The sequence below is a fragment of the Nymphalis io genome, chromosome 29 (assembly GCF_905147045.1).
Source record: "Nymphalis io chromosome 29, ilAglIoxx1.1, whole genome shotgun sequence".
NCBI classification, from domain to species: domain Eukaryota; kingdom Metazoa; phylum Arthropoda; class Insecta; order Lepidoptera; family Nymphalidae; genus Nymphalis; species Nymphalis io.
This window is the reverse complement of record NC_065916.1, coordinates 169,427-241,515: the sequence shown is the minus strand read 5'-3', so window position 1 is coordinate 241,515 and position 72,089 is coordinate 169,427. Positions and strand designations below refer to the sequence as shown.

At 36.7% G+C, this 72,089-nt stretch overlaps 2 protein-coding genes across 9 annotated transcripts; both read left to right on the top strand.

The window, feature by feature from the left end:
* The first annotated feature begins 13,537 nt into the window (after positions 1-13,537).
* Positions 13,538-19,757, top strand: LOC126779442 (uncharacterized). Of its 8 annotated transcripts, none has more exons than XM_050503389.1 (4): positions 13,538-14,643; positions 15,655-15,798; positions 15,961-17,628; positions 19,316-19,757. In XM_050503389.1, the coding sequence occupies exons 1-4, from the start codon at positions 14,301-14,303 to the stop codon at positions 19,330-19,332; spliced, it is 2,172 nt and encodes a 723-aa protein (XP_050359346.1). In that variant the 5' UTR covers positions 13,538-14,300; the 3' UTR covers positions 19,333-19,757. The 8 variants fall into 8 exon arrangements, with proteins under 8 accessions (XP_050359346.1, XP_050359345.1, XP_050359351.1 ...); XM_050503388.1 differs by having other exon boundaries at positions 19,296-19,757; XM_050503394.1 differs by lacking the exon at positions 15,961-17,628 and having other exon boundaries at positions 15,655-15,762.
* Positions 19,758-38,610: 18,853 nt separating this feature from the next.
* Positions 38,611-52,203, top strand: LOC126779597 (phosphate carrier protein, mitochondrial-like). Its single transcript, XM_050503734.1, has 9 exons — positions 38,611-38,726; positions 40,133-40,235; positions 41,608-41,704; positions 47,546-47,715; positions 48,419-48,580; positions 49,318-49,497; positions 49,822-49,959; positions 51,257-51,388; positions 51,663-52,203. The coding sequence occupies exons 2-9, from the start codon at positions 40,137-40,139 to the stop codon at positions 51,750-51,752; spliced, it is 1,068 nt and encodes a 355-aa protein (XP_050359691.1). The 5' UTR covers positions 38,611-38,726; positions 40,133-40,136; the 3' UTR covers positions 51,753-52,203.
* The last annotated feature ends 19,886 nt before the right edge of the window (positions 52,204-72,089 follow it).

Below are 72,089 nucleotides of genomic sequence, written 5' to 3'. Positions count from 1 at the left end.
CAGAGAAGTACCAGGAACGGCCCGTGGCATTACCGTCGCGTCAGTCTTAGCCGCGCCCGACAGGCACTCCGAGAAAACATCAGATTACTTGTCGACCCCGTTGCCCAGGGTGCACCACGTGGAGGTGACTGACATGCACCCCACGCATACCATGTCCTAGCCGAAATGTAGCTGTGTTTTGCCGAACCTAGCACATCACGTACCACTGCAAATAAACAATCGGTGCTAAATGATGATTCAGATATTGAAATCCCTGTGCGAAGAAATTGGTGGAGTTATCGGGGTGAGAATTCCATAGATGTAACGGATGTTTTAGAAAATAGAGGCATTCCTGAGGCATATAATGTAGCAGATGAATTTGATGTTGAAATTTTTTTAGGTCAGAATCGATTATTTACTCTGTAGATTCACTAGAGAGTAGTGATGGGGAATCTATAAATAGTATAGTTAATCCACAGACAAAACCTTTTACACAAAAAGAAAATCAAGATCAAAAGAAATTAGGACACATAATTGGTAACAGAGGAGCATTAGCAAAGCCCAAAAAAAACCACATTGATGAAGGCAAAGAAATTAAAATTGCCCCAAAGAATCAGGCGTCTAGCCCGCGAACGAAGCCTGCCTTTCCTGCTGCCTTACTAAACATATCATCAAAAACAGATAATAAAACTAAAGAAATGCCAACAGCAAATGAAAACAGGAATTTTGGTCATCGAACTGGTATTAAACGGAAAAATATGTTTGCTGACTATATTGTATCCGAAAGTGAAGATGAAATTCCAGACATACAACCAAAAGTGTTTGGATTTCAAAAGAACATGGGACAAAAACGCCGTAAAAGGTCTGCCTCACTAGAGGAAGTTTATTCTTCAACATCGAATATCAATCTTCAAATGGATGACTGCAAACAGCTTCCATTTTCGTCAATGGTCGAAAAACAGCTTGATGAAACTGGTACAACACCAGTAAAGCGAGTAAAATTAAACTATTTGTCAGAAAATACTTCAAAATCTAAATTTAACCAAGATGAACAAAATGAAAAAACTATAAATGTCGTAAAAGAGGTAGAGACTATTATAACTGTTTGCGGTGAGGAAAGTGATAGTGATCAATCTGAACTTGAAGAATCCAGAGAGGCCGAGGAAGAGATAGGGACTAATCAATTTTTTTAACGATGAGCCAAATGTAGGAAAGAGTACTGTTCATGAAGAGTCCGTAGTCGCCGAATAAGAGAAACGGATTGATCAAAGTCTTAATGATAAGCAAAATGAAAGCGATGAATCTGATGATGTGGAATGCATAGAAACGAAAGAAGAGGTAGAGATTAATCAAAGTACTAACAATGAGCAAAATAAAAGCTATGAAGCCGAAGATGAAGTTAGCGAAAGTGATCATAGTAATTCTGATGACCAAGAGAATAGTGATAGTGAAGTTAATCAAAATTTTTACTGGTGGTAGGGCTTTGTGCAAGCTCGTCTGGGTAGGTACCACCCACTCATCAGATATTCTACCGCAAAACAGCAATACTTGATATTGTTGTGTTCCGGTTTGAAGGGTGAGTGAGCCAGTGTAATTACAGGCACAAGGGACATAAAATCTTAGTTCCCAAGGTTGGTGGCGCATTGGATATGTAAGCGATGGTTGACATTTCTTACAATGCCAATGTCTAAGAGCGTTGGTGACCACTTACCATCAGGTGGCCCATATGCTCGTCCGCCTTCCTATTCTATAAAAAAAAAAAAAAAAAATGAAACTGAAGATCAAAATATTGTTGAAATTGATGAAGAAGAAAGTAAAAGCGAAACAAGTGCAAAAAAATGAAACTGAAAACCAAGAAGTAAGTGACAATGCAGAATCAGATGATAATCAACAAAATGAAAGTAATTTATCTCAGAGTAGATGGACCGCCTTACAATTATATTTACAAAATATAAAGGAAGAAAATATTGGGACTTGGGACCCTCTTTGCAATTACGCCCGCATGTATTTCGAATACCGTTGACTTTAAAACTTATCATAAATGTTAACCCAGCTCGACTTATCAAGTATAACTATGGGCACATGGGTACGCTACCCATGGCACAGGCGACCGCTGGAATGTCCAGCGATCGCAGGTGGTAAAGGTAGGGTAGGAACTTCCTGCCTGGAGGGCGCAGGGGTATAGAGCAAGGCAGGATCAACCCGAATAGCAGGTCTTTTAGCATAAGGTTGGTCCTCATGGTCTTTCGACTTACGCTTAGTGGATTTAGGCGTAACATCTCCGAGCTGCTCCATTGTGATTTATCTGAATAAGGTATAACTGGTTCTTCTATAAATATGCGTGTATTTAAAGAGCCGGTTAGTAAATAGTTAACACTCACAATAACACTAATTGTAATAATTATACGAACGAACAAATAAATAAATAAATAATCTCGTAAATACAGTATTTAATTTTATTTAACACCAACGAAACGAACGAATTTAAACAACCGTAAAACGTCCGTAATGAACGAAGGTCGGAATAAGACTAAGTAATATGTGACGTGAGTCGCGACTTTTTAAAGGGCCAGCTGCTAGCGCAACTCTGTACAGGTAGAAACGAGTGGTTAATTCTTTCGATCAGTGAATGACGGTTAACAACCCTTGTGTTGTGCCTTTGTTCTCTTTCTATCTGCTTATCTTTTTAAGGTCTTAGCAATATCCCTATTAATATTAAATAAAAAAATGTGTTATTCTTATTCTATTTGTCCTTGTGTTTGTGATAAGTTGAAAAACTTAAAATCAATGTTTAAGAAAATATGCAAGACCTTTTAAACAATTACAGAACTTGAAATGTAAAAGAGAGTTTAAAAAATCGCTAATTAACCATAGGCTAACTTAATAATAATACACGATTTTATTTTTCGACGGATTTTTTTTTCTTTAGATGACATTAATTTTTAATCAGCCCTCGGATGTATGGATATTAATAAAAACTGATATATTAAAATAAAAATTAATTACAACTCGAATTGAACTTAATAAAAAAAAACACCAAATCAAACAAACTGAAATAAAATTATTCACTCAATTAATCTTAAATGCTACAATTTAAATCATACAATTGAATACAACAAATTGAAAGTTGTGCCATTAATAAATTAATGACCTTACAATTCCGGCCACAAACAAAATGGCGGTTTGAGCGCACGTTTTTTTACAACGCTGTTTATTAATCTATTCCTAGTATATATATATATACTAGATGCCAACCGTACCTTTTTACCTTTAGGTATTATTTTATTCTATTCAAAGGCGTTAAATTATAGACATAAATTATAATTATAAATTATTTTGGTTTGAAAGGTAAGTGAGCCACCAGTGTAACAACAGGCACAAGGAACATAACATCGTAGTACCTGAGGTTGGTGATGCAATTTGTCGGTCTGCCTACCTATTTAAAATAAAAAAAAATAAACTTTACTGTTTCACGTACAGACTACAGTGTGAGTCAATGTAACACCCACATCACACATCGTGGACACAGTGTCTACTTCTTATGATTCACTTTATGTTATTTGAACGAATTGTGTAATTTTTTTATTACGAGTAATAAAAGACATAATATAATGATTGCAAGCAGTTGGATTACCAAATAAATTAAATAACAAATCAATTCTACGAGAAAAGAAGAAAAACTCGCGAATAACATTCCACACTCCAATAAAAGATAAATTAAATTCAAAACAGAAACTCTAAAACTTCGTTCAAATATAAAAAAATATATTTCATTTTATTTAAAGAAAGCTTTTCCTTTTAATTATATCTTAATGTATTATTAGGTAAGTCGCTATTCATAACGTAAGTAACGTTAGACATCGTCTCAAAACTTTGTATATAATTGCCAATAGCTTGTTTTTAATTTATTTTTGGTTCTAGTTTTTACAAAAACAATTGCCAATGATATTTCCTGCGCAGTTGAGATGTTTGTACGAAGGCGGGTAGCGACAGGAACATCCTGAATTTTGATTCATAGCATCACAAGACGTTGAAGAGCAAGTTGACGAACCAACTGTAATAGTGCAGGATTTCTTTTTAAGTATATCCTTTTCATAAATCTACCAACATTTCCATATTGTTTGGAATTCCTTTTTCTTTATTTTTTGATTACCACGATTTTCATGACAACAACTAGATGCTTGTTTTGAAAGACCAGAATTAGATTTGTGGAAATCGATGTTGTTATTAGAATTCGGATATGGAATGTTACGATTTCTTAATAATTTAGTTCGATTTTGACAAAGACCTTGATAACAATTCCTAAATGCATCTTGAGAACAAGTATATGGATAACCTATTGCCTATCAAGGCAAAGATCAGCTTAGCTAATACGTTCCTCTTACCAATACTGGACTATGCTGATGTCTGCTACATGGATTTAACTAAAGACCTCCTAAATAAATTAGAACGGCTGCAAAATATAGCCATAAGATATATTTTTGGTCTGCGAAAGTTTGATCATGTCTCTGAGTATCGGTCTCAGTTAAAGTGGCTGCCAATCAGACTACGAAGAAATTTACACGCCTTATCTCTTCTCTACTCTATTCTTTATATCGATCACACACCATCTTACCTTAAAGAACGCTTTAAATTTCTTGGTTGTGATAGCGCACACAACCTGCGTTCTTCGGATGATAATAAACTAGTTACCCCCTGCAGCCGGATACAAACCTACAGTAACTCTTTTACTGCAAAAACCATCAAACTTTGGAATGCACTACCTACAGATATTCGGCAGTCGAATTCATTGAGTATTTTTAAATACCGCTTGAAAAGCTATTATTTTTCTGTTAGAGATCGCTATAAGCGATAAGACCGCCTTTGCGCACCATTTTTTATTTTCTTTTTCTTTGATTGTTTCCTACTTCTCTCATTTTATGTATATGTTGTGCAAAAAGCGTTAAATAAATAAATGGATTATCTATAGTATAAATACGTGAAGCACCCCACTTTGTACCCTTTTTGCCGCCAATTGCGTGGAGGAAGAAGAATGAAATTTTGCACAGTTAAAGTTTAGATAGAGGATAAGTGCAGACAGACTTAAATTTTTGCATAATATGCATTAGAAATACCTTAAATTAATAAAATAAAACATTACATACATTACAACATACACAGACACAGACACATACGCAATTACGCATTGGACGCGTATTCTTGGAATGTTCATAGTCTTTGGTCAAACTGAAGTGAGATTAATATTTGACCATGTAATATATCTCTTTTGCTTATGATTTATCCTATAATTTGTCTAATAGATATTTATGCGTTATAATATATTTTAATTTGCCATTTCTTTAATTATTTATCAAAAGTTTTGCTTCACAGCTAAAAATCAATAAATTATTATCTGTAGGAACAGGATCACGCGCACTGTCAAAATCAAAAAGTTGTCATGTCAAGCAGTTGTCACAATCAAAAAGTTTTGTAAACAATTTCGAGTTTTCAGTGTTTTTTTTGTGCAGTTTTTATATAAAACTAATATTGCATACGTATTGTGTGTATCTTTACCTCTACCAGCTTTCTTTACTTACCAGTCTCGAGGCTGCTCATGAGCAAGGCCCTTAATTCAGTGACAATTAATACGTGAATATTATAAAGGTGTAAACAAACCCTAAAAGATGAATTATAATAATAATATACAGTTTTAGAAGTGCGTTATGTGAATATTAACTTGATATTTAACATAATAATATTTTAAATTTGGAAGAAGTGGCTACTACATTTCGAACTATGTTTATTAGCCACCGGCTTAGATAAGAAGTGTGAAAAGAGAAAAATCGCAATTTTATTACACTCGATTGGTGGAAAAGGTGTCGAAATATTCAATTAATTCAACATTGAAAAAAAGGAATCACCTTAGAAGACCTTATTAATAAATTTAACTACCATGGACAGACAGACATGCATTTTCCATAAGAAAACAACGCGACCACAAAGATATAAACAACTATTACGAATCTATAAAATCACATTGTCAGCTTAAAATGTGATTTCGTTGAATTAAAAGTCATTGATCCGTGATATATTTATGAAAACGTCGCAAAAGCCTTATACGAACAATGGATCGCACGTTTCGGTTGCCCGCTGCGTATATCAACGGATCAAGGACGTCAGTTCGAATCCGAGCTATTCAATTCTCTCATGAAAAGATTCGGAATTACAAGAATTCGAACTACTGCATACCACACGCAATCGAATGGCCAAATTGAGCGATGGCACCGAACCCTGAAAGCTGCACTGATAGCGCGCGAAGCTACAATTCAATGGACGGACGAGTTACCCACCGTGCTACTCGGTTTACGCACGGCGTTACGCAGCGATAACAACTTTAGTCCGGCAATTATGACCTACGGTACTACTCTGCGCATACCTGCGGATTTCTTCGTACCTACACAGTCGAAGATTGACGACGCCGTGTATGTACGCCGCCTCACCGAGACCATGGCAACGCTACAACCAACGCCGCGCTCGCACACGCCGCAAAACAAACCATTTGTTTATAAAGACCTAGCGACGTGTACGCATGTATTCGTGCGCAACGATACAGTTCGAGCTCCACTAACTCCGCCGTACGATGGGCCTTACGAAGTTTTGAAACGCTACGACAAGTACTTCCAGATACAACTGCCAACACGCACGACAGTTGTCACATTGGACCGACTCAAGCCAGCATATACATACAACGAGTCGCCATCGTCTGAGGACCCACCGGTCAGCAGCAGATGCCAGGACAACTCTCCGACCTACACGACGAGATCTGGAAGAAAAGTCAAGCCATCCGTACGATTTTCTTGAGGGGGAGTGATGTGGGACCTACATTACCTACCACACGCAGCGTCCATACAAAACATCAAGCATATGACCGTCGCGAGCCGAAGGCGCGCGGTTACTAAAACGTAGGATTTTTTTTTTTTCGAATTGAGTAATACTGTTGGCCTTATTGGCCTCTACAGCGTCACCGGGCGGGATGGGCGAGATTAACTCAGCCGGATGTTGGGAGCCACACAGGGCTCAAGAGAGAAGGGTGCCTCCTGTGAGGCCGGACCTCGGCTTAGGACTCCGTTGAAATCGGGAGGGGAGGACTCCTGCGTTAAAATGCCGTCATACGCCTAAGCGTCGACGGGACGTAATGAAAGAGAGTCGTCGACCCCGCCGGCGGGGTCGGTGTGTGTTCATTGTGTTCCCTAACAAGTTAGCGTTGGCCGATGATATTTTATCATCGGGGGCGACTAGGACGTCTTTAGGACGCCTATGAATCGATTTAGAATGCCACCGAGGGCTATACTTGCTAGTAATCTGTATGAGAGGGTTCGAGTGCCTGTCGGCTTTCTCGAAATATTTTATTGAGAGATCCTTGATTACCTTAGAAATGGAATCAAGTTTGAAATCTCTGTGTAAATCTATATTACGCATGTACCAAGGGCAGCCCGTGGCTATGCGTAAGAATCTATTTTGTATAGCCTGTAGGCGGGCTATATTGTGTTCGCTCGTGTGTGCGAATGCGACACTCGCGTATGTAAGTATGGGACGGATGCATGCTTTGTATAATGTCACCTTATTTCTAAGGGACATTTTACTGCGCCTACATAGCATCGGATATAGTCTACTTAGAACAAAGAAAGCTTTGTTCCTTATATTAGTTATATGAGATTTAAAATTCAGTGCATGATCTAATATGACACCTAAGTATTTGACTTTATCAAGCCAAGGGACGGGCCTATCGTATAGGGTTATTGACCCTGGACGGGTTTCAGGGGAGTTACATTTACTGCCACCCCGTCGAAAGTATACTGCAGTGCTTTTGTCTGGATTAATTTCTATCCTCCAGGTTCGAAACCAAGCGCTTAGAGCGTTGGCCGCGGCCTGAAGGCGGAGAGTAATGAGTCTAGCTGATCTAGACGAAGTATATATAGCGGTATCGTCCGCGAATAGGGCTAGCTCTGTACTTTTACACTTCGGGATGTCCGATGTGTATAAGGAGTAGAGTGTGGGTGATAGCACGGATCCTTGAGGGACTCCGGCTCGTAAGGGGCGAGCAGAGGACAGAGTGCCTTATACGTTATACCGGAATGTACGGTTCGACAGATAGTCGTGTACGATACGTACAAGACTAACGGGAATGCCTAGCATATGTAACTTATATATAAGTCCATTATGCCAGACTTTATCGAAGGCTTTCGCTACATCGAAGAAAAGGGCTCCTGTGTATCGCGGCCTCTTAGGTCGAGCGAGGCCTGCTAAGATGTGCTCCGTGACGCGGTGCACTGCATGTGTGGCCGAGTGTCCGGCTCTAAAGCCGAATTGCTCGTTAACGAGAAGGTTATTAGCTTCTATAATAGTTTTTAGTCGGGCTAATATTAATCGTTCGTAAATCTTACCCAATGAGTTAATGAGACTAATAGGACGGTAACTAGTGGATAGATTTCTAGGCTTACCGGGCTTATATATACCGATAACGGTAGCCTCTTTCCACTGATCTGGGAAGGAGCAGCCTGCCATAAGGGCGTTGAAAATTGCTACTAATAAGCAAAGAATCTGAGCGGGTAAGTATTTTATAACTTTGTTCGTAATACGATCGGGGCCGGGCGACTTTTTAGCATGTAGATCATGCACTATCTTTTTGACCTCATCTAACGTGGTCGGGGTGAGTGGTTCGCTATCGGGGGGATGAGAAATTAATTGTGTGACCGTCGAGTCAACTTTCGCAAGGTGCTCGGGGTCACACGGGTGTAGACTGGGGGAGCACTGGCTCTCAATATTGTCCGCTAAGCACTCGGCCTTTTCGTTATCGTCAAATGCAACTGATCGGTCGGAACGAATCAACGGTGGTAGAGTAGAAATCGTGTCATTTTTTAATATTCTAGCTAGGGGCCAGTAAGCTAGGTGAGACGGTGACAGCTCGCTTAGCTTTTTCCCCCAGCGCTCGTCACTGTGATCTGCAATTCGGGCTCTAACCTTTCTTTGCAGATCCCAGAGTCGTTTTTTATTTACATTCGAAGGACACGAATCGTGAGCTCTATTGGCTGAGTTCCTACGATTAATAAGGTCCCTTATATCACTAGGGAGTTCCCAGCGGCCGTCTGGTTGCACTGGAATCTCCCTAGAGCTATTATGTATCGCGTCGCGAATAAAGTTAGTGACCTGTGAAGTGGCCGCTTTCGCTGCATCGACTGTGTCTATGACGTCGGGTATTGCTTCTAAAGCAGGTGAATCGATTGATTGGAGTTGCTCTTCGAGCTTTTTCCAATCAATGATTGTTTTAGTTTGCTGGGTTAGCGTAGGCTCGGGTCCTAGCCGTATGACTACCGGTCTGTGGTCCGAGTCTAACTCGGCTATGGCTTCTATTGAACGTAACTGTAGTGTTACGTCGTTTAAAATGGCAATATCTAATATATCGGCCCTATCGCGATCATGGCTATTATAAAAGGGAAAGCGGGTCGGTGTTGTGGGAGCAATTATTTCAAAGTTAAAGCTCGATAGAGCTGTTAAACTATCAAGGATGGTACCGTTGCGGTTTGTCCGAATGGAGTTCTAGTGTGTTTACTGTTAAGGTCGCCGGCCAGAATGACCGAGTTACCCATCGAAAGTAACGATCTAATATCGCTTTCGAGTAATGTTTTCGTCGGGGATAAATAAACCGAAGCGAGTATGATCGGTTGATGACCGGTCATACTCACCCGACATACAGACGCCTCGATGTTTCTAAGCGGCGGTGGCTCCATAGGAGTGCAATGAAGCGATCTCCTATAGTATATTAATGTGCCCCCGAGGGCACTGACTCTATCGTTGCGTACGATGTTGTAATTAGCGATTTTCGGATCGCGTAAACTCGGTTTTAAGAAGGTTTCCTGAACAAGCAGGAAGTCAGTTTGATGCGCGGTGACAAAGTCGCGAACAAGTTGCATTTGCTTCTTAAGGCCGTTTGCATTAAACGAAGCAATAGTTAACGATCGGGGTTTGTACCTACCTACTGGGACTGACATTTAATATATTAAATGAGAGGGAGCTGTGTAACGCCATATGGCGTCAATGAGACCGGCATGCTCGACGGTTGCTTGCAGTCGAGCCTGCGGGCTGTTGTTAGCAGCCCTTAGCTTACCTGCAAGCACACGTAGTTCGTTCGGGTTGAATGCCCCGACGAAGTCACAAACGAGTTTAAGGTCGTCCGCAATGCTGTCCTTACGTACAGCGGAAGCGGAGGAAGGGACCCTAGGGGGCTGCGACGGCTTAGGAGCCGGCGCAGTTGGGGGTGCAGGCTTCTGCACCATTGAGAGAGGCTTGTCCCAGGCATTACCCTTAGGGGGCTGTGCCGCAATAGGGACTGTCGAAGGAGCGATTGGTGTTTTTACTGATGGCGTAAGAGCCCCTTTAGCTTGGGGCTTGCCTCGGCTTATTTGACGTCGTGGTGCTTTCGAGCATCCACGGTAGTTAGCCGGGTGGCCCTGAGTTTGGCAGAGTACGCACGCAGGCGGTACCTCTGCGACCCTCTCTTTGCGAGGGCAATCGCTCGTGCCGTGGTCCCCGAGGCACTTAACGCACCTGGGGCGGGCGTGACAGTTACGAGCAGAGTGCCCGTACAACTGACAGCGGTGACACTGTCCCGGTGCGCCTCGGTTTCGAGGGACCTCCACGGACACTCCTGATAAGCGTCCAATGGATCGGAGGTTAAATACTTTTTTACCCTCTGGAGAGAGGTCAAGTATTACTAATGCGAGGTCGTAGGCCTTCTTGGACTGCGCGTTGTACATACGATGTACTTCGCGCACAGGTAGGCCCTGCGATTTCAGGTCCTCATAAATGAACTCATTACTGAGTTCTTTAGGAAGACCTCGTACGACAACTCGGAGTTGTCTTTCCTCCTCAAGTGCGTATGTATGATAGCCAATATTCTTGGCCCTCAACATTGTCGTCAGACGCCTATGGTCGTTCGATGTAGTTAACTGCACTTTAATACCTTGAGCAGTATTTCTTGCGTTTGTGTAGTGAATCCTCATCTCGGTAATGATCCGAGAGAGGTTCTCCCAGGATTTTTTATCCTGAATGAAAATTGGAGGGGGTCGCTTTGAGAGACTAGTTTGTCCGTCGCTAACAGTTGAGTTGGCTGCTGGCTGCCTAGCCGGACCCTGGGTCGGCTGGCTCAGAGCTACGCCCGTTGCGGGTGTCAGCTTAGTTGACGTAGAAGGCCGCAGAGGGGAGCGAGATTTGCTTCTCGCTTTCTGCGCCCTCTTAGGAGGAGGGGATGCCTTGCGCAGGGCTGCCTTACGCTTGGCAGATCTCTTAGTTTTTTTGACGGTTTCGAAACCGTCATCCTCTGAGTTAGATACCTCCATCTCTGAGGAGGTAGATGGAGTGGGAGATGTAGGTCGTGGGCAATCTGGAGAGGCGGGTTGGTCCAAATGGACCACTGGGATGCTTGCCTTGACGTATCCGGCAAGAATGTCTGGAAAATTTGCTTCCAGATATTTGAATAGACCCTCTAGTGGGTGAGGGGTAGTACTGGAGGCCATGGTGGCCATTGAAAAAGAAATTCCTCCCTGCCATAAAGGCAGGGAGGAAAGGTGTGTGCCTACGGTGTGATCCCTAGTGGAATCTGCCCGTGGGTGGCAGAAATGAGTGCCTACTCCCAAAGGAGTGTGTACTTAATCTACGGGTGTACTCACTAATGTTGATTGGCAGGACTTTCGCGGAATTCGCGGAGTGCACTACACTACACTTTCCCACTTAGCACTGCACTGCACTGCACAATTAGTTTATCAGTCTGTAGATATAGTGTTTATTGTTCACGGCTGGCGAGGCGATCCTTCGAACAAAGGGTCGGCGATCGCAAACAGTCGGCGCACACAAGGGCGCTCAGGAATTCGCACCTATTGTGCGAGTTGTCTTTGTTGAGAATTCTTTGTTGAGAAATCCTTTGTTCAATTTCTAAAACAGACGGCGGCGAGGCGACCCTTCGAACAAAGGGTCGAATATCATGAAGTGTCGGCGCACACAAAGGGCGCTCGGGTAGCCGCACCTGTTGTGCGGGTCAGCTTTTCTTGGAAATATTGAGTCGGGTTTCGTCAGTACAGACATCCGTGCGGGACGGAGGTCGGAACGAGAATGACTTCGAACGAGAATGACTTCGAAAACGTAGGAGCACATACGCCGAGTTTTGTATGGACACAGATAGGCGCGTATTTATATGGTGCCCCCCGCGGCGACGGTGCGCCCCTCACCTCTCGTACAATTCGTAAGAAATAATTATTGTTCTTACATACTCACTCGCTATTGGTAGAAAAGCCAATGTTTTGATTTGTACATAATTTTCCTAAAGAATTTTATTCTTGTTATAGCCCTTCCGATTGGTAAACCGGTAATTAAATTGTAACTCACATTATAATCCAATTTCATTGGTTATAATGTGAAACTTTTTATTTGAGACGAATTTCTGTAAATATTGTTTATTGGTTATTAATAATTGTCATTTTTGTATATATATCTGTGTAAATTTCAAATAAAATCATTCCACCTGAAGCATCAACAAGTTTATTACGATACTCAAGAAACCTCCGAAATAGTTAGGGAAGCAATAGCCCCTACAATACCAAATATGTGCTTGAGTAGCTCGCACATATGTCAAAGATTATAAAAACGGTCTGATCTTTTGCTAGAAAAAGCTATAGCGGTATCTAAGGCAGTGGTCATTGCGCAACAAAACACAGAGCACATAAATAAAAGTACTGAGTCGTTGTCATCATTGTCATCTTCTAATGAAGATCAAGTGATGAAGGAGGAGTAAAGGGGTGAAACAACAGACAGTATAGAATAGAGAGGATGTGCATTTTCTAGCGAAGTCGGATGGGTAACCAATTTAGTCTTGGTCTTATTTGCCTAATCCATACATAAATAATTTTTGAATCAAAATATAAAAGTATTTTGAAGTCTCTCAGTTTTATTGAATTGGTCTTCGGTTAATGGTACAAAGCTTGCATCAGCATAATCAAGAATAGGAAGAAGTAGATCTGTGCGAGCATTATTTAAAAGGAAAGAAGAAAGTTGAAGACAACGCCTTTGCGTTTTTCAGGAGAGTCTTTGCCGCTCTAAGGTCTTTACCTTTTTACCTTAGAACGGCAAATACTCTCCTGGTGATGTCATTCATATGGTGAGTCCAGCTAAGAATATTGTCACAAAAAACTACCAGTTTTTTAACATGATCACAATAAGGGTTGAAAATATTGTCAAACATTATGGATGACAAGGAAGACTAGTTGACTTTGATATTTGTTTCCGGCTGCCAATAATGATGGCTTGAGACTGACTAGGGTTGACATTAAGACCTTAAGATTCACTCCACTCAAAAACGATATTGTGGTCCTTATTCATCCTTGCGATAGTTATAGCTGCCAAAATTATAATAAATTTTAGTCAGATATTCATATTATATATTTGAAAATTAATACCTTTAAAAATAAAATATGATTTGACTTTATTCTAATTTAATTTACTTAGTTTCAATTAACTGTATTTATATAATATACTGTGTCGGCGCTTCACATATGCCGACGACGAGAGAGGCGCGGGGCGCGGGGCGCGGGCTAGCGGCCCGTTGCGCGTGCGCCGCGATTCACCGGTCACTCAGCGAGCGACAGCCAACTAGGCGGACACTTTATCGTCCTTGCGTGCAATTTGAATACGCGAATAAATTATTATAATACAGTCCAAGTCTTATTACACCGAAGTCCCGTTAGGGCTCCTTCATTTTCTGGTCCTTCGAAGCGAAAAACCTGCATACTTCCGTCGCATTACAAATGCAACGCAACGGTCATTGACGTCGCGTGGTTTACATTGACCGCGCCCAAGGACAAAGGACAAGAAGTCGTCTCCGTCATCTACGTGGCAGCCTTTGTCGTCTGAAGAAGCTGATGTCAGGGAGTATAATTCTGTATTTGAGTGAGTCCATCCAATTACTTATTTCCAACTTTCCCTATTGAAAACTTCTTTTTGCTGAAATTTTTATTTTTTAAATATTTCTCCATAATTAATCTTCTAGTTATTCAAGTAATATATTGCTTAATTACTTCATTGATGCATTATTTAATTATTTCATAACAAAAAGTACGCACGCACTTGACACGTGTTAACCTTGAAACCGGTCAAGTCTTATCGCTTTGAATAGAACCCGTTCGTCTACGCAAACAGGTGCTGCATTTTTTATATCCATTCATTACGATTCCTTTGTTTAATTTTATTTTTTATGACTCTTTTTTTGTTTCACATTGCAACATAAAAACTTTAAGATGTCTGATAATTTAAAAACCCTTATTAAAAAACGTAGTTCAATAAAGTCTAAATTAACAATATTTAATAATTATTTAATGTTAATAAAAAGCAGTCCCGAATTATCAGAGTTACAACGTCTTGACCTCATGGAACGTTTTCGTAAATTTGAAAATTTATATAATGAATTTGATGACCTGCAGAATACGATTGAACTACTCTCCGAGGATGCCGAGTCTACGTTTACTGAGCGTGAGGACTTCGACCGTCAGTATTTCAATCTGGTGGCACTCACGCGCAGCCTGCTCGGTGCTTCGTCCAACGGTACTGGATCTGAGGCGGGCTTCAAAGATGCTGACTCAGGTGCACATATTTCCAATTCAAGGAATTTTATTCGTTTGCCTAAAATAGATTTACCGCATTTCGACGGGACCTATCAATGCTGGCTAGAATTTCGCGATACTTTTACATCTTTAATTCACAACAATACTACCATTAATGATATCAATAAATTCCATTACCTTCGAGCTTCACTCCAGGGTAATGCAGCTTTAATTATTAAAAATATTGATTTTAAAGGGGATCATTACAATATTGCATGGGATCTTTTATGCGAACGATACAATAATAATCGCATTCTCGTCAAAAACCACATACAGGCCCTTTTTGATGTCGAGTCAATAACAAATGAGTCTAGTGTTTCAATTAGAAATCTAGTTGATACGATCAATAAAAATGTTAGGGCATTAACAACATTAAATCAGCCCACTCAATATTGGGATACTTTACTCATTTATATAATGTCTAAAAAATTAGATTTAAAAACTAGTCGTGATTGGGAAGAACATAGAAACAATACTTTAAAAGATGATCCCACTCTAGCACAATTTTGTTCTTTTTTAAACAAAAAGGCAGATTGGTTGGAATCCGTCGAATCAAATATTAATCTTTCTCAAAATAATATTATTGTTGCTTTAAATAATAATCATTCAAATAAATTTGTTCCAGATAAAACTACTCAAATACCAAAAAAATCTAATAATAATTTTAATAAATGTCCGCTTTGCTCCCAAGCACATGCTTTATACAAATGTGATTCATTTCGAAGTTTATCTATTGAAAGTCGCATACAAAAGGCAAATGATTATAATGTTTGTCTTAATTGCTTACGGTTAGGCCATTCTGCTAAGCAATGCAAACTATCACATTGCAAATATTGTAAAATAAAACATAATACGCTTTTGCATTTAAATTCGAATGACTTCAAAACTGTCAATTCATTGCTTTCTTCTTTGCACCTTGCTACGTCAAATGTTGCACTTCCGGCCAATTGCTTGCAGCTTGCTACTTCTGCGCATGTATTATTGTCCACAGCTCTGGTGAACGTGATCGGCGCGTCGGGTAAAAAGTACACTGCACGTCTACTGCTGGACAACGGTAGCACGGCCAACTTTGTTACGCAGACATTCTTCGAGAAACTGGGTTTGTTACGACGCGGTACTAGCACCAGGGTAACAGGTATTAATAATCGTATTTCTACTAGTACACAGTCTTGTCACCTCCTAATAGAGTCTTTATGCTGTGCCTATACTGTAGATATAGAGTGTCATATCTTGCCTGAAATTACAAAGGTGTTACCGTCGTCTTTCGTACACATCAATCACGTCTCTATTCCTTCAGGTCTTAAACTAGCGGACCCGAACTTCAACGTTCCGTCGGCCGTAGATATCCTGGTAGGGGCTGAAGTGTTCTGGGAGGTATTAAGTAAAAATTATATAGATTTAGGGAAAAACTTACCTAAATTACACGAAACTAGATTCGGATGGCTAGTATCAGGTAGTATTCCCCACCAATCTAAACAAAAATCTATTTTTAATCATTTTTGCCATCACACTAATGTCACTCCCGACCTTACTCAATTCTGGGAGCTTGACAACGTTTCTTCAAAACATTCATATTCTCTAGAAGAAAGAGCATGTGAGCAAATTTTTAAGCAAACCACTGTTCGTAACAATGATGGTGGATTTGTAGTCACCATGCCTTTAAAGGGTGACCCTAGTAATTTAGGTCAATCTTATTTACATGCTAAAAATAGGTTTTTATCCCTTGAAAGGCGATTTAGGCGTGACCCTATTTTTAAAAGGCATTATATTGAATTTATGCGAGAATATGAAAACTTAGGTCATATGACTTTAGACTCGCACTCTACTTCAGTACCTGAAATCTCTAAATTTCAATATTTTATTCCCCATCATGGAGTTGTTCGAGATTCTAGTACCACGACAAAACTACGCGTAGTATTCGACGCATCAGCCTCTACCAGTTCGGGTGTGTCTCTTAACGACATACAGATGGTCGGACCAGTAGTTCAAGACGACCTGTTTTCAATTTTAACACGTTTTCGTCAGCATAGGTACGTGGTTTCAGGTGACGTTGAAAAGATGTATAGGGCGATTGAATTAAATCCAGTTCAACGACCTCTTCAAAAAATTATTTTTCGTTTTAATTCTTCAGAACCTCTAAAGACCTACACATTAAATACGGTCACTTATGGTACTGCCTCTGCCCCCTATTTAGCTACAAAGTGTCTCACAAGTCTAGCTGATAACCTTGACGACTATCGTGTTCAAAGCGCTATTCGTCGTGATTTTTACGTAGACGACTATTTGAGTGGAGGGAATACCATAAGCGAAACTATCGAAATTTCAAAAAAGGTACATTCGGTTCTATCATCAGCTAAATTTAATTTACGTAAATGGAGATCAAATAATCCAGAAATTCTTAGACAAGTTACTAATAGTAAAATCGAATCACAAAATACTCTACATTTCTTTGATCAAGATCCGAATTCTTGTCAGGCTAAAACTTTAGGTCTTAATTGGGTTTGTGATTCAGATTCCCTTACATATACTATTAATATAACGCCAAATACTAAAATTACTAAACGTCATGTTCTTTCTGTAATTAGTAAAATATTTGATCCACTGGGTCTAGTAGGACCTTATGTCGTTCAAGCAAAAATCATTATGCAGAGACTTTGGATAAATAAATATGATTGGGATGACGAGATGTCACACGAGCTTAAAAATCTTTGGTCGACATTTGAAAACACTTTAATATCATTAAATAATTTAAAAATACCACGATGGGTTTTGTGTCAAGACTCTATTAAACACGAAATTCATGTCTTCACAGATGCATCGGAAAAGGCGTACGGGGCATGTCTGTATATTCGATCAAGTAGTGATAATGGCTCTACAAATGTACAGCTTCTAGTCTCTAGAAACCGAATAGCGCCTGTCAAACCGACGACCATACCGAGGCTTGAACTTTGCGGAGCTTTGTTAGGTGCAAGGCTGTGTACTAAGGTTCAGGAATCGCTTACCATACCCATTCATAGATGTAGCTTTTGGTGTGACTCTACCATAGTTCTAGGATGGCTTTCAACTCCTTCTAATCAATTAAAACCTTTTGTTAAAAACAGAGTCAATGAGATTTTGGAAATCACATCGGGTCACTCCTGGAGCTACGTACCGTCGAAGGACAACCCGGCGGATCTTGTTTCCCGTGGCCTCAGTGCCGACGTAATAAACGATACACCTCTGTGGTGGTCCGGTCCTTCTTTTTTACTTCATGGTAAAAAGGAGTGGCCGAAAATGCCAAACACAGAGAAACACGATTTGCCGGAAGTAGTTACTCATTTCATTAGTAATTGTCGCAATCATTCATACGTTTATCATTCAGACGCAATCACGCACTCATCAATCATTAATTGCTTATTAGAAAAATATTCTAGCCTAAATAAAATTTACAAAATATTTACATATATACAAAGATTTATTTATAACTTAAAACATAAAAATAAAATGCATGGCAATCTTTCTGCAAAAGAAATACAAAATTCAATAAATACTATTATACATCATTGTCAACTTGAAATGTTTCCTGAAGAGTATAATCTTTTAAAATCTGGTCAGAAATTGCCACGCAAAAGTAGATTGCTTCCTTTGACTCCATTCATTGACAATCATAATCTCATTCGCGTGGGCGGGAGGCTTGACAACTCCCCCTACGATTTTAACATAAAACATCCCATTGTAATTTGTAGTAAGCATATTTTTACTAAACTTTTATTTCATATGCAACATTTAAAACTTTTACATGCCGGCCCACAATTATTATTGTCACATATAAGACAAAGTTATTGGCCTCTAGGTGGCAGAAACTTATCTAGACTTATCGTAAATAAATGCCTTACATGTTTCAAAAATAGAGCACAAAATGTACAGCCTCTAATGGGTCATTTACCTAGTGCTCGAACTAATCTGGAATTTCCATTTCTCAACTGTTATGTAGATTACGCGGGGCCAGTATTGATAGCCGATCGTAAAGGCCGCGGTTGCAAACTTATAAAATCTTATATGTGCATCTTTGTTTGCTCAGCAGTAAAAGCAGTGCACTTGGAGCTCGTCTCTGATCTTAGCACTGATGCTTATATGGCCGCGCTACATCGTTTCATAGCGCGTCGAGGCAAACCGCGGACGATAACATCTGATAACGGCACGAATTTCGTAGGCGCATCCAACGAAATACAGAAATTTATTCAATCATCGAATGTTGCATGTGAGATAGCACAAGAGGGTATCGATTTCATTTTCACACCTGCTTATAGTCCTCATTTCAACTCTTTAGCGGAAGCAGCAGTCAAATCATGCAAGCATCATTTAAAAAGATTACTTTCTCTAACCCATTTCACATTTGAGGAGATGACTACGTGTCTCACTCAAATAGAAGCGATTCTAAATTCGCGTCCTCTAACACCTCTCTCTTCAGACCCTAATGATTTTTCGGCACTAACTCCTTCTCATTTTCTAATTGGACGACCACTCTTATCAGTACCATGCTCTCGGGTGACTGAAGCCGACATCACTCGACTGGACCGATGGAGGAGAATCCAGTACATACGACATCATTTCTGGAGCCGCTTCCATAATGAGTACACTTCTTTGCTACAGGCCAAATCCAAATGGTTTAGTTCCAGAGGGGAGGTGAAACCAGGGTCTTTAGTCCTAATCAAGGACAATACAACACCACCGCTGCTCTGGTCCCTGGGTCGGGTCACACAGACCTTTCCCGGCGTAGACGGAGTCACGCGGGTGGCAGAAATCAAAACGAAGAGAGGAACAATTCGTCGCGCTTTCAAGAACATCTGCCCCCTTCCTGATCAAGATTGAAGAGCACTCTTCAACCCGGGGAGTATGTCGGCGCTTCACATATGCCGACGACGAGAGAGGCGCGGGGCGCGGGGCGCGGGCTAGCGGCCCGTTGCGCGTGCGCCGCGATTCACCGGTCACTCAGCGAGCGACAGCCAACTAGGCGGACACATTATCGTCCTTGCGTGCAATTTGAATACGCGAATAAATTATTATAATACAGTCCAAGTCTTATTACACCGAAGTCCCGTTAGGGCTCCTTCATACTGTATTTATATAATATATTTTAAATAATAATAATTATTTATTTATTCAAGTAACAATACACAAATAAAAAAATAAAATTAAAAAAAAAACTGGACAAGAAGAGCATTGTATAATTTTAATGTATAATTAGCCCACAAACTACAAGTATAAAAAGAGGTACAGTAAGCGCGGAATAATGTTTTTTTACAGCCCTTGAAGCACGCGCAAATCTTCTGATAATCATGTTAGCTTTTGATCACAATGCTCTCCTCTCCCTTTCAATGTCATTATCATCCTTGAGACTGGTGGTTAGTAGGCCACCAGCGGTCGCCTGTGGCATGGGTAGGGTACCCATAGTTATACTTGATAAGTCGAGCTGGTTAACAGTTAACATTTATGATAAATTTTAAAGTCAACGGTATTCGAAATACATACGGGCCTAATTGCAAAGAGGGTCCCAAGTCCCAATATTTTCTTCCTTTATATTTTGTAATTTAATTGTAAGGCGGTCCGTCTACTCTGAGATAAATTACTTTCATTTTGTTGATTATCATCTGATTCTGCATTGTAACTTACTTCTTGGTTTTCAGTTTCATTTTGATTAACTTCACTATCACTATTCTCTTGGTCATCAGAATTACTGTTATCACTTTCGCTAACTTCATCTTCGGCTTCATAGCTTTTATTTTACTCATTGTTAATACTTTGATTAATCTCTACCTCTTCTTTGGTTTCTATGCATTCCACATCATCAGATTCATCGCTTTCATTTTGCTTATCATTAAGACTTTGATCAATCCGTTTCTCTTCTTCGGCGACTACGGACTATTCATGAACAGTACTCTTTCCTACATTTGGCTCATCGTTAAGAAATTGATTAGTCCCGATCTCTTCCTCGGCCTCTCTGGATTCTTCAAGTTCAGATTGATCACTATCACTTTCCTCACCGCAAACAGTTATAATAGTCTCTACCGCTTTTACGACATTTATAGTTTTTTCATTTTGTTCATCTTGGTTAAATTTAGATTTTGAAGTATTTTCTGGCAAATAGTTTAATTTTACTCGCTTTACTGGTGTTGTACCAGTTTCATCAAGCTGATTTTCGACCATTGACGAAAATGGAAGCTGTTTGCAGTAATCCATTTGAAGATCGATACTCGATGTTGAAGAATAAACTTCCTCTAGTGAGGCAGACCTTTTACGGCGTTTTTGTCCCATGTTCTTTTGAAATCCAAACACTTTTGGTTGTATGTCTGGAATTTCATCTTCACTTTCCGATACAATATAGTCAGCAAACATATTTTTCCGTTTAATACCAGTTCGATGACCAAAATTCCTGTTTACATTTGCTGTTGGCATTTCTTTAGTTTTATTATCTGTTTTTGATGATATGTTTAGTAAGGCAGCAGGAAAGGCAGGCTTCGTTCGCGGGCTAGACGCCTGATTCTTTGGGGCAATTTTAATTTCTTTGCCTTCATCAATGTGGTTTTTTTGGGGCTTTGCTAATGCTCCTCTGTTACCAATTATGTGTCCTAATTTCTTTTGATCTTGATTTTCTTTTTGTGTAAAAGGTTTTGTCTGTGGATTAACTATACTATTTATAGATTCCCCATCACTACACTCTAGTGAATCTACAGAGTAAATAATCGATTCTGACCTAAAAAAAATTCAACATCAATTTCATCTGCTACATTATATGCCTCAGGAATGCCTCTATTTTCTAAAACATCCGTTACATCTCTGGAATTCTCACCCCAATAACTCCACCAATTTCTTCGCACAGGGATTTCAATATCTGAGTCATCATTTAGCACCGATTGTTTATTTGCAGTGGTACGTGATGTGCTAGGTTCGGCAAAACACACATTTCGGACACACATCTAGGACATGGTATGCGTGTATGAGATGAGTTTACACCTTGAGAGCGAGCTGGTAAAACTTTTCTTGAACAGTGAGGCATTTCAGTTCCTTTAGTTTCCATTATAATTCACGTGCTGTGCTGTCTCTTTAAGAACTGCTACCACTTCTTATCCCGAACGTTCGTTTCGTTGGTGTTAAATAAAATTAAATACTGTATTTACGAGACAGTTGTGTGTGTTCGTTCGTGTAATTATTACAATTAGTGTTATTGTGAGTGTTTACTATTTACTACCCGGCTCTTTTAATACATGCATATTTATAGAAGAACCTTATTCAAATAAATAATTTATAATAAATATACCTTATTCAAATAAATCAAAATGGAGTAGCTCGGAGATGTTACGCCCAAATCCACTAAGCGTATGTCGAAAGACCATGAGGGTCAACCTCATGCTAAAAGACCGGCTACTCGGGTTGATCCTGCTGGACATTCCAGCGGTCGCCTGGTAGGGTACCCATGTGCCCATAGTTACACTTCATAAGTCGAGCTGGATTAACATTTATGATAAGTTTTAAAGTCAACGGTATTCGAAATACATACGGGCGTAATTGCAAAAAGGGTCCCAAGAGGAGAAAAGGACAAAGGCCTCTCAAACATCTTCCGTGGCTTTTCAAGACCTTTCTAAAACCCATCAGACGTCCTCTTTTGCCTTCCAGTTCCTTGAAACATCTACCATGGTCCTACAAATGCCCGTTATAAGCCCTCAGGCGGCATCCGCTATGGGCTACCAGAAACCCTTAAGTAGTACACCGATTGCAGACCGCAAAACCGTTGATGTAGAAAACCAGTCGGACGTCCTCCAAGTCGTCTAGTTGGTCTAATATATTAGAAATGTTTGAACTTATCCAACCTAAGAAATTTAAAGAAATTCAAGACTTTATAGACAAATTAAAAGTTAACCCCTATAATCGAAGTGAAGTCGTACTAGAAAACAAGGACCTGATCTATCGCCTGAATAAATACCAATTTTAATGCTACGGTTAATATATCAAGCTACAATGGTCCAGTGGTGAGATATGAAGGTAACCGAAGCTATTTGAAGGCTGTTACTTTTAGAAAATTAAATTGTCAAATTTTATTTGTGTGTAAGTTAAATTTAAATGTTTTTTATTTATTATTACTTTGTAGCTTTAACATGAATAAAATACATTTTAATCGGATTACTTTTACTTCTTTTATTAATATTCATGAAAATTGATGAATGCAACATTAAATGTTAAAATAAGTAAGTTTTAATTGTTGTTTTTTTTTTCAATTAGCAGACAATTACTGCGACCTCGAACACCAAGAGATGGTGGACGCGAGCGTCGACAGCTTCCTCCGCACACCCCCTCGCGATCAACCGCTCACTCCGACGACAATAGATGAGGTCGAAACGATAGTTAAAGATCTACATACCCAGAAGGCCACCGGGCCGGACAGAATATCAAACAAGGTAATTAAGTACCTACCCCGTCATATAATATGTCTACTAGAAGCCATATTCAACGTCCTAATGGCCGGATGCACCTTCCCGGAACAATGGAAGGAGACCATAGTGATAGGCATTCACAAGCCCGGTAAGCCATATAACTTACAGTCTAGCTATCGCCCCATTAGCCTTCTTAACTCGATGGCTAAAATATACAAACGCATCATCCTAGCACGACTCAAAGTCTTCGTAAAGGCTAATAGTCTAATTAGAGACAAGCAGTTCGGATTCCAACCCGGGCACTCGAGTGTCCATCAAGTGCACCGCTTATCGGAGCACATACTTTCTGGTCAGACCCGCACTCGACTATGCAAAAGTACGGGTGCTATATTTCTCAATGTAGCTAAGGCATTCGATAAGGTCTGGCACAACGGACTTATTTATAAGCTCCGAGACGCAGTCTTGCCTAACACGCTCGTACGCATCATACGAGACTACCTATCGAATCGTTCCTTCCGCTACAGAGTGGAAGGCACTCTGTCATCCACTCGTCCCATCCGAGCCAGAGTACCACAAGGCTCAGTACTCTCTCCCATCCTATTCTCCTTGTACACCTCGGATATCCCGAGAACAAGAGCAAGCGAACTAGCCCTATTCGCGAATGATACCGCTATATATACGACGTGCCGTAGCCCCGACGTCACCAAGACACGTCTCCAATCCGCAGTCAACACTAGATGTGTGGTTCCGGAAATGGAAAATCGAAGTCAATCCCGAGAACAGCGCAGCAGTGTACTTTTCTCAGACACCGAATCGCCAACCGGGGCCAATAAGCCTGTACGGCAAAGAAATCCCTTGGCAAGCTAAAGCTAAATACCTAGGAGTCGTTCTAGATCAAAGACTAACGTTTCGATTTCATATCAAACACATTAGAGACAAAGCCGCCTTTGTCTTAAGCAGATTATACCCTATGTTATGTAAGAATAGTAAATTGAGCCTTAGACATAAGGTTACAATATACAAAGCTCGCATACGCCCCATACTAACCTACGCTAGCGTTGTGTTCGCTCACTCTAGCTCTCATAACTTAGAATACAAAATCAATTTCTACGCATTGCCTCGGGCTGCCCGTGGTATATGCGTAACGTAGATCTACATAAAGATTTCAAAATAGAATCAATAGCCAGACTATTTAAAGACCTCTCTATAAGATATTTCTATAAAGCGTCGCAACACGCTAACCCGCTCATCTCTAAGGCGTACATGTATAGCCCCTTAGAGCTACCTAAATCGACCCGTAGGCGCCGGCGGGGTCGACGACCCTCTTACGTTACTCTTAGGCGTATGACGGCGCTTATAATGCACACGTCCCTCCCTACCGATTTCAACGGCGTCCTAAGCTGAGGTCCGGCCTCACAGGAGGCACCCTTAGGACTCTTGAGCCCTGTGTGGCTCCCAACATCCGGCTGAGTTCAACTTGCCCATCCCGCCCGGTGACGCTGTAGAGGCCAGTAGGACCAACAGTAATACACAAACCGAAAAAAAAAATCAATTTTCTAAATTAATAATTCCAAAATGCAAAATGCTCGGGCGCCAGGATGATTATATTCGTTTAAAATTAATATATTTAAGTTACATCTAATTTCTTTTTTTTTTTAATTGTTAACAAGTCAAAGTGAAATTTTACAAAATAAGTTTAACAAAACAATAAGTTGTTATTTAAAAGAATGCAAAATTAATGTTATAAATATAAATAATATCAAAGTATAATTTTCCAAACTAAATACAAAGTTACAATATGTCAATATTTTTTTGAATCCTTTGAATGCCAACCTTTTCAAATAAAATATCAAGTCGCAGTTTTTGTAAATCACTCGCGGTTCCACTACAGCGGCGAAAATAATATGTAGAAATTACATACCATAGTCCAGTTCTTTAAGTTACTTAATTAAAGATTAAACCTCCTTGAAGTCTTCCCAAGGAATATCATGAAGACATCTTGAAATAAATCTTCCAAGGGTAGGTTTCTTAAGAATCTAATTCGAATTTTATTCCCACGAGGTTTACCAGGATAATATCAAATCCACGATTATTTAAACAATCCAATATGGATTATAATTAATTTAACCAAAATGTGGAATATTGTTCATGAAAACAGTACTTTTAAACGATATTAAGAGTTTACAAAAAATAAAAGTTATAAAAACTGCAAAAACTATTTTATGCCACCATTACGACCCAATGACCGAAAAGAAAGTGAAGTCTTAGACAAATGTCAAAGAGTTCTAAATTAGTTCGAATGCATAAAAATTTGCGTTATGACGAGACGTCAAATTTAGCGGTATTTTTCAAATGTTAAATAAACATAATTATAGTTGCACCTGTCAAAGTCAATTGACACAAGACAAGTAATGTTTTTAGGTTATAATTTAAATAATTTTGTCGTATTTATTTTAAAGCAAAGCAACCATGTAACGTACACCAAAACTACGTTACAATATCCTTTCTTTATACTTAAGCGCGAGCGAAGCTAGGGGTAATGGTTAGTACTAAATAAAATCATAGACTTGCCAAGGCTACTAAGTTTATTATCCTATCTTTTTGTAACAAATGATGAAACATTTAAATAATAAACAAATCTAAAAAGTTTGACTTACATAAAAAAAGAATTATACTTATGTTATATTTTATTGAAACAAAAAATAAGGCAATTAAAAAGAAATGTCCATTGAACTTGACATACATTTTAATAAGCTGCTTAAGGGCTTATATAATATAGAAAAAGTATATAATATAAATTAAACAGTTGTCTGGAAGAGATCGCTCTTTTAGCGACCGCGTTTTGTACAAAATAGTTCCGTTTTTTTTTTGTGTTTAACATGTTTTTTTAAAACTTTTGGTGTCCAATAAAGCATATTCTATTCTATTCTAAACAGTTATATAAAAGTTTTGATTAAAGTTTAAAAAGCGTTCGTTTGACCATTCTGGTAGGTTTAGTGTTAATTATTATTTTTAAGTCAAACAATGTTATGACACTTATAAAAATAATACATACATCAGCCTAGTTTCCACCAATAACAACTAAACTATTACTAAAATTAACAAAAACAAAATGTACACAAAATCACATTTCTAAAACATATAATAATAATAATACCCCCACCCCTCGTGGGATCACCTTGTCGTGGTGGGAGGGGCTTACGTGAAGCAGGTACAATTAACAAGGTTAACCATCTACACCACCTTCTACCCCTTTAGGGAGATACCAAATTTACAGTCACTTACATCTGACACAAAAACTTCCTACTAACGATCCCAAAACCCTTTTTTTATGGAGAAATGTTTAATCGAGTGTACAATTTGCGGTCGCTACCCGGGGGGCGTCGGGGCACATCTGGAGCCGATGCTGGATGTGACAGCATGCGATCCATCGGCGATGAGTAGTTGAACAGGCGGGCTTCCATCGTAAAGTCTACTACAGCCGATGACAGTTCCTCAGGAACACCTTATCGAACCCCACCTTCCACTACGAGTAATACATCGCATACGAGTGTTGCACAAGAGACGCTTAATGTCGAACAACTTGTGCCCGCCCTTAGCTCTAAGCGCAAAAAATGGACGCAAGACATGAATGAGTTCATACTGCGCACTTATCTCTATCTTACCACGATGGAAACAGATATTGCAGCCTATTTATCACCATTACATACAAAATTTCTAGAAAAATATCCTCAATGCAAGTAAGCCACAAACTTTGAATTCAAAACCGGCCATCTTACGCTGTCGACCAATCAGAAGATATAGCTCATTTGCATCGTGTAACGGCCGCCGGAACATTTCCTTCTGTTTATTTTATTGTATTCTAAGTGTTTTTTTGATTGAACCTAATTAAAACAAGTAAAATTATAATCATGGAAGACCACCCCACCGTAGTAACCAACAACATTGGCTAGAAACCGGGCCAAGGAATTGAGGTATAAGTTTATTCATAGGGTTGTCATTTCTTGATATAATATAGAAAGTAAAAGTTTGTGTTCTGATTATTTAATTTTTGTTTAGGTACTCAGTAAAATCCTTGCCTGACAGAGTGTGCAACCACAATTCGAAAGCATTACAATGCGCCACATTATCAATGACTCAATTAAAAGAATTGCAAGAAAATTTTTATAAACATAAAAACAAAAAAGATCAAGACCCCCTCATTCTGAAATATTGTTCTATTGAACCCGTAAAGCGGAGAGCTGGTTTTAAAGGGACAAAACAAACAACAATAAAATATGCTGTGTTTCTTCGTAATGTCAAAGTGCCAGTATGTCAGAAATTGTTTTTAAACATATTCAATATAACAAAACACAGAGTATCGTACGTAATGAATAGATTTTTTTACGTTGGAGACGTGATCATTGATGAGAAGCGAGGTAATTTTATCTTTATTTTTTTATTATAACATTATAAATAGCTTGGTCTTGTGATTTTGGTACTTTATTAAAGTTAAATTATTTAATTTTAGGAGGAAATCATAAGGAACATTTGTATGAAAAACATAATTCTGTTCATAATTTCATACAGAAATTGCAATGTCATGAATCTTATTACTGCAGAAAAACGAAGACTGCTGAAAGAAAATATTTATCGTCAGAGTTGAACATAAATAAACTCTATAAAATGTACAAGCAAAGTGAGTATTGCTATGCTGCTGTAAAGCAATCGTATTTTCGCTATATTTTTAATAATTGTTACAATTTGGGCTTCGGTACTCCAAAAACTGATGCATGTTCTAAGTGTTTAGAGCTTACTGGAAAAATTGCTTCTGCAACTGATCTCGATGTGAAAGCTTTACTTATGACAGAGAAGAAGGTGCACTCTTTAAGGGCCAAAGCTTTTTATGAGAAACTTAAAGATGACTCGGATGGTCTTAAAATTATATCTTTTGATTGCCAAAAAAATTTGCCATTGCCAAAACTGCCTGACCAAATGGCATACTATTCGCGTCAATTATATTTCTTTAATTTGACTGTGGTGGAGGGTGCTTCAAATATCCCACTATGTAAAGAGCGTGTGTTTACCTATTTTTGCGTGGAAAATGAATATAATAAAGATTCGAACTTAGTCGCTTCAGCAATTACTCACAGGTTGAATCATACAGATTTGACCGATGTTACTAACATTAGATTGGTCTCAGATGGTTGCGGCGGCCAGAACAAGAACAGTATTCTGGTGGGGGCATGCTCTAAATGGCTTTTGGAGCATCAAAACATTAAGACAATCGAGTTAGTATTCCCAGTGACAGGGCACTCTTTTATGCCTGCTGATAGACAATTCGGAATCCCAGAAAAAGAATTGCGCAAAATGGATGTTATATTACATCCTGATGAAATAAAGCAGGTTTTGGGCGAAACTTCAATGTTGGTAAGACTTGGTATTGATTGCCCAGTTTTCAACTGGCGAGACGCCGTGAAGACAGTTTTTAAGACCACTACGTCATGGAATATATCTTTTAAAGAATGCAAACGGTTTATTTTGCGGCGCTCAAAAATACCGGGAAATGTTCTGGTAAGAGGGGAATTTTACTATAATAGTAATGTTGGAAAATCGCAAAACATTTGTCAGCGTAATAAAATTATTGGCAATATGATACCCCCACTGTTACCTAATATAGTACCCGTAAATAAAAATAAACTATCAGACGTTAAAAAGCTACTCCAAAAACATTTTGGCCCAGAGTGGAGGGACATGGCAGTTTTGTCTGTTTATAAACAAATATTCGATACTCAGGAGACTCTTACCGCGAATGAAATTCAAGAAAATTATTGTGAAGGGACCATGGAAGAGGTCCGCGATCTGCGCATATAATATTTTTTGTGCTTAATATTTAATAAGTTAAATAAATAAAAAATTATCTGTCTACCATTTTTTCTGTATTCCAAAAATATAGTATACATAAAGATTTGTGACAACCCTGATTCTTGGATATGGTCTTTGCAATCAAAGATAGCTATCTGCGCCAGGTTTAATATCAAATTCGGCATTCTTAAAATAATAGTTTCAAAGCTAGCAATCTACAAAATTAAAATAGTTTTCATAACTCGTGTAGAATGATTTTTACTGTCATATAGCATTAATTCAACCTTATATTTATATATTATACTATTTAAAAAGTTTTGTAACCCCAAGTCAAACAAATTTAACCAAAATCTGTATTTATTGTTTTACGAACATTTGTCAAAATGTAAGATTACCACATTTGTTACTAGTCGACTCATATGATACCAAAAGAGAGATCCGATTATACCAATCCATCAAAATATATACCTGTCGCATCCGGGTCAATAGTTCGGAATATCAACGAGAGATATACCTATAACGTGCTTACAGACAATATATAAAATCATATCTTCATGTTTGACTCATGAAATATATAATCATATTGAAAAAAATAAAATTATGACAGAACAACAAAAAGTTGCCGAAAATTTAGCCAATGCTGTAAAGAACAATTGACAATTGATTCAGTAGTATTGAAACAAGTCCAAATTAAGAAAAAAGATTTACATACCATGTACATAGATTACAAAAAAGCGTTTGATTCAGTACCACATTCCTGGCTAGTAGAAGTACTAAATATTTACAAAATACACAAATAATATCTTTTTTACAAAATACGATGCTCAATTGGATTACTAGACTCAGAATTAATACAACGAAAGGGTTAATCGAAACCACACCTATAAAAATTCAACGAGGCATATTCCACCTTGGAATAACTCTCTAAGTCCTCTTTGGTTCTGCCTTGCTCTCAACCCACTATCAAATTCATTAAATACAATGCACTAAGGATACCAATTACACATATATTACACTAAATCACTTATTTTATATGGATGACATAAAACTTTACACTTCTACTCAAAAAGATTTAGAAATTATAACAAAAACTATGGAACGGTTTTCACAGGACATCTGTATGGAATTTGGTGTAAATAAGTGTAAAATCAGTTCAGTAAAAGCAGGTCAATTTGAGAGATACAGTTATTTGACAGAAAATGGCACACAAATCAATCCATTAGATGAAAATGAAACTTACAAATATATGGCTATGATCAATCAAAGCAAATTTTACAAAAGGAGACAAAAATAAAAGTTACGCGAGAATTTAGGCAAAAAATAAACTCTAATTTAAAATTCAAGAAATTTAATAAAAGCCATCAACACCTACGCCATAGCCACATTGACATATTCGTTTGGTATCATTAATTGGACAAAATCTGATTTAAAGAAACTGCAACGTACAATAAACACTACAACGACAAAGCATAGAAAACATCATCCCCGCTCGTGTATTCAACGCAAAACACTTCCTAGAAAGGATGGAGGAAGAGGCCTTATTGATATTGTCAATCTTCATAATAAGCAAATAGCCACATTGCGAGAATTTTTCCACCACAAAGCTACATCATCAACTTTACATAAAGCTATAGTAGAAAACGATAACAAATTCACACCATTAAACTTAAAAGACACTAGAATACTGAGAAATGAAACTTTAACAGACAAACAAACAAAAATAAACGATTGGGCCCGAAAGTCACTACATAGAAGACACTATCAGGGTTTGAGCCAATCCAACGTCGACAAACTTGCGTCGAACGAATGGCTCAGTCATGGTGTGCTCTTCCCTGAGACAGAAGGCTTTATTATAGCAATACAAGATCAGATTATTGAGACACGCAACTATCAAAAATATATAATAAAAAATTCCCCCTTACCGACGGACATGTGTAGGCGATGCAATAGCTCTTCTGAAACCATACAACATATTACTGGTGCATGCAAAACAATAGTTCAAACTGACTACAACCATAGACATGACCAGGATGCCTATATAATACGTCAAAAAATAGCTTTAAAATTTAAACTTATAGCCCCTCAGAATCGTACAGCTTATTATAAATATAATCCTCAAGCAGTTTTAGAAAACTAAACCTTCAGACTATATTTCGACAGAGCTATCTTAACCGATAGAACAATACCTTACAATAGACCAGATATCACTGTTATAGACAAACTAAATAAGACTGGATACATAATAGATATTGCTATACCAAATACTCATAATTTACAAAACACTATTTCTGAAAAATACACACAATTAAAAGATGAAATACCCAGAAATTGGCATCTACAAAAAGTTACTATAGTACCGATAGTTCTTTCTACTACAGGCGTTATCCCACAGCAACTTCACTAGTCACTTAAAGACCTCTTAACCTACCTCCACATATGTTTATTCAATTACAAAAAGCTGCAATATTGAACACGTGCAGGATAGTAAGAAAATTTATGCAGTCAGACAAAGATCACATTACATTGCCAAACATACAGATTATTTAAAATTTTCAATTAGGATCCAGATGATGTTCACTTGACTTTGGTCCATGATCATTAATTTACCAGTGTATACCGAGATTAGAAAAATTAAACAACAAAATAATAATAATAAAATTAAGTGAAATGATTTCACTTAAATTTTACAGTTTAATCAAATAAAATTAATTAATTAAACAAAAATTTATCAAAAACATTGTAACATTAAATAAGACCAATAAAAGTGCAGTAAATAAATAATTTATATATAAATATATACCTTTTTTAACCATATATTAAAAGGCAACTAAGAATATGACTACAATTGCAAATTTATAACAAACTAAAAGATTGAGTATTAAGATAGGTTTGCACAATCATATATAAATTAATACATTATATTTTTACCTTATTTATTTTATGCTTAGTATTCATAATAATTTTAATTGAAATTAGTTAAATGCTAATTTAAACAATATTGAAATATAATCTAGGAGAAAAAAAGTGTAACATTATAGTCAAGAATGTCAAACACGATAGAGAAAATCCACAATTATATAACAACAACACAACAGTTTAAAATATATACATATAAAAAATACAGTAATTGGGACAAACTAAATTAAATTAAATTAGAATAATGTCAAATCATATTTTATTTTTAAAAGTATTGATTTATTATAATTTTCAAAACTTACTTTTATTGAATTTATATATGGATTAGGCAAATGTGACCATGTTTCACAATTTCGGTTACGTCTAAATTGGTTACCCATCCGACTTCGCTAGAAAATGCACATTCTCTCTATTCTATACTGTGTGTTATTTCACCCTTTTACTCTTCCTTCATCACTAGATATTCATTAGAAGATGACAATAACTACAATGACTCAGTGCTTTTATTTATGTGCTCTGTATTTTGTTGTGCGATGACCGTTGTAATAATTTTTGACATATGTCAAATAAGAAGCTTCTCATTTTTGATCATATTTTTGAGCACATATTTGCTCAGTTACAGTTCCGGTTTGAAGGTTGAGTGAGCCAGTGTAATTACAGGCACAAGGGACATAACATCTTAGTTCCTAAGGTTGATGGCGCATTGGTGATGTAAGCGATGGTTAACATTTCTTACAATACCAATGTCTATGGGCGTTGGTGACCACATACTATCAAGGGGCCACCTGATGGTAAGTGGTCACCAAGGCCCGCTCGTCCGCCTTCCTATTCTATATAAAAAATAAATATATAGTTCTAAATGTAGTAGGCACTTTTAAATTCAATTATTATTTATTTCGTTGTTTAAAAGCAACCTCGGTAGGTAAAACATCGAAATTTTAAAACTTGACAGGAGCCATGAAACTAAATTTAAAGTATTATGATGTTAAATACCAAGTTAATGTTCACAGCACGCGCTTTTAAAACCGTGTTATTTACACTTGTTTACACCTTTATAATATTCACGTATTAATTACCACTAAATTAACTGACCTTGTTCACAAGCAGCCTCGATACTGGTAAGTAAAGAAAGCTGGTGGAGGTAAAGATACACACAATACGTATGCAATTTTACTTTTATGTAAAAACTGCACAAAAAACACTGAAAAGTCGAAATTGTTAACAAAACTTTTTGATAGTGACAACTGCGTTTGACAGCGCGCGTGCGGTTCCTACAGATAATAATTTTTGATTTTTAGTTGTGGAGCAAAACTTTTAATAAATAATTTAAAAAATGGCAAAAAAATATATTATAACGCACAAATATCTATTAGACAAATTATAGGATTCTTCTTCTCGCGCTGGTAGCTTAAGGTAACCTACTAACAAAGTTATATATATACTAGAATAAAATATATTTCAATTTGATAGGTATATTATTAAAGTTTCGTCGTTACATTTATTAGTTTATTGATTTAATTAGGCAAAAAAAATTATTTCTTTTTAATTCATAAATAACGGTTCGAAACAAGACCAGGAATTTAAAAAGACATTAAAATATTTTTAAGTAAATAAATATGGAGTACAATGATTAAAATCAGAGTTTTGTAAATCAAATAAATATATATTTCTTGTTATTAAAATAATAATTAGCAACGAAGTTTATAGGCGTAATACACACACAAGTGGCTTCGGAAAGAGAACATGATGACACAAGAACGTTATGTCGTTTGCGGTGACAGCTTACCCCTAAGCCGCGACAATAAAAGATTCTATTGAATCATTCAAACAAGACGAAGGATCGAATGTATATCGCACAAATCTTCAAAACGCCATTCAATCTTCTTTACCTGAGATGAAGAGCGACTATAGTCTTTACAGATCTCATAATACGGATCATAATCAAAAAGAATCTGCATCGGTTTTATTCGGAAATTCGTATTTACTAATATTATTAATAAAACTTAAATGATCTATAACGCACTGCACGCGTTCCTCGGGAGAGCCTTTCAGTTTGTTGTTGAGGATATTCAACTCATTATTGTCAAATGATTTTAAGAAGTCAAGTAATTCGATACAACAATATGAATGTGCTGAATTGTTAACAGATGGTTCAGCGATATTGGATTTATTTGCTACCTGCACATCGGATGATGTTTTTGGAGTCGGTTCGGAAGGTGGTATTCAGATAGCCCTTACAGCTCGAAAAAGTTCTAGCAATGAATTAACTCGCTTTGGAGATGGAGCAGGTTCAGCTGTATAATACGGTTTCCTTAACTAACTTCAAGTAAATATGTCGTTTTCTCTTTCTGTTCGATGTTGAAATGTATGTGCGGATCTGAACATCACCGATATCAACTTTATTACTCGTCTTATCGACGTCCATTTTGGCATATTGGGTAAAAGCTAGCGATGACGGTACGACAGCACTTTCTTTCATAACTATTGTTATTTATTATTATTATACATAACTATTAATATTTTCATACATATCAGCGGCGGGAGGTAGGACCATTTGGAAGCTAACTAGTCTAGACGCTTGAGGGCTTGTGGAAAATTCTTGTGGAGAATCTGAAATAGTCTCTCGGGTGATATTCGTTTTGCGGGATCCATAACGGAAAAAGTTTCTGGTCCTCAGGACAATTCTTTTATGATATAATTTCCTTCTTCGCAAACCAGAAAACGTACACTATTATCCTTTTAAATCACACACTAGTAACTCCTCTACATTTTTTCACAGTTTATACAGTGACATTGCCTTCGGAACGCAGACGAGACCTCCGTACGTCACGGTAGCTAAGGCAACACTGTGAGTGGTTCCCGAAATCGCGCTGTTTTATGCGAATGTGCGATTACTATTCTGTATCACAAGCATCAAGACGACAAAATCCACGACCAATCAGCGAGCTCTATTCCATTTTTGAGTAATTGTAACAGACATTAATTTTAAGAACATTTTTATTAGCTTGCAGTTCATTAAAATTTTGCTGTTTTATTTAATTAATTTCCCAAATTTGGTTGTTATATTTTGATTTTAGTTTTGTTATTTCTTTCCACCTTTATTAATTTGAGTGTAATATACTTGTATTTTTTATTTTATGAGTACTATTTTTCAACTGTTTTATTGTAAATGCGTGGTATTATCGTAATTTTTTTTTTTGTTAATTTTGTGAATATGCCGATGGTGTTTCTTATATCAATAAATAGATAAACATCCAAATATACAAAGACGTTCGATCGGAAATCCGCTTTTGAAATACTCTTTTACAAGAGATATTTTACATGGATCCGCATCGCCCTTTGTGAACATTAATTACGGCGTGGTAGTATTTAATATTGTGATAGCAATAAAAAAAGTAATAACTATTGTCTTGATTATTCCACTATACACCATTTACGTATTAATTGTCACTGACTTAACTGACATAGGCTTCACTCACACGTATCTATATGACGGACTGTAGGATGAGAGCATAGACAATTTTGTACTTTTTAAAGATTTGACAAATTCCTAATAGTACATAGCTTAGAAACAAAAAAGGAATTACGAAAACATAGGGGTACGTACTTTGTTTATTTGAGTCTCTTACTTCTGTTTTACATTTAAGGTTTACTTCTGGTTCAGGTTCTGGGTAAGGTTCTCTTACTTTTGGTTTACATTTTTAATATAAATAATTGTCACAAATTATATAAGTTGGTTTAACACATAAATATATAAAGATTATCGAGAAAAAATGTTTTAATACAAATCAAATGGGCCCACTTTACATATATCAACGCCATATATAAGATCATTGCCCACACAAGTTACGCAAGTACCTGCACGCAACCTCGAATTAGCCATGGTTACTGGCGGCTACCTGCGTACCTTTTAATTTAAGGACAATTAAACCCTTTTATCTTTGGTACTGTCATACATATCCCAACGTGAAAGAGCTTTAAGCTAATGTTTGTGTTGAAACAATTTTGTTTAAGGCCCTATTAACAACTTTTATTTATTAATAGGGCTTTAAACATGAATAAGTATTATTGTATTCCGATTTGAACGGTGCTTAAGCCATTGTAAGTACAGGCACAAGGGACATAACATCTTATTTCCCAAAGTGGTGCATTGACGATATCAAAGTGGTATTTTTTACATCGGCTTTGGTTTTGATCTTTAATTACTTGTAAAATTATTCCTAAGACCTATACTAATTATCAGCGCTATGCGACTTGTTGTAAATTGCAATGTCTTTTTAATTAAAAATAAAATTTTAATAATTATAAAGGAAGAGATATGCTATGCACGACTTGCCCGGGCGATTAAGTAGTGATGCCATGATATGATTTGATACAGCGAAATTTACTATTAAAAATTACGTTTGATATGACGTATAATATTAAGTATATAAGCACTCCTTAATATTAGGTCCTTACATATGAAATTGGAGTATTGTACGGGAGGAATATAAAGTCATTTTTTTTTTGTACAATATATTTAATAAATCAAAGTATACACCGTTGTTATCTATACACTGGTGGTAGGGCTTTGTGCAAGCTCGTCTGGGTAGGTACCACCCACTCATCAGATATTCTACCGCAAAACAGCAATACTTGATATTGTTGTGTTCCGGTTTGAAGGGTGAGTGAGCCAGTGTAATTACAGGCACAAGGGACATAAAATCTTAGTTCCCAAGGTTGGTGGCGCATTGGCTATAAGCGATGGTTGACATTTCTTACAATGCCAATGTCTAAGGGCGTTTGGTGACCACTTACCATCAGGTGGCCCATATGCTCGTCCACCTTCCTATTCTATATAAAAAAAAAAAAAATACACTTTTGCCATCTCATAGGTAGTTCATTGTTCCCTTTAGTAAAAAAACCATAGGGGCGAGAATCAATAAACTCTTTGAAGGTGGTTTGGACTGCTGCATCGGAGTTGAATTTTTTTCTTTGTAAGAAGTAGTCCAAATTCCGGAAAAAATGGTAATCTGTTGGAGCAAGGTCCGGGGAGTACGCTGGATCGCAGACATTCCAATTGTAGCTCATCTAACTTAGTGGTTGTTTGTTATGCAGTGTGTAGTCTTGCGTTGTCGTAAAGCAGCAGTGGCCTAGAGCGAGTGACCAATCTCGGTTGTTTAGCAGCTAGTTCTTCCTTCATGATTTGCAGTTGCTGACGATAGATATTTGCCGTAATCGTTTGGTCAGATTTTAGAAAGCTGCAGTGAACGTCACCGGTGCTAGTCCACCAAACACTCACAAGTAACTTTTTCTGAGTCAATTTTTGTTTAGGGCAGGATTTGGCTGGGTCTCCAGGGTTCGACGATTGCGCGAGCGCTTCCGATTATCGTACAGTATTCACTTTTCATCACAAGTAATGATTCGATTTAAAATCCCTTCATTATTGTGTCAGTTGAGCAAAGTAACATAGCAGTCGACGCGTGTTTGCAAGTTCGATTCACTCAATTCATGAGGTTGAACGATGGATGTTCAAGCTTTTTTTACTTTCCCGATTTGCTTTAAGTGGATTAATACAGTTTTATCACTTACCCCGAAGCCTGCAGCTATCTCTGAAGTGCTTTGTGATGGATCCGCTGCCACAATAGCCTTTAATTATTCATTTTCCACTTTGGTCTCCAGCCGTCCACAGGGTTGGTTCTGAAGGTTGAAATTACCAGAACGAAAACGTTGAAACCAAAAACGTACCGTTTTTCTTTCGCGATACCAGCGCCGTACAGTAACAGCCTGTAAATGTCCCACTGCTGGGCTAAGGCCTCCTCTCCCTTTTTTGAGGAGAAGGTTTGGAGCTTATTCCACCACGCTGCTCCAGTGCGGGTTGGTAGAATACACATGTGGCAGAATTTCGATGAAATTAGACACATGCAGGTTTCCTCACGATGTTTTCCTTCACCGAAAATCACGAGATGAATTATAAACAGAAATTAAGCACATGTAAATTCAGAGGTGCTTGCCCGGGTTTGAACCCACGTTCATCGGTTAAGATTCACGCGTTCTTACCACTGGGCCATCTCGACCAGCGCCGTACAAATCATTAATCCTTCGAGCTGTTTCTGCAACACTGGTGTGGTGAAGTAGGTAGGTCATACTCCTAAATATACCGATATTTCATGTTTTTCATTGTGCGAAAATAAGCGACGCCAAAGAAAAAATTATGAGAAAAAAAACAAATGAATGACTGTTTTCAAAACTCAAATGTACCAGCTAAATGAATTTATAAATTTGAATTTAGAATTCTTAACCAAAGAGGAGATATTTCAGATCAAAGTGGTCAGTACGACAAAACGCTAATTTCTTATGTAATGACCGTTGTAAAATAAAGAAGCGCGCTAATTTAATACCGCTTTTTTGTTGGTGGACACTTGGACAGAAAGGTAATGTAATTAATTAATTATTGACGCGCCTTGTGATTTGTTAAATGTGTTCAATTGTGTTATTTGGATTTTTTAAGAGTAATTGAATGAGTAATAATCATCAATTTGCACGATTTGGTGTTTTAATTTTTATTTTTAAAAAGACCAATTCGAGGTTTTTATAAAAACAATTTAACTTCTGGATGCAAAAAAATTTGTTTTTTTTTTATGTGCTGATGGTGCACTACTACAAATCCAAAAACGAACCCAAGCTATGTTTGTCCGTAATTGGTAATAAAAGTTTCTTACAAACATTATTTCTAGGCGAATTAACAGTGAGTTACACATGGTAATATTTTTTATCATAGTAACGCTGCACTTGTCAAATTGACGTCGTTATGTAACTTCCGTTAAGGCGCTGGCATCGCTTGCCTTGTTTCCTTTAACACTGTGCGTCAAGCGCGGTGCGGTGTGTGGAACGGTTACCATCGGATTTTAGACATGTAAGTTTATATTACTTTTATAAGTAATCATTATTAATAACAATTTTTAATGTATTTTAATTTTATTTAAATAAGACACAACTATAAATACAATAATTTTCCTTTATCTCGATAATTTTACCTTACGTAACGTTTAATGAAATTATGTTTGCACGTGACCTTGCTCTCTAAATTTATAATAGTGATAATTCATTGTTAAATAATAAAATAATAATGCTTTTTAAACTTAATTCGCATTAACTCGTGAGAAAAATCTAGAGGGTTGAATTTTTTTGACATTAATTATCTGTTCGGTCCTCGCCCTATGTAAAGAAGTATTGATTGGAACAAACCAGTTACAATTTAGATCTTGAAAAACTGTTTTTTTGTCTTTCTTATATATTCATATTGTTTTAAATCAAAACGAAGTTAGTTTTTTATTAACTATTATCTAACTATTGTTGATGCCCACTTTTATTGACATCTAACCTATAATATCGTGAATTTCTGATAATTTTAAATTAAGAACAATTCGATAATCTATTTTTTTTTAATTGTGATATTTAATGGAGGACATAAATAAAAATACAAATGATTGTTCTTTCTTTAATTAGGTTTTTTTTAATGAGTAATATTCTAATTAAGTGTTTTTAAACATTTCTATAAATAATTGCTTAAAATGTTAATATTTCTTTATTAGTTGAAGGATAATGTATAGTAACTGCATTGCAGATCATTATGTAAGTTTTAATATTTATGTCCATTTGCATGAGGATAATAAATAATGATGAATAAGTTAAGTTAAATCTAGAAGAAAACTTTACTTTGTGATTTATAATTACATTATTATGTTAAAATCTACCACTTAGCTACCACCTAAATAGTATGTAGGAAGTCTTGGGAGTTTTTTTTTTATTAAAAGCTGCTGACAGTCTTGCAAACGGCCTTTTCATGTAATTTCGTGTAAAACATATTTTGTCTGTTAATTTTTAATATAAAATATAACCTTTCAATGTCCCACTGCTGTGTAAAGGCCTCTTGAGAAGGTATGGTGCTTAGCCCACCACACTCCATTACAGGTTGGAGGATATGCTTGTAGCAGAATTACATTTAATAAATGTCTTAGCTTAGCATGAAATGAATTTTAATAAATAAAAATGTGTGTAATGAATATAAAAATCATTAAAGTGATACAGAATGAAAAATATTTAAAAAAAAAAGAATGAAAAACAAAATATTTTTTTCTTTGCTTCATATATTTATCCTTCAATATAAATTTTTTTTAAAGGTCCTTATTCTAATGTGAATTTGGAGCATCCGGGTAGTTCCATGGTTCCTTAATGGTTGTTTTTCTGTGTTTTTCAATTACCAGGTAAGATTTATGTGTTTTTATAATTAAGTTTTACATGTATATTTGTTTGTTACAGTAAAATGTTCTCATCCCTTCTGGAAGCGGCGCGGAACTCGCCGTTCCGCGGCCCGCTGTCGACTACTCACTGTGAGCCAGCACTTCCGGCTGCTGAGACACAGGTGACATATTTAAAATAAATCTGTGGCCAACTGCTACAAGGACCAAAAACCTTCTTTAAAATTTGCATTGCATCATTTGGAATATAATAAATTTATTTGTGCTTAAACAGCATAAGTTTAACATAATTAATAGCAACAATATTATACAAAAGTAAGGGTTGATATTGGCCCTTTTAGCATTAGCTCTCATATATATATACCTTATTAATGTACATATAGCCCGATGATGAGAAATGTTAATGGAGGGGTGTGCCGCGGGATGGGTGTGGAGATACCACCACTGCGTACTGCGCAGCATGGCATCCCGTGGTGCGAGTGCCCAGTGACTAATAGATTATGAGATCTGAGGGCTTGATCATAAACATTTGAAATTCCAAACTTCCATCCTTCTAGAACACTTTTTTTATTTAGATCATCATGCTGGCTGGAAATAAAAGCAAGCATAATATACATTAAAAAAAAGACTAAATATGCAAATTTTTAATATGAGTGAATTTCTATCCCTCAAGTGTAAATTTTTTTTTTTAATTCTATTTAGATCATGACACTGGCTGGAAATTAAATGAGGCATATTATAGAATAAATTAATTAAAATTAAAACAATTGAAAAGATACACCAAAGGCAAAGACACCTCCGTTCAGTTCCATTTTAACTAAATATGAATATTTTTTAGTGTACTAAAATGATATAGGGCTATGCTATGGAACTTTTCAAGGGACATAGCTCAAGACCTTACATATAGGATTGGAAATGGCTTCACTATGTTATATTATGTTTACTATCATTTCTGTGCCTCGAAAAGTATGCAACTTTGTCCGTGTATTTCGATTTTCATGTTTTAAATTTTTTTGCATAAGCTAGTGAAAAAGTCCTGCCATTTTGGAGGTTAGCCGGAACAAATGGACTTTTTTTTAATGTTATGAGTATTTAAAAACAAAAAAAAATTGACTTAGGAGAAACATTGCTTTCTTAAGTGTATGCCAGAGAGTATGCTTGCTCGGGACTTGTTAATAGTCAGGGGATTTTTTTTTTTATGGAAAACTGGAGCCGATTAAACAATTCTTGGTTTTGGTCAGGTTCTTGAAATTTATCTTTACTTATAAAGACATAAATTGTTTGTTATTATTCGAGTTATTTCATCTAAAGCCAATCCTGGGTATGGAATCAGATCATGCTTACCATATAAATGCATTTGAACTGAACTTACATGTAAATGTGTCAAGCATATGACGTAAACATTCTAAGTTAAGGAAGGATTTTTGGAAATTTTAATTTTTTGCAACAAAGGGGGGGGGGTGTTTTATGAAATTAACCCATACGAAGTACGAACGGGCAGCTTTCTGTATTTATTTTGAGTATGTGTTGTGTCAGGGCATGGCCGCGTCGACCGTGGCCACGGGTGACTCCTGCGAGTTCGGCTCCTCCAAATACTTCGCGCTTTGCGGGTTAGGTGGCATCTTGTCTTGCGGTAAGGAAAATATACTAAACTATATATTTATACGTGTATAGAAAACTTTTGTAGCCCGTACCACATAAGTAGAATTAAGCAGTACTTAATAATAATGTCCTCCAGACCGATTTCGGCAACGGCGGCCAATCAAAATCTCAAATGAGATTAGATTAAGCCAACTACGTAAGAGATATTATAGTGCACAAGTGTGTGCGCGAACATAGGTGTACTCTCTATTACCTAACTCTCATAATCTGATGGAACGACAATACAACACGACCGGAAAGAGTTCAGCTGCAGGACCAACGGTTTTACGTGGCACGGTAATGTACACACTTCTAACTTCCAGACTCCGGGCTGCTACTGAGAATTTTCTGTCAGAAAAACCCAATAACTTTTTTACTGGCCCGACTGGGGAATTGACCCCAGAACCTGCGGCCTCGGCCTATATATAAATAAAATAAATAAACGGTGCTCCATCTTTACGCCGAACTAATTTTGGGGATCAAACGATAAATGTAACTTAGCAAGAGCTTTCCTCTATACACACTATAAATTATTTGATCTGATAATTTTAACATAATCACTTTCACACTATATATATTCAGTAGCGAATCTAGACAGCGCGATTCAGAAATGTGACAGATTCAATCAACGCCATCTATCGGTACAGAGTAGTAATATACGCCATTATACACTCTTCACCTTCGAGGATCGTTGTTTTGTTATATAACATTACTTAATAAATTGTCTATCTAACCGAAAGAAACTTTTTTTTTTAAATAAATAAACAACATTAAAGTCGAATCGACGCGATATCATTGTTTGAGATCTTGTATAATCTGTGAAATTTGTTATGGATTTTCGAAAGGCGCGTTACGAATGTCGGCGAAGTTATCGGAACTTTGGGAGTAAAATTATAATTAATACGAGTAGTTAAGTGGAATGGTGTTGTATTAAATAAAGATATATTAATCGGGAACTGTTTGTAGTACATGTAGTATAAACATTAGCAAATCCCATGGAATATATAAATGTTTAAAATTGACACAAAAATTCTTATTTTAATAAATGCGAAAGTAAGTTTTGTTGTTTGTTACATTTCCAAGTATTAAATATTCCCCCCCCCCCCTCTTCCCTCAAAAGCGAGGGGAAACAACGCAACAAAATTCAGTTGCTTAGATTACCGCGTGCATACAAATAAACTCATCAATTTTATAATACTGCTATAGATAAGGGGGTGACGGAGTAATCTCTTTAGTAAGTCACAAAATTATCAATTAATCTTAATAAATTATTTGAAACAACAACTTCGTGAAGATATGATGCATTATAGATGTATATGTATCAGCTGAGATAGCCCAGTGGTAAGAACGCGTGAATCTTAACCGACGATCGTGGGTTGAAACCCGGGCAAGCACCACTGAATTTTCATGTGCTTAATTTGTGATTATAATTCATCTCGTGCTTTACGATGAAGGAAACCGGTATGTGTCTAATTTCACTGAAATTCTGCCACATGTGTATTCCACCAACCCGCACTGGAGCAGCGTGGTGGAATAAGCTTCAAACCTTACAAAAGGGAGAGGAGTTCTTTAGCCCAGCAGTGGGACCTTCACAGGCTGTTACGGTTATGTATGTTCGTATGCGTTAATCTCAGGATATGTTTTTTTTTGTCTGAGACAGTCCAGTTTACCCTTTTTTTCCTTATAGGTCGAATAGGCCTAGGGCGGTGAAACTTGTTAAAATTATTTTTTAGTAATCGAGTTCTCTGTGTAACTACACATCAGCGTTTAAAAACTAAAATGTGTGTCCATAGCATGTCGCAAAAAAAATTACCCGTATGAAGATTCCAATTATTAAAAAATTCAACTAGTAGGAGTTTGGCAATCTTCCATAGGCAGGGCAATCGAGGTATGAAATCCGCGCTTGATATATGTAACAAAACTAAACCGTTAATATACGTAAATATATACAATAAAAACTTAAATCCGGCCCTATATAAATATGACGATATCATTCTGACCGATTTCGGCCACGGCTGCGGACTGCGCAGGACGTGAGCACTCTATTCCCTTACTCTCATAATCCGATGGGAAGGCAAATCCAACACGACCGGAAAGTGTTCAGATGCAAATCAACGGCTTTACGTGCTTTACGAGCATAGGAGTGCACACACTTCCAAATTTCTAACTTCGGGCTAATACTGAGAATTTTTCGACAATAACTTTTCATCGGTCTCACCGCCCCGGGATTTGAATCTACGACCTCGGGATTTGCGGCCTTATTATCTACTAGACCAACGAGCTAGTTAAGAACAAGAATAATACATATTATCCATGTATAAATGTCAACGAAGGTACTTTTTCTGTAATAATAATAAATGAGACAATACTTCGTCGGATTTCGTTCGGACATCGCTCAATCATTGCTAGTCTTCAATCTCGGCCAAGGTCAGATACGTAATCTTATCAAACATTCGGGCGTATTACTACTCGAGTTTTAAAATATTTATTATATATTTATCGTTATATAATGATTTATATAATTATATTTATACCGACGTGTGTTCGATATTTTCGTCAATTATATATATATATATATATATAACCTTACCCCAGTCGAAGGAGTAAAGATAAACAAACCTTAGATAAAGGTATAAGATATATATTCCATGCGATTTGCTAAAAGCTTTGCTGTATTATTCATTACAAACAGTACTTTATTAATTTATCCTTATTTATAATACAAGAGAATTCCACGTAACTACAGAAAACCAATTTAAAAGTACCTGGGTAAGTACCAAACACTCATCAGATATTCTACCGCAAAACAGCAGTACTTGGTATTGTGTGTTTGAAGGGTGAGTGAGCCAGTGTAATTACAGGCACAAGGGACATAAAATCTTAGTTCCCAAGGTTGGTGGCGCATTGGATATGTAAGCGATGGTTGACATTTCTTACAATGCCAATGTCTAAGGGCGTTGGTGACCACTTACTATCAGGTGGTCCATATGCTCGTCCGCCTTCCTATTCTATAAAAAAAAAAAAAGTTTCGATTACAATTTCGCGGACATAAAAAACGCCATTTTCTCGAGAATCCAATGTCAATATCACATAATATTCAAGATCTCGACCAATGTTATCGCGTCAATTCGATAACAGAGTTGTTTGTTTGTGTTTACTACTCTTGGAATAGTGTGTATGTAATAATAATAATAATATCCTGGGACATTTTTCACACACGGCCATCTGATCCCAAATTAAGCTTGTACAAAGCTTGTGCCATGGAAACCAGACAACTGATATACTACATATACTACTTTTCTTTTGTAAATACATACATATATAGATAATTACACCCAGACTCAGGACAAACAGACATGTTCATGCACACAAATGTCTGTCCTGGGTGGGAATCGAACCCACAATCTTCGGCGTGAAAAGGCAAGTATCTACCAACCACGCCAACCGGCTTCGTCGTATGTAATATTATTTGTAATAATTCGGTAGCTTTTATTTAATTTTTGAGTAAAATCTAAACCACATTTTGACACTTGCCATAATCTAAGCATAACATATCAACAATTTTATACAATATGGCAGAGGTGGTTTTGGGCATATGGGGCTACAAGCCCCGGGCCCACCACAAAAGAAATCGAAAAATATGTCCATAGATATAATAAAATACAAAAATGATTCTTACTTTTTTTACTATATCTTAATATATTTGTTAAATACAATTTAGTTTTGTTCCGCGATAAATTATTAAAAACTGGACGGAAAAACATTGCTCAATTTGTCTGGAAAATAACGAATAGCCCCTTTGTTGCCCCGGGGCTTCCAGACCTTTGAATCAGCTCTGGTAAAAAGGCGTATGTGTAATTACAGGCACAAGGGACATAACATCTTAGTTCCCAAGATTGGTGGCGCATGGCGTAAGCGATGGTTAAAATTCCTTACACTGCCAATTGGTATTGGCGTTGGTGACCACTTACCATCAGGTGGCCCATATGCTCGTCTGCCTTCGTATTCTATAAAAAAAAAAAAAACTACACAAGAACAGGAACCAAATTATTCACCCGAGCGTTAACAACCGATTTGTGTTGATATACTATTTTGGTGCGTGTATTCTTGTAATCCTATATTCATTACGGTCAATGTCGCATGTCACTCTCCGACATTTCACGACCGTTTTCTGCGGTGAGTTACGATTTTGTTCTTACAAAACAGCCCTACTGTTCATTGTTTCTAATGAACTGTTTTTGATAAAATAACCACTGAACTGCTTTTGATAAAATTTGATATGACGGATATATATATATATATTGGCTGGCTTATTATTATATGGCTTGTACCTATTTTTTTACCTAATACCCGCTCCAGATGTTAAGGGGAGACCTTAACATCCGGGCGAAGCCGAGGCGAGCGAATTTTCCAAATTTCATCTTCCTAAACTCAAAAGTTTTAAAAGTTGGTCAGAATAAACAATTTCATAAGTCGACTAAAATTGAGATATTTTCCAAATCTACCATTCGTACGTTACCAATATAAGAATATGGGAAGTTGTTACATAGTTATGTACTAGTAAAGGGGGGGGGGGGGCGTGTTAACATTCGAATTAATGGTATTAGCTAGGTTTATTTAATTGCTTTTAGATTGGCTTGTGTACTAGAATTGGCGCCAATGCCAGACACGTTGGCTTATTTATAGCCAACATTGTTAGGTTTCATTCTGATTCAATCACCTTTGAATCTTGCATGACAACGCCTTGACCGAGGATTAGCAACAAGGTCTAGGTCGTTACACTGTGATGCGATTACATTTTATTTCTTCTACAATAAATCCAATACAGATTAAAATAAAAAAAATAAAAATTACATTCGTATGTGATTCGAATTTCAAAAAATATTACTATATATTTACAATGTTACTTCAGTTTTTTCTTCTATAAATTATATCTAATCAAATTTTTATTTTTTTTTAATCATGTTCCAAAGATAAAAAATAATAATCAGATTCAAATATCAAAATTGGTGCAATTTTAGTTAAATTCAGTCCTGTTAATTGAACACAGACTTGGAGCCATTTTGATAAATATTTACCCAAAAAATATTGAACAAAGTGTTTCAATAGTACTTCAATCATACATCACTTTTTTTTATAGTATTAATTGATTGATTGAAACGCCCTATATATACATTGGCATTGTAAGAAATGTTAACCATCGTTTACATCGCTAATGCGCCTCCAACCTTGGGAAGCTGTTATGTCCCTTGTGCTTGTAATTACAAGCTTAACACACACTGTGGAGTGGTGGACAATTTTTATATGATATTTATTTATATATTTTATCTACATACATAATTACACTGGCTCACTCACTCTTCAAACCGGAATACAACAATAGCAAGTACTGCTGTTTTGCGGTAAAATATCTGACTAATGGGTACCCAGAAAAGCTTGCACAAAGCCTTACCAAAAACTACCATCACTAAAATATAATAACCAATATTATAGTCATTAAGGCTGTACATCCCGATATATAGAGTTATATTTTTTATTGAAAATATGTACGCTCTCTGGCAAATGGGCCACCTGATAAATGGGTACCATCGGTTACTATAACCACATCATACCAATAACATATATACACAACAATACTGAGTATTGTTGTTTAATAGAATATCTGTTGAGTAGATGGTATAAAAACAGACATACTTTTACAAAGCCCTACGACCAAGTTCATACTCATACTTGTACACTATAATATTTCCTGTGCTGTGAGGTTTCCCTAACTAATTAATAGCCATGGTACACATGCTACCGGAAGAAATTTATAAATAGAAGTTTGTTACAGGTATCACACACACTGCAGTCGTACCGCTCGACTTGGTGAAATGCCGTCTCCAAGTGGATCCTGACAAGTACAAGAATGTAGTCACTGGTTTCAAGGTTTCAGTGAGGGAGGAGGGCATGAGAGGACTCGCCAAGGGATGGGCGCCTACTTTCATTGGATACTCACTACAGGTCAGTAGCATATCAGAGATTAATTACCCTCCCAAAACCTCAACCAGGTTCTGAACTACTAACCATAATTTAAAAAATTCATTAGCAGCTGGTTAAAAGCTTTGTGATGTTAATCTGTATTCAATATGGCGCCCTCTACAGGACAAAGTCCAACATAAATAAAAGCATAAGTTTGAAATGTACGTGGGTACTGAACGAAAGGGCTTAATCAACATATTTCAAAGCTGTTGCTTACTCTAAGGTATTTAATATCAATTTTATTTTAATTCGTTTTAATGTGGGTAAATATCCCACCACTGGGCTAATGTCTGATGGGCTAAGACTGATAAGTTATAGTAGTTATACTAACTGATAGTATTATTTACAATATGTAAAGCGGGTGAAGTCTGATGCTTTGCTTCTACTTAGTAATGCTAAAGACTAAAGACTTTGGTTTGGTATATAAAAAATTAACTGCGTGTAGTACAATGAGATTGCGAAAAATGAACAGCAATAATAAATTTAATATGGCTGCGCCGTTAATTTCCTCTTCCAAGGTACCACTGACGACGTCACAGCCAGTGTTGCCGCAACAATATGATTAAAACAAAGAATCCAATTGTTCCATCTGAGTTCTTTGAAGATTATATAATTATGATTCAATTTCATACATGCTCTAATAAACTTACAAATATACACATTTTAATACTATGTCATTGTCCAGGGTCTCTGCAAGTTCGGTCTATACGAGGTGTTCAAGGTGGGCTACTCTGGTATGCTTGATGAGGAGACAGCGTACACATACCGTACCTTCGTGTACTTAGCCGCTTCAGCATCTGCTGAATTCTTCGCTGATATCGCCCTGTCGCCGCTGGAGGCCGCTAAGGTAATTTTTTTTAATAATTTAAAATTGGTAGGCCACTATATGATAAGTGGTCGCCATCGCGCCGACAACCCTGGGAACTAAGGTTTACAGGTTGTAAGGTTGCACTGGCTCACTCACCCTTCAAGCCATAACACAAGATAAGTACTGCTGTTTGGTAGAATATTTGATGAGTGGGTGGTACTTACCCAATCATGCTTGCACAAAGCTTTACCACTAAGTAATAAATCTTTTTAATTTGAACGATTGGTTGTATTATTTAATCATTTAATAATTAATTTATTTTAATCTTGTACTTTATCTCTGTCCGTCTTATTAAATTATCTAATTTTTTTCACTTGTGGCTTCAAACTTTGATATTTGCATTAATGTATATTTTTGGTTTTTTTTTCGAAATAAATAAAGAAATACAAAGTGTGAGCGAGATGGGAATGTTTGTGGCTTTTCTTACAAACATTGTTAAGCTGCTGTTTAATTGATAAGGTGATCACTTTCTGTTACCAATGTTTTGACTACCCGATGATGAAAAAAGCGCTTGGAGGGAATCGTAGGGGGAAATGTTCGTGACGTCATTAATGTCACTCTGTGAACAATTGTTTGCTGCGTGTTCATTTCTCCCGTACGCGATCCCAGTGACTAATGATTATGAGATTTGAGGGTTATCTAATATGGTTATTTTTAGTAATTTTCGGTAATACTAAGTAATAATTAGTAATATTAAAATTTGTATAATTAAACAGGTCAGAATTCAAACTATGCCTGGGTTCGCGAGTACGCTTCGTGAGGCATGGCCGAAGATGGTCCAGAATGAGGGCTACGGTACTTTCTACAAGGGGCTCGCTCCTCTCTGGGGTCGCCAGATCCCCTACACCATGATGAAGTTCGCCTGCTTCGAGAAAACTGTCGAACTTCTTTACAAGGTAACCATTTTTTTAACTAAATGTATAAATACAGTCGCTATTTCATTTTGTTGCTGAAGGATTGAATATGAGCCGAGATAGACAGAGAAAACCTGAGCAAGCACCGCTGAACTTTCATGTGCTTTGTTTGTGTCTTTTTATTAGTGTTTCTGCAGTTGGGATGTATATGCAAGACGCGGCCCAATTATTGATGCGTTTGCTCATAAAGTCCAACCTTTCAGTACATAAGCAAATTCAAAAACACATACATGCATGCATATATACATACATACAATAAAATATGAAAAGGAATGATATGTAAAAGAGAACTCGTATGTCCGACAGTACGTGGTGCCCAAGCCCCGTGAGCAGTGCTCGAAGGGCGAGCAGCTGGTGGTGACATTCGCAGCCGGATACATCGCCGGTGTGTTCTGCGCCATCGTCTCCCACCCCGCCGACACCGTCGTCTCCAAGCTCAACCAGGTAAACCACCTCTATATTATAACTGCAGTATACAGACAATTAGATTAGGGGATATTTACTATTCCAATCGAAGAAGGAGAAAGATAAACAAACTGAATTTCATAAATATGAATAAACCCAGCACGGCAAATTCATAATAATGAATTTGACTGGGTTTCGAAACACTGGGTCTATGGTCGTCCAATACAAAAAAATCATAAAAGATATTTCTAAGAAACTGGTCCACACTTCTGGTCACCCAAGAGCTGGCGCCCATTTAGCCCAAAGGCTGAGTCTAGTGGTGCAGAGAGGCAATAGTGCCAGCGTCTTGGGTACAATGCCACAGGACAATCTTTTAGACGGCGTGTTTCATAAATCTTAGATTTATGTACAGACACTGCAAACAGTAATTGATTAATATATATTTATTTATAATACAACACTAAACTACTCATAACCACTTCAATTTAACATCCAAAGTACCGACTACAACTTTGCGGACATTCAACCCATCATTTTTCCGCGAATCCATAGTGACTATCATAGATTATTCAAGTATTTGTGTTGACTCCTCATGTGGCTGGAATAGACTATTTACATATATACGGATAGATCTTGGTACCTGTATATACTTCCTGGTGAGTCCGCCACTGCGTTGGACTCAACATCATCATAAAAAAGGTGGTTTTTAATTTGACAGTCAATAAGTAAGTGTAACGCTTCTATATTGAATAAAGAAATTTGGTTTGTTGAAAATATTCTGTTTAAATAACAAATTATTTTCAATTGCAATTTTTACACATTTTAACATCACTGACAGATAAATAATGGTTATTTAAACTAAATACATAATTTCTGAATTAAATTATATATTTGAATAAAGTACTTTTTTGATTTAGTAAAACAACATCCAATGTCAATATAAAAAAAAATTGTAGATATAACATGAACAAAAATAAGATATTTTTTTAAATAAGCTTTCAAAATATTGTGCTATATATAATAATAAGTCCTCCAGACCGATTTCGGCCACGGCGGCCAATCCCAAGAGAGATTAGCCAACTGCGCAGGAGATATAGTGCACAAGTGTGTGTGCAAACACAGGTGTATTCTCTATTTCCCAACTCTCATAATCCGATGGGACTGATAGACTGCTAATGAGAATTTTCGACAGAAAAACTCAATAACTTTTTATTGACCCAACCTGAGATTTGAACCCAGGACCTCCGGGTCTGCGACCTTACATGTAACCACTAGACCAACGAGACAGAGAATATATAATCAGTGCTTTATATATACGTGTTATGTTTTATTTCAGGACAAGACCGCGACTATCGGCTCTATTATCGGCAAGCTGGGTATGGCTGGTGTATGGAAGGGACTCGGACCCAGAATAATCATGATCGGTACCCTCACCGCGCTGCAGTGGTTCATCTACGACGCCGTCAAGGTAAACGCGTTGGAACAAACACATTTACATGGTGAAATTATGTACAATACAGTCCTGAAATGTGGCTTGTGACTTCACCACACCCACACACACAGACTGTCTGCTTATTTGAAAAAAATAAAATTTTTATGTAATATCAAATGATTATTAAGAATACCAATTGTTCCTACCGAAAATAGAACTATGTGGACAAATGACATTAGTATGATAAAGACTCGGTTATATTAACTGTTATGTTTATGTGAACTTTTTAATAACACAACATCCGTGACAGGTATGGCTGAGGATGCCCCGACCACCACCCCCAGAAATGCCAGAATCGATGAAGAGGCGCCTTGAAGCTGAAGAAGCGAAGTCCAAGTGAAATAGTTCAATTACATAGGAAGTTAACACCGGCGGGCTTAGATGATAACATAATGATTAAAAATCAACTCAATCATAACAGGATGACTAAATTGATTTCAAAAAAATTTTCAACTTTTGTTGATTCATTTGGTGTTGTACTGAACCTGTTTTATATTGATCGCTTAAATATAAACTATATTGTCCATTCCATTGGCAATTTGTCGATCATGTGACATATTTCTATATGTAATTTTGCAATTGTGTAATATCGTCTGAGTCGAGATGTTAAATTAAACAGGACTTGAGCCGAGTAACATCATATGTATTATAGATATCAAATGTGATGCAGTATGTTAGTGTTAAATCATCGCTATTTATTATATATAATATTATTTTATAATTTATTTGTTTATTATATGTATGAGTTGAAAGTGAAACCGGTTGGTGAAATTAAAACACACTAGATACTATTTTTGTTTTATTTAAAATCTGTTGGATTGGTTGATACTTGGTGGCAGTGCTTTATTGCCTGAGTAAGTACCACCCACTCATCACTTATTCTTTCTTAAAATTCTTTTACCAATAGAAAGCCACACTATTTATGAGTGTCATAGGCTATATATTAATCCGAAAAATGATAAGACTTTTTCGTGGTAGTCGGATTTGCAAAGTAAGTCTGAGAAAAAACGGTCGAACGAAATTTTTTTTACGAACGCTGCCTTAAGGATGAGAAATATATGATTGAATTCTAGAAAAAAAGGTGTAGAACTTGATAATGCCTACAAAAAAGTCAACGACACACAACGGCATATGTCTAACTTTTATATTTAAGTCACAAAAAGTAGTTTTTTATATTAAAAAAAAATAATTTAAATCGTTGTCATGTTTATTGGTCATATCAACAATGTTGACAAATTTTATTGTTGACAATTTTATTGTTGACAATTTTATTGTTGACAATTTTATTGTTGACAATTTTATTGTTGACAATTTTATTGTTGACAATTTTATTGTTGACAATTTTATTGTTGACAATTTTATTGTTGACAATTTTATTGTTGACAATTTTATTGTTGACAATTTTATTGTTGACAATTTTATTGTTGACAATTTTATTGTTGACAATTTTATTGTTGACAATTTTATTGTTGACAATTTTATTGTTGACAATTTTATTGTTGACAATTTTATTGTTGACAATTTTATTGTTGACAATTTTATTGTTGACAATTTTATTGTTGACAATTTTATTGTTGACAATTTTATTGTTGACAATTTTATTGTTGACAATTTTATTGTTGACAATTTTATTGTTGACAATTTTATTGTTGACAATTTTATTGTTGACAATTTTATTGTTGACAATTTTATTGTTGACAATTTTATTGTTGACAATTTTATTGTTGACCATTTCATGTTCGGCCAACGTAACTTTTGGCAGTCAGGAAATAAACCATAGCACTCAATACTAACCGAACCACTTTCATAATTTCATCACAAGTAAAAATGCCCAACGAAGTATACACGGGTCAGCTAGTAGTATTATATAGTAAAAGGTTTGAAAGGTGAGTGAGCCAGTGTAACGCCTTATGAAGCTGGATTTCTAACTTCCTCTCCATAACTCCGTTTTACTCTACAGCCAGATCAGCTTGGGGACGTTTTTTGCGTTTGTAGGAGTGACTAAATACTTATATATTTATTTTTATGGGTACAGTCAACCTCGATATTCGGATAATCGGGACGAGATCATAAACACCTTTTTTCATAAAAACAGTACATACATATACATTAAAACAATTTGAAATTATTTTTGTCACAAAAGGTAATTTTTTAAGTCGGTAAGTCTCGCAGCCGTTTGAGAATAAGTTGCGTGCGTTGAGCAACATACTTCGTATTTCGAACCGTTCGAGACCTACCACAACAACGTCAAATACCTCCGCATACAAAGATACATTGTTGCTCACGGTGCGACGATGGCAACGAGCAATATTGTATGTATCTTTCGCGGCAAAGTTCGGATAACTACACGTTCGGATAAACTAAGTCATTGTTCGCATAACTCAGGGTTCAGGTAATCGAGGGTCTAGTGTAGCTACATAATATTCGACTCCATACATTTCGTATTCATGCTCTTTTTTTTTTTTGGATCGTTAAAACGGTCGTATGTACATATACTCTTTAACACAAAAAACACCATTCACATATTTGCACCCAGAGGGGGTGCAAATAACGAAATGCAAAATATATATTTTTTTCAGCCTTTTGCCGTCCACTGCTGGACGAAAGCCTCCCCCATAGAACGCCAACCATCCCGATATTGGGCAGTCCGCATCCATCCCGAACCTGCCACCTTTTTTAAATCGTCGGCCCATCTTGTCACAGGGCGTCCTTGTACTACGTTTGCCTATAAATGCAAAATATAGAATGTCTGAATATCAATATTTTCTAGGGAGCTGCAAGTAATACTTTTTTTTAAATGAACTTCAGTATATTAGGGAAGTTTGTATAAAGAAAACATGTTGCATGCTCCAGAGTGAGCCCTGCGAGTAACTTTGGCCCCAAAAGGAAATGCCGATAACGACTATTTTTAATGTAAATAATATGTATGTATATAAATTGTAATAAATTTTATATTACTTTCGGAGTCAGAGGTCCACCACCTATGTTGCTTATGTAAAAACCCTAGATTTAGATAAAACTGCCAACTACAATTGTGTACAAGTCTTTGGGTGTAAATAACATTTAATATTGTTTTTTATGTTATAGGTAGTCGGACCGGCAAATGGACCTGATGTTAAGTGATCACCACCGTTCTTAGACATTGGCGATGTAAGAAATATTAACCATATCTTACATCGCTAAAACACACTGTGCCACCAATCTGGGGAACGAAGATGTTACGTCATCTGTGCCTGTAGTTACACTGACTTACTCATTCCTCCTTCAATCGGGAACGCAACCATACTAAGTGTTGCTTTTTACTGTAGAATATCTGATGAGTGGGTGGTACCTACCCAGACGGGCTTGGCTAAGGCACAAAGCCTATCACCGCTTACAAAGAGCTGCTTCGATTATTAATTATAAATATAATGAAGTTAATAAATACCTGAATTTGATAGAATAGAAAAAAATTGCTACGCTTGCTCATTAATAATAATCATCATTAATCAAAACAGCAATACTTGATATTGTTGTGTTCCGGTTTGAAGGGTGAGTGAGCCAGTGTAATTACAGGCACAAGGGACATAAAATCTTAGTTCCCAAGGTTGGTGGCGCATTGGATATGTAAGCGATGGTTGACATTTCTTACAATGCTAATGTCTAAGAGCGTTGGTGACCACTTACCATCAGGTGGCCCATATGCTCGTCCGCCTTCCTATTCTATAAAAAAAAAAAAAATTACAGTATTAACAATATCTAACGGCGTGGGTAGATGCCGGATATCATTTACCCTTTCCTTATAGATAAGCGCGAGCCAAGCAGCGGGCAACAGCTAGTTCCTCCAATATATTTTACCAGTTTTCGTCTGCCTGTTGTATAGTGGGAAGGTGGTAGGTATAAAAAGTTGCCTATGTCCTTTAAGATTCTAGCTTGCGTCATACAAAATTTCATTAAAATTGGTCCAGTGTTTTAGCCGTGAAAGCGTAACAGAGTTACTTTCGCTTTTATCGAACACAAATGTAATTAGTTTAAAAAAAATAGATGGCGTTATATGTATCACATTTGTATTTATGTTCATATAAAATTCAAATTAGGAAAAAATAATTAATGCGAAAAGCTTATATTCCAATTGAAAAAAAACTTAAAGGCAAAAGGAAATCATGGATAAATGTATATGTTTTTGGAGTTTTATGAAATTCAATAATATTGTTATATTTCTGGCCGCAAGAATGGGTTCATTGTAATGGCACTTTTTTAATAATTATATATCGTAGGTTTATAGATGGCGCTCCAAGTCATTTTTATTTTGCTACTTAGCAGAAATTCAAACTATTTTATATATTAAAAATTTGTACTTACATATTAAAAAAAGTTGCCAAATGTTTGAATTAATATATATTTTAAATTAAAAAAATTATGTATAACTAGCAAAGCATTAATATAAAATAAATATGTATATAAACTTCCAAGAGACTAAATAAATAAACAAGATACTAAAACAGTTTCCCTCTTTTTCTTGTACATTAATATTATATTATAATACTTAATATTATAATTATTTCATAGATCCATGCAACTATTTGACATTATAAAGAAAACTATCTGTTTGGATTTTTTCGTGGATTCATTTTGGCTTTTGAGTCCCAGTGCTTCGAATGCTTTACAGCAATAATGATCACGGGAGTGTTAGACGTCCCACCTGCTTACAAAATTACAAAATGATTTTAAAAAAATACAAAAATGGCTCCAGTGTTCATTACAATATTTGATAATTATAATTTTTAACATATTTTAAGTTATATATTTGAATATGGAAATATTATGTATTTAATTGTATCTGTTATTATTTTCAAAAAAACTTTCTTAATTATTAGAAATTTTATTTAGCGTTGCTAAGCATAACAATACCTGGGTCACATAGTTACCGAGGATTTATCTGATGATGCTGACATGGAGAGGGAACGCAGGGCATGGCGGTACGGTGCGGTATGATAGCTCGCAGGTTTGCACGTTGCACGAATGACGTAAAAATTACTCTTTTTAAAGTGTACTGTCAAAACCTATACACGTGCAGCTTGTGGCTAAAGTATACGCAGGGGGACTCCAATGCTCTGCGCGTACAGTATAACGATGCATTCAGGATACTGTTGGGATATCCGCGCTTTTGTAGTGCATCACTGATGTTTGCTGAAGCCCGTGTGGATCACTTCTTTGCCATCATTAGAAAGAGAGCAGCGTCTATAATGGCTAGTAACTTCTAACAGTATCCAACCGTTTTAGACCCCTTATGTATGCTAAATAATAATTAATATATCTACTAACATAGTTTTTGTAACTAACACCGGCCACAACACAAATACAATAAAGACACAACTTCCACCAATATATTACTTGGATATTCAAGTAAAGCACTTTATTATCGTATCAATTGCTTAAAATAATCAATAAAGTTGTATTAGTAACTCAAATTATTTTTCATTCTTACAAATACAATCAAATGCCATCTATTTCTTTCGTAATGAACTATTACTAAGTAAAAATAGTTTATTGCAAGTAAAGATAGATGGCAGCTTAAGTAACATATTTAAAGTAAATTATTATTGTCATGTAACAGTATTGGTTGATTTGATGGTGTTATTTACCATGTTATAAAATAATAATTATATATTATATTAATAAGTAACAGAACAACAAACTACTAACAATATGATCATATAGGATTAAAAATCTATCCAATGTACAAAGTTTGTATTTTTCTATTATTATAAATTACTTTTAAAATATTTAGAATAAGACAAAATGGCGTACAACGATGCGTCGCGTGTCGAACGTAACGTGAGCCTGTGGCGTTTTACTATTTTGTGCTTATGTTCTTATAAACACAAGCTATTGGTTAATAGGTATATTAGTAGGTAACTCCTTATAAAATGGACATTGTTACTTTTTTTTTTTTTTAATAAAAATATATTTCAACTCGCAACGTCATATTTAAGAATAAGTTTCTTTATGAAATTTGTAACGAAATAGAGGTCGTACGCGTGAGGCGTCTAGCTAGCGTGTATTTAAATACGCTGATATATTTTATGAATACTTTATTTTATAATTCTATTAGTTCTTTTTATCTTCTGTTAAAATATAATATCAAATTAATAACAGCCAATTGAAGTGAATGTTTCTTTTTTTATTTGTAAAATGAAAATAGTTCTCTCAATTTACCATCCTGCATCACGCTTTAAACTTTTTCTGCGACACTCGCTGTATATACAATTTCAACGACACGTTACAGCAACCTACTAACAAGCTATACAAAATCGATTCTTACGCACGGCTTCGGCTACGGTACATCCGTAATGTAAATCTTCATAAACCCACCTTCCTGACGTCGACGGTGTCGTAAGCCGAGGTTCGGCCTCACACGAGGCGCCCTTAGGACACGCGTATTCTGAGCTCTTAAGTGGGCTTCCAACATCCGGCTAAATATCTTTAAGACTCGTCCCCCGCCCGGTGACGCTGTCGAGGCCACTTGGGCCAACAGCAACAGGTCCATTCGAAAAAAAACCTTTAGTAGGATATCACATTCCGATTCCAACATCGAGGCGCATGTCGGTAATTCTCTCTGTAGGTATATTTGAATATGCGAATCGACGACAAAAATAAAAGTAATATTATGGATATTACTTTTGTCATATATTATTACGGATACTAATTTTATTATATTATGCATGATCTACCGCCAGAGGGCGTCACACTGTTAAGTGCAACAAAACAACAACACATATTGTATGTGTTTTTATTGAATACTTCCTATTTTATTCATAACGAACTTAATTTTTTTAAATAAACAATATATCATTAAAAACCGCAAAACTAGAAAGAAACGTAGTAGGTATATGAAATTAAAATACTGTAGGTAGCCCTGTCGCGTGTTTACGTACCGCGCGGCTGTATATAATTATTTCTAACGATAAGACAGAGCCGAGTAACAATATTGGATATAAAACAATACAGTGGCTGGTCAGAGATGACATATCTGATTGATATGTCAACTCGGACCAGCCTAACAACTGGCTCACTGCGAGGAGGATGACCCCGTTACAATGGGTCGATAAATTGTATATATAAAAAGTGTCGCAGAAAAAGTTACAAGCGCGATGCAGGATCGTCATATAAGAGAACTGTTTTTATTTAACACAGAAAAGCCAATTGGGAAGATGGCCGTGTGTCAAAAATGTCCCAGGATATTATTATTATTATTATTATAAACATTTACTTCGTCGATGGCACGACATTGTTTTATAATATAAGGCAAAAGAAATCTAATAGAATTGTAAAGAATAATAACCATTAATAAACTATATCAGCCTATTTTTAAATACACGCTAGTTACTCGCCCCACGCGTACGACCTCTATATCATTACAAGTTTCTTAAAAAAAAATTATAAAAATGACTTCACAGATTCACGTTACGTTCGATACGCGACGTATCGTCTTACGACATTTTGTCGAATTATTAATATTTTTAAAGCAATTTATAATCATAAAAAAACAAATATTGCATCGAAATTAAAGTTCAGAAAAATCTAATATTGTACACTGTCGGCTAATAAGGCCTATATAACAAAAATGCTATTTAAAATGATCGTATTCGCTCGAGGTCACCCTTGTAGGCAGTATCTCTCATAGATGTCGCTTCAATGTGTTAAGTGCAATTGCGCGACTCAAATAATAAGAATTCTTCTAAATCAATCGTAAGTATTTTTTTTTAAATATTATACTTATATTACAAAAAATGACACTTTAGTTTTCTTTTATTCTTGATTTCTATGAACTTGATGTTTGAAGAATGGATCATAATAATAAATACACCAGTAGAAGTAACAAATTTTATTATTTGTTAATTTTAATATCTTTAATATAATAACTTATGAGATATTTTAAATTTAATTAAAACAAAATATCATATAGTGTTAATTCGATGACAATCGTTTAGTTCTCCGTTTTTTATACATATATGCGCGGGAAAACTATTTTTTAAACTTGTTTTTACCAAACAATACCAATGACGTTCTGAAACCGATTATAGTAACAGCCTGTTAATGTCCCACTGCTGGGCTAAGGCCTCCTCTCCCTTTTGAGGAGAAGGTTTGGAGCTTATTCCACCACGCTGCTCCAATGCGTGTTGGTAGAATATACATGTGGCATAATTTCAATGAAATTAGACACGTGCAGGTTTCCTCACGATGTTTTCCTTCACCGTCAAGCACGAGATGATTTATAATCACAAATTAAGCACATGAAAATTCAGTGGTGCTTGCCCGGGTTTGAACCTACGATCGTCGGTTAAGATTCACGCGTTCTAACCACTAGGCCATCGGGTTTGATTAACCGATTATATTTTTAATAATATTTTTATTAATATAAATATTGCCGTGGAGTACCGGCTTAGAATAGTACTCCCCCAATCTCATCCCGTGGTGTCGTAAAAGGCGACTGAGGGACGGGGAAAAGGGGGGATGGGCAGCGCCAACACACCTGCCCAGCGCGGCGAGTATGGGCAAACCCTCCTTAATGGCAGCTGCGCCCAAAAAAAGGCCCCCAGTTACCGGCAAGCCCGCTAGGCCCGACCAAGGTAGAGGTCGCGGTATCGGCAGGGCAGGGGGTGCTAAGAATCACCGGTTCACGGCAGGCTACCGTATGAAACGACTTCACATGGCAACGTACAATTTTTTTTTTTTTATAGAATAGGAAGGTGGACGAGCATATGGGCCACCTGATGGTAAGTGGTCACCAAACGCCCTTAGACATTGGCATTGTAAGAAATGTCAACCATCGCTTATAGCCAATGCGCCAGCAACCTTGGGAACTAAGATTTTATGTCCCTTGTGCCTGTAATTACACTGGCTCACTCACCCTTCAAACCGGAACACAACAATATCAAGTATTGCTGTTTTGAGGTAGAATATCTGATGAGTGGGTGGTACCTACCCAGACGAGCTTGCACAAAGCCCTACCACCAGTAACAACAACAAGTACAACAAGTACAATGGACGCTCGCTGAGGCTGGACCATCACCTCGCCGAATTAGAAGTAGAATTAAGTCATATAAACTGGCATATACTGGGGTTTTCTAGTCAAAAAGGATCTCATTAGCAGCGTTGTGGAAATCAATAGTGTGTCGAACCGGGTAGCGTACCTTGTCCTAAAACTTTCCGACAGGTACGTCGATATCGATAAGGTCGTACAGGTATATGCGCCAACTTCGACATACTCTGAAGATGTGGTCGAAGCGATGTACGAGGACATCGCAAAGGCCCTCAACGACACCTCGAAGGCCCACTACAATGTTGTTATGGGAGACTTTAATGCTAAAGTGGGAGTACAAGATAGCGGTGAATCGAAAGTCGGACCTTACGGCTTGGGCTGCAGAAATCACAGGGGGCAAATGCTGGTAAACTTTCTCGAAGCACAGGGGCTCTTTTTGATGAATTCTTTCTTTCAAAAGAAGCCTCAGAGGAGGTGGACCAGGCGAAGCCCCGATAACGTGACAAGGTATGAGATAGACTTTATCATTTCGAATAAAAGGCACATATTTAGAGATATTTCAGTGATCAACAGGTTTAATACCGGAAGTAATCACCGCTTGGTTCAAGGCACTCTAAATATCGACTTCAAAGCCAAAAGATCGCGAATGATGAGGTCTACTCTCCGACCTACCATACTCCAAGCTGCTCAAGGCTCCGAAAAGTTTCAAGTGGAACTTCAGAATCAATTCACCGCGTTGGAAACCGTAAGCAGCATTGATGAGAAATCCAACACGCTGGTCAAAATACTGCAAAACACATCCCGCAAGTGCTTTCCGCCACAGAGAAGAGACAACGCACCAAAACTCTCTGCTGAGACACTCGAGCTCATGAGAAAACGACGAGAACTACCATCGTTTTTGTCAGATAAGGCCTTAAATCGAACAATAAAAACGCTGACGTGACGCGATCTCCGACGCTCCAATACCCGTGCCATCAAGGCTGCGATTGAGCAAAATCGAGGATCGAAAGTGTTTGCTCGCAAGTTTGGGAGGCCGCGTCTGACAAAACTTAAAACTGAAAATGGTGGGGTCGCTACCTCTAGGCCTGAGATTGTCGGAGAAGTAGAGAGGTTTTATGGGCAGTTGTTCTCTTCAAGATCGGATAAACCCGTGGAAATCAGTATTGATGACCAGCGCGCCCCTCTTACGCGCCATTACTCCGAGGAGCTCCCGGTTGTTGACCAAGGCGAGATTAGGGCGGCTCTAGAACAGCTTAAAAACAACAAAGCTCCGGGAGATGACGGAATCACAACAGAGTTGCTTAAGGCAGACGGGACTCCGGTCCTCAAAGAGCTAGCAAGCCTCTTTAATTCCATCATCCAACATGGCAAGACCCCGGAAACGTGGAGCGGGAGTGAGGTGGTACTGTTTTTCAAGAAAGGTGATAAAACCCTCTTGAAAAACTACAGACCAATCTCCCTCCTGAGTCACGTGTATAAGCTGTTCTCAAGAGTTGTCATGAACCGTCTCGCCAGACGACTTGATGAGTTCCAGCCCCCAGAGCAAGCCGGCTTTCGATCAGGCTACAGCACCGTGGACCACATCCATACTGTTCGGCAGATTGTGCAGAAGACCGAAGAGTACAATCAGCCGCTGTGTATGGCATTTGTGGACTACGAGAAAGCCTTCGACTCCATCGAAACCTGGGCAGAGCTCGACTCATTGCAGAGATGTCATATCGATTGGAGATATATCGAGGTACTGAGATGTCTGTACAACGCCGCTACAATGACTGTCTACATCCAGGACTGTAAGACGAAGGCGATCCAACTGCGCAGAGGGGTGAGACAGGGGGATGTAATATCCCCGAAACTGTTCACCAACGCGTTGGAAGACGTTTTCAAGACGCTGGATTGGACTGGGTATGGAGTCAATGTAAACGGCGAGTACATCTCACACCTTCGATTTGCCGACGATATCGTCATCATAGCAGAGTCGCTGGAACAACTCACCGAAATGCTGCGTAGCCTAGGCGAGTCTTCCCGGTGTGTCGGTCTCGGTATAAACTTGGACAAGACCAAGGTCATGTTCAATAGGCATGTCGTGCCGGGACCGATATACGTCGAGGGGAAACCTCTCGAAGTTGTTAGTGAATATACCTACCTAGGACAGATAATACAAGTCGGTAGGAACAACTTCGAGAAGGAAGCCGATCGAAGAATTCGCTTGGGATGGGCAGCATTTGGCAACCTTCGTCAAGTCCTCAAGTCGTCTATACCGCAATGTTTAAAGACGAAAGTCTTCAACCAATGCGTCTTACCTGCCATGACATACGGTGCCGAAACGTGGACACTAACTGCGGGACTAGTCCACAAATTCAAAGTCGCTCAGCGTGCTATGGAGCGAGCTATGCTCGGAGTATCTTTGAAGGATAAGATCAGAAATGAGATTATCCGGAAAAGAACCGGAGTCACCGACATAGCTTGCAAAATTAGCAGGCTGATGTGGCAGTGCCGAGATGGCCCTGTGGTAAGAACGCGTGAATCTTAACCGATGATCGTGGGTTCAAACCCGGGCAAGCACCACTGAATTTTCATGTGCTTAATTTGTGATTATAATTCATCTCGTGCTTTACGGTGAAGTAAAACATCGTGAGGAAACCTGCATGTGTCTAATTTCACTGAAGTTTTGCCACATGTGAATTCTACCAACCCGCATTGGAGCAGCGTGGTGGAATAAGCTCCAAACCTTCTCCTTAAAAAGAGGAGAGGAGGCCTTTAGCCCAGCAGTGGGACATTCACAGGCTGTTACGGATGTGGCAGTGGGCTGGTCACGTATGTCGTAGGACCGATGGCCGTTGGAGCTGACGAGCCTTAGAGTGGAGACCGCGAATCGGCAAGCGCAGCGTAGGGCGCCCTCCAGCCAGGTGGACCAACTGGATGCGGAAGGCGGAGGACAGGGAGCTTTGGCGCACCTTGGGAGAGGCCTATGTTCAGCAGTGGACAACGATTGGCTGTTGATTGATCGATTGATTTTTATTAAATCAAATACAATATAAAAATATGTAATTATTAAATATATTAAATGAAGTACATAAATAAGTATTTCTTATAATAATTTATTAAATCTTTATTTAGAATTTTATACATGGTATCAGCGGGGATTAGGGTCTACCGAATTTAATATTTAATACTTATTATCCTCTTTTTTTGTACAAACATTTGTCTGTTTTAACAGTTTATTTCGTTTGTTTTTAGAATTATAGAAATGTAAACAAGTAATTATTAATTTAATTCCCAACCAGGACAAACATTTGTGTGCATGAATATATTTGTTTGTCCTGAGTCTGATTGTAATCATCTAAAAAAGAATGTGTTGACAAAAGAAAAGTTGTATATGTAGTATATCAGTTGTCTAGTTTCCATAGTACGAGCTCTGCTTAGTTTGGGATCAGATGGCCGTGTGTCAATAATGTCTCTATTACATTATAGCTGTGTGCTAATTGGTTTATTATTTCTTTTGGTAAGTGCAACCGCGATGCCTGCCTGATGTTTGTCCTGTTTGGGAATCGAACCCACGACCTGCGGCGCAAAAGGCATGAATCTACTAAACACGCCAACCGACTCTTCAAATTTATAATATATGGCACAATATATTAAAAGCTTATTTAAAAAAAAAAATTTATCGTTTTATCTACAATTTTTTTTATATTGACATTGGATGTTGTTTTACTAAATAAAAACGTACTTTATTCAAATATATAATTTATTTCAGAAATTAAGTATTTAGTTTAAATAACCATTATTTATCTGTCAGTGATGTTAAAATGTGTAAAAATTACAATTGAAAATAAATTGTTATTTAAACGGAATATTTTCAACAATTCAAATGAAATTTCTTTATTCAATATAGAAGCGTTACTCTTACTTATTGACTGTCAAATTAAAAACTTCCACCGATAACGTTTAGTATTTGAATTAAAATGATTTTATGATGATGTTGAGTCCAACGCAGTGGCTCACCAGGAAGTATATACAGGTACCAAGATCTATCTGTATATATGTAAAGTCTATTCCAGCCACATGAGGCAAGTCAAGACAAATAAACAACTTCCACATCGAGTTGACGCGATATCATTGGTCGAGATGAATTGACTTGAATAATCTTTGATATTCACTATGGATTCGCGGAAAAATGATGGGTTGAATGTCCGCAAAGTTGTAGTCGGTACTTTGGATGTTAAATTGAAGTGGTTATGAGTAGTTTAGTGTTGTATTATAAATAAATATATATTAATCAATTACTGTTTGCAGTGTCTGTACATAAATCTAAGATTTATGAAACACGCCGTCTAAAAGATTGTCCTAAGGCATTGTACCCAAAACGCTGGCACTATTGCCTCTGCGCCGCTAGAGTCAACCTTTGGGCTAAATAGGCGCCAGCTCTTGGGTCACCAGAAGTGTGGACCAGTTTCTTAGAAATATCTATTATGATTTTTTTTTTTAACTTTAACTTAGAAGGTAGTATTTTTTTAACTTCCTTAAAACAATATCGTGCCATCGAAGTAAACATTTCTTTGGTAAATAAAAACAGTCCTCTTATATTACGATCCTGCATCGCGCTTTTAACTTTTTCTACGACATTTACTATGTATACAATTTATCGACCCATTACAGCGGGGTCATCCTCCTCGCGGTGAGCCAGTTGTCAAGCTGGTCTGATTTGATATATCAATGAGATGAAACTCTAACCGAGTTTGCCTCACTCTGTGACCGACTATGCGTCACACACCGATTGTGTTCATTTCTCAATTACCGCGAGGTCGGGCACAAGGCCTACGGGCCACTTCGATCCCATTTTGTCACGTTTGTGTACTGTTAAGAATTTTAATATCAAAGTATTTTTCATGATGATTTTTATTATTATATGATTTTTTAACGAACGTGGCAATCGGCCCTGTTGACGGGCGGTCGGATTAGGCTCCTCCCTCTCCGGACGGGCTGCTTTCGTGGGCGGAACCACTGTATTGTTTTATATCCAATATTGTTACTCGGCCCTGTCTTATCGTTAGAAATAATTATATACAGCCGCGCGGTACGTGAACACGCGACAGGGCTACCTACAGTATTTTAATTTCATATACCTAGTACGTTTCTTTCTAGTTTTGTTATAAATGATATATTTTTATTATATATATTTTTATACAAAATTCGTTGTAAATAAAATAAAAAGTATTCAATAAAAATACATGTTGTGTTTTGTTGATTAGCAGATTTAATAAAATAACCGCAACCATTAATTTAAATTCAAATATTCACATATCGCACGCTTCCTGCTTATAAAACCAGTACACGTCACTGTGGCGCATGCGCGACCGAAGTGTCTGTTGTTTTTAGTTTTATAGTGATAGGTACATGTTAAATACATACATACATATATAATTAAAATGTGTATGTATTAGATAGTCGTTTTAATTATATACCAAAAACGTTAACGTACCCGCTTTGGGCTACCTTCCCTTATATATTTGTTGTAAGTACCTACTACTTGTATTCTGCCACATGTATATTCCACCAACCCGCATTGGAGTAGCGCGGTGGAATAAGCTCCAAAACTTCTCCTCAAAAAGGAGAGGAGACCTTAGTCCAGCAGTGGGACATTCACAGGCTGTTAATGTTACTGTTTTATTACTTGTTGACCGTGTCGTTCCGTAGAGATCGAGAGAGGGACCAGAAGGCCGTTTGAGACGGTGTTAGCTTACTCAGCTTCCTGTCCCATCGTTCCAAAGGGGTTCTCTTTTTAAATCCCAGAGTAAAAAAAAAAGTCTGAAGAACCCCTGAGAGCTGTACATACAAGTACTTCGTAATAGCGGGTTGGAGTGCCTAGCGGCTGTCTCAAACTATTTAATATAGAGAGATCCTTCATTTCTTTGAAGATGGAATCGAGTTGGATAGCTTTATGAAGATTTACCTTATGGTTGTACCACGGATAGCTCGAAGCCGTGCGTAAGAATCGATTTTGTATAACTTCTTAGTAGGTTGCTGTAACGTGTCGTTGAAATTTATATACAGCGAATGTAGCAGAAAAAGTTTAAAGCGTGATGCAGGATGGTATATTGATAGAACTATTTTCATTTAACAAATAAAAAAAGAAACATTCACTTCAATTGGCTGTTATTAATTTGATATTATATTTTAACAGAAGATAAAAAGAACTAATAGAATTATAAATAAAAATAAGTATTCATAAAACATATCAGCGTATTTAGATACACGCTAGCTAGTCGCCTCACGCGTATTAGTACGCGATCTCTATTTCGTTACAAATTTCATAAAGAAACTTATTCTTAAATAAGTCGTTGCGAGTTGAAATATATTTTTATTACAAAAAAAGTAACAATGTCCATTTTATAAGGAGTTACCTATTAATATAGGTTAACCAATAGCTTGTTTTTATAAGAACATAAGCACAAAATAGTAAAACGCCACAGGCTCACGTTACGTTCGACACGCGACGCACCTTGTACGCCATTTTGTCTTATTCTAAATATTTTAAAAGTAATTTATAATAATAGAAAAATAAATATTGAATCGAAAAAAAAATTAAAAAAAAAATACAAACTTTGTACATTGAATAGTTTTTTAATCCTATGTGATCATATTGTTAGTAGGATATATAATTATTATTTTATAATATGGTAAATAAAAACACCAAAACAACCAATACTGTTACATGACAATAATAATTTACTTTTCATATGTTACTTAAGCTGCCATCTATCTTCACTTGCAATAAACTATTTTTACTTCGTAATTGTTCATACTTTACTTTTAAATTACTATTTGCTTTAAAATCACAGACTTCCAAACTATTATTTATCCTTTCCTTATAGTTAAGCGCGAGTGAAGCCGCGGGCAACAGATAGTTTCTCCGATATATTTTACCAGTTTTCGTCTGCCTGTTGTATAATGGGAAGGTGGTAGGTATAAAAAGTAGCAGTATGTCCTTTAAGATTCCAGCTTGCGTCATACCAAATATCATTAAAATTGGTCCAGTTTTTTAGTCGTGAAAGCGTAACAGAGTTACTTTCGCTATTATCGAACACATGTGTAATTAGTTAAAAAATGATAATAGATGGCGTTATATGAATCACTTATTATATTAGCATGAGGTCTTATCACGAACAAAGGTGAAAATAGTTAAAAACATGATAATAGATGGCGTTATATGTATCACATGTGTATTTATGTTCATGTAAAATTAAAAATACGAGCATATATTCCAATTGAAAAAAAAAACTTAAAGGCAAAAGGAAATCATGGATAAATGTATATGTTTTTGGAGTTTTATGAAATTCAATAATATTGTTATATTTCTGGCCGCAATGGGTTCATTGTAATGGCACGATCTTTCTTAATAACTAAACATCGAATGTTCATAGATAGCGATCCAAGCTATTTTTATTTTATTCATTTTGCTACTTGCAGAAATTCAAACTATTTTATGTATTAACAAAATTGTTCTTGCATATTAAAAACAGTTGCGAAATGTTTGAATTATATATATTTATATTAAAAAAAATCATATATAACTAGCAAAATGCACAAATATAAAATATTATTATTTATAATAATTATTTGACATTATAAAGAAAGCTATCGTTTGGATTTTTTCGTGGATTCATTTTGGCTTTTGAGTCCCAGTGCTTCGAATGCTTTACAGCAATAATGATCACGGGAGTTTTAGACTCACCTCTCACCTGCCCACAAAATTACAGAATAATTTTTAATAAAAATACAGAAATGGCCCCAGTATTCATTACAATATTTGATAAATATAATCTTTAAAATATTTAAGTTATATATTTCAATATGGAAATTTTGTTTGTTATTATTTATTATAACAATAACAATTTTCAAAAAAACTTTCTTAATAATTAGCGTTGCTAAACAGAACAATACGCAACATTTTATTTTTTTAGTAGATACCTATAATAACAGAAGTTCAAGTGTTGCTTAAATTTTAAAAATTAACGTGGTCATTACTGCCTTAGAGCACTGGGAAACAATATTTAAAATAAGTCCACGAAAAAATCCGGAAAGAAAATAATAGGTAAAAAAAACAACATTAAAATTGCTCAGATGATTACCAAATGGACTTTGATTACTTGATTAAAAAAAATATAAGAATTTAATATTCATGAATATTGTAAAAGTCGTAAATATCATTACAATCTACATAAAATTAAGAATTCTTCAAAGTAGGTGTAATGATGTAGTTTTGTAATGTGATGCCTTATAACATATTGATATAAAATAATACATAAACCAGCTAAGTGTTCACCGATAATAAATACACAATCATTAAAGTTAACACATTACATTACAATATACAATATACATAGCAATAAAGGTGTAGTAAGAAAACCAAAAAATAAGTCAAATAATATAGACTATAGTTTTCAAATTTATAACAAACTAAAAGCCGAATCGGGGATTGCGGATCGCAGAAGGGAAAGAGAATTGTTCTCTCTCTTGCTGTGTCCTCTTCGTCCGAGGACTCGACTACCATCACCGAGGAAATTGATATGGGTGATTCTACCCATGACAACGGGGACGCTTGCTTAACATAGCCGACAAGGATCTCAGGGAAATTCGCTTGGATGTACCTAAGTAGGTGCACCAGAAGATGAAGAGTGTTGATGGCAATAGTCCACCCTGCATATTTATAGTTGACCATATATATATAGCAAGTGACAGAAAATGTTGAAAGCGTAATTCAGCCCAGCAGTACACGCCTATAATAATGAAAGTGTTATCATATACGACGATAAGTTCATTAGATGATAATTTAATTAACGTACTTTATATTTCACTAGTGTCGGTGCAAAATAATTAAAACAATTGCGTTAGGTTAATGTGGAAACTTATTAATACAAACTAACGCCACCTATTTTATTAAAATAAACTGATAGAAAATAATTTAATGCAGATGAAAATAGATGGCGCTTTAAAATATTACTAATATTAATAATATGTATACAAATATAAAATTAATTATAATGATTTCCTACTGACCGATTTCGGCCAAGGAGGCTAATCTCTATAGAGAACAGCTCAGTACATACTACAATGCACAAGCATGTGCACACACAGACGCTCTCTCTAGTCTCTCACTCTTATAATCCCATGGAACCGATGGAACTGGCGCCTCGAAGGAGGCCTTAGCCCAGAAGTGGGACATTAACAGGCTGTTACTATAATCGGTTTCAGAACGTCATTGGTATTGTTTGGTAAAAAAAAGTTTAAAAAATAGTTTTCCCGCGCATATATAAAAAACGGAGAACTGAACGATTGTTATCGAATTAACAATATATGATATTTTGTTTTAATAAAATTTAAAATATCTCATAAGTTATTATATTAAAGATATTAAAATTAACAAATAATAAAATTTATTACTTTTACTGGTGTATTTATTATTATGATCCATTATTCAACCATCAAGTTCATAGAAATCAAGAATAAAAGAAAACTAAAGTGTCATTTTTTGTAATATAAGTATAATATTTAAAAAAATACTTACGATTGATTCAGAAGAATTCTTATTATTTGAGTCGCGCAATTGCACTTAACACACTGAAGCGACATCTATGAGAGATACTGCCTACAAGGGTGACCTCGAGCGAATACGATCATTTTAAATAGCATTTTTGTTATATAGGCCTTATTAGCCGACAGACCTTATTCAATGTACAATATTAGGTTTTTCTGAAATTTATTTTCGATGCAATATTTGTTTTTCTATAATTATAATATATTCTATTCATACTGGTAGTAGGGCTTTGTGCAAGCTCGTCTGGGTAGGTACCACCCACTCATCAGATTCCGTAATTTCCGTAACAGCCTGTGAATGTCCCACTGCTGGGCTAAAGGCCTCCTCTCCTCTTTTTTTTTTGAGGAGAAGGTTTGGAGCTTATTCCACCACGCTGCTCCAATGCGGGTTGGTAGAATTCACATGTGGCAGAATTTCAGTGAAATTAGACACATGCAGGTTTCCTCACGATGTTTTCCTTCACCGTAAAGCACGAGATGAATTATAATCACAAATTAAGCACATGAAAATTCAGTGGTGCTTGCCCGGGTTTGAACCCACGATCATCGGTTAAGATTCACGCGTTCTTACCACAGGGCCATCTCGGCTTTTTCTCATCAGATATTCTAACGCAAAACAGCAGTACTTGTTATTGTTGTGTTCCGGTTTGAAGGATGAGTGAGTCAGTGTAATTACAGGCACAAGGGACATAAAATCTTAGTTCCCAAGGTTGGTGGCGCATTGGATATGTAAGCGATGGTTGACATTTTTTACAATGCCAATGTCTAAGGGCGTTTGGTGACCAATATATAAATTTTTATTATATATAATTCTATTAGATATTTTTTTGGCTTTATAGTATAAAACAATGTCGTGCCATCGACGAAGTAAATATTTCTTTGTTAAATAAAAATAGTCCTTTTATATTACGATCCTGCATCGCGCTTTTAACTTTTTCTGCGACACTTAGTATATATATAATTTAATGACCCATTAATTGTCCATTAGGAATAATTTGATATTACACAAAGCATGCATCCGTCCCATTCTCACATACGCTAGTGTCGCATTCGCACAAACTAGCGTGCACAATATAGCCCGCCTACAAGATATACAGAATAGATTTTTACGCATGCCCTCGGGCTGTCCGTAGTACATGCGTAATATAGATTTACATAATGATATCAAACTTGATTTCATCTCCAAGGTAATCAAGGATCTCTCGATAAAATATTTCGAGAAAGCCGTCAGGTGCTCGACCCTCGCATTCAAAATACAAGCAAGTAAAGCCCTCAGTGGTCTTCCTTTTCGATCCGTAGGCGTCCTAAAGACGTCCTTGTACAATTTTAACGTAACCTACTAAGAAGCTATACGAAATCGATTCTTACGCACGGCTTCGAGCTACCCGAGGTACATCCGTAATGTAAATCTTCATAAAGATTTCCAACTCGATTCCAATAATTTTGTCTATGTGAATAGTTTATTAAATATAACTTGAATTTTTAAAAGTCTAATTTAAAAGTTAAAGGTATCAAAAACATTTATTTTTCTTTATTTTCTATTAAAAATAAATCTAAAATAAAACCTAAAATTTGAGCTAATCGGAACATTCCGTATTGTGACTTCTATTTGTTGACGGAGGTCACATAATTTAAACTACAAGAAGGTGCTACCTTCTTTTGTGACTTAGTCTTCGGTCACATTTAACGAAACAGCAGGTCACAACAGGTCGGAATGCATGTCGGCTTAGTTCATTTTGCACCCGACTGACCAAATAAATGTATACTGTTACAAAAGTTTATCAATATCGATAATATTTGTATCAGAAACTACTTTGATCAAACTTTTTAATTTCTTAATCATTATCATTAAAATAATGTGTTTTTGATGTGAAATAGTAGGTATTATTACAGTAGTACTGATGTTCCTCACTTCGAAGCAAAAAAAATATGTAAATGTTGTAAGGCCCGATGTTTTTCGAATGAATCAGGCTACAGCTACAATTCTAAAACTAAAAACACAGTCGGACAAAAATTTGGAAAAGAAAATAAATGAATAAAAAAATATCAACTTGCATT

What these genes read in the sequence shown, in the direction of transcription:
- LOC126779597 (XM_050503734.1), top strand. Translation starts at nt 40,137, where the DNA reads ATGTTCTCATCCCTTCTGGAAGCGGCGCGGAACTCGCCGTTCCGCGGC. An exon ending in AGGTGGCATCTTGTCTTGCG is followed by an intron (nt 41,705 to 47,545) that starts GTAAGGAAAATA and finishes AGTTTGTTACAG; the next exon opens with GTATCACACACACTGCAGTC. An exon ending in TCATTGGATACTCACTACAG is followed by an intron (nt 47,716 to 48,418) that starts GTCAGTAGCATA and finishes GTCATTGTCCAG; the next exon opens with GGTCTCTGCAAGTTCGGTCT.
- LOC126779442 (XM_050503386.1), top strand. Translation starts at nt 14,301, where the DNA reads ATGTCTGATAATTTAAAAACCCTTATTAAAAAACGTAGTTCAATAAAG. An exon ending in CTTCAAAGATGCTGACTCAG is followed by an intron (nt 14,644 to 15,654) that starts GTGCACATATTT and finishes TATTGTCCACAG; the next exon opens with CTCTGGTGAACGTGATCGGC. An exon ending in TACTAGCACCAGGGTAACAG is followed by an intron (nt 15,799 to 15,960) that starts GTATTAATAATC and finishes CTATTCCTTCAG; the next exon opens with GTCTTAAACTAGCGGACCCG.